This window comes from Aristolochia californica, unplaced genomic scaffold, assembly GCF_029961685.1.
Source record: "Aristolochia californica isolate CCGP_79_NKW_82.1479 unplaced genomic scaffold, dmAriCali1.0.hap1 SCAF_14, whole genome shotgun sequence".
Taxonomy (NCBI): Eukaryota; Viridiplantae; Streptophyta; class Magnoliopsida; order Piperales; family Aristolochiaceae; genus Aristolochia; species Aristolochia californica.
In genome coordinates this window covers 4978122-5035757 of record NW_027181815.1, presented here as the reverse complement: position 1 = coordinate 5035757, position 57636 = coordinate 4978122, and the positions used below count along the sequence as shown (strand labels likewise).

The window sequence follows — 57636 nt, the reverse complement described above, 5'->3', positions numbered from 1 at the left end:
TCTGCTCGTTGTTCTTGTAGAACTGTAGTAATTTATAATGTGTGTTGTGGTTTTGCAAAGGTTTGTGTGGTCACTAATTTTTTGAGATGTACCATTCTAAATGCGACAATGTAGATTCTTGATAGCTTTTCTTTAGCCTGAATTTTAAGAAATTACCATTGGAGTCGTTAGACTTGAATACTTTGGAGTTCTTTTGAGCTATTAACCTTTCCATCGATGAGATGAGCTGCAACTCAAGAGCTCCGGAGAAAAAGAAAACGAAAACCATTGTGTAAAGTAAAAGAAGATGATCTGAGCATAATTAGCTTACCGGAATTAGTGCTCCCAGTTACCGGAATTAGCTTACCTGAAGGAGGGGGGGCGAGCCAAGATGCACAGAAGCTGAAAACTCGTCAGTCAAAAACATGGGCTGATGCTGTTTATGATTCATTCCTTCTTCAAAGCCGGGAAGCCTTGAAAACAAGAAAGCAAGAATACAAGGGTTGGACCAACGCTACGTGCATGGTAGTTTTATCTTTTCCCTTGTGTAACTTGATTCATTTTCATCTTTTTTAACTGTTTTCCCTTGATCTTCCCTTCTGTAGCCACAATCTATTCTATCGATCAACTTTGTTTTTATAACAGAAAAAAATTCATGGCAATAATACAAGTATCCACAATCTATTAAAACCAATACTAGAGAGAATGCATTCTATCTATTATTCCTGTAATTTCTGTAGCATAAAGAATATAATTGGCTTTCACTTAAAGCGCCAACAATTTAAGAATTGTTAATTTGTTATACTTGCCAATGTCCTGTCAGATTGAGTTCTTTATTCCACTTCAAAAGGGTGTCACGGGTCCTCTTGGAAATAATATGATGAAAACTCATATAACTTCACTAAATACTTTAAAAAACCTAAATTAAATCTAGTGCTGATTCGTACCTTTTGTTGATCCACATCACCGATCGGACATAAAATAATTAAATAATTAAATAATTAAAAAATATATTTTTCAGACCGTGGAGTATATTCGTTGTCTTTAAATGAGATTTGCCTCCTACAATGCACAGGATGCTGACGATCTCTTCTAAAGATACAATAGACTTTTTTGCCCTCTTAGACGTGTACAATGCTAAATAGATCCACGAACTCTACTTAACGTTTTCTGACAGCTCGAATAGGATCGAATAAAGGATTTTCTTTCAAGAACACTGGAATTTTTCTCAGGAACACGAAGAATGGTTTCTTCTTCTCAAGACATTTTTCAAAGCTCAGAATTCTTCTTCATATTTTTTACTTTCTACATTACGAAGCTTTATTTATAGAGTTTTCTTACTCTTCTGGAAAAAGAAAACACTTTTCCATCTGATCGTCCAGATATGTAACCTCTTTGATTTGATGGTTCATATCAATGATCCCAATTTGACCATCATATCTATAACAGCTTTGATCTCACGATTGAGATCTATAACGACTTTTGATCTAACCCTTAGATCTGTAATGACACGATTTGATTGTTCAGATTTGTAACAGACTGATCTGAAGATTCAGATTAGTAACCACCTGATCTGATGGTTAAGATCTGTAACTATTTCCATCCAATGACGGCTATATTGATTTGATAAAAAAGTTCATCAAGTTTTGGTTTTACATGTCACATGTGTGACATGCAAGCCCACCCAAATACATGTGTGACAGACCACACACGTGTGAAACCATGCACACCTGAAGGCATGAGAGTCTCACACAAACTCAAGGAGGACTAGTGGGTATATGTTTTTAACCCAGGAAGTCTTCGTTGCTTTTATCCCAGCGCTTTGACTAACTGATTTATATGCACGCGCATGTACATTTTATTTTTAAAAACCTTGCACACCCTATGCGTCTTGAATAGTATGGGGTTCAAATATGGTAGTTCGGAGATGTAACATTGGATTTAGTCCCTCGCAATTATGGGACATGTCTCCCGTGTATTTCTTAATTAAGGTTAGTGGGTATGGTTCTACGACTTTTAGTTTTTCTTTAGAATTATGCCGCTTTCTTATCGTGTCTCTTTTATCTATAGAAAGCTAGAAAAACCACTGGTTCGAAACAGGCTAAAATGGACCATAATGGTTGATACACTTCCCCGTAGTGGTCTATATTGACCAGGCTATATGTGATGACCACTCTAGACGTATCTAAATAAGGGATTCGTAGCTTGTCGTTAGCTATATGCGCCGTTGCTGGCTGATTCATTACACATCTCTAAATTCTTACCAAATCAAAATCAAACTACCCTTTGGCTTTTGGGGTACCCCTCCCCTCTCCCCCACTACTGCACGCGCTTTTTGACCACATTCCCTCACCCTCACGTGCAAGCTGACATATCCGAGTCAAACACCACTGACCCTAATCTGAGTAGGCTCCCTCTCCCACCCTTCTCTTTTTTGTCTCCTCCTCTTCCCTACGCCCGTGCCCCGCAGGGAGATCCCTCTCTGCTCTAATCCATCCACGGCGATTATCGTCTTCTTTGAGACTCTATAAAATATGAGATTGAGAAGCTGTAAACAATTGGGACCGAACGTGAGGAATGATTCCTTACTGACTTTGACGGCAAACTTTTCTTCTTCTCTTTCGGGTTTTAAAGTCCTGGCTCTGACTGTCGACACTCGCCGCCGATTTCTTCCTATTCTTTCTTTCTTCTTTCCCACCTGTGTTCAGTGTTCACATCCTGCCCACGCGTCAGACGCTCTATTTTTACTTGCTTCTGGTGCTTAAAGTAATCCACAAGATGATGTTTTTTTACTCTCTTATGTTTCAACATGGTCAATGTAAACGCTTAACACAGACGTCTGGGTTTGATTTCTTTCTTTTCTCTTCTTTCCTTTCTCATTCGAGAGTACTGGAGCTTGGTCGGATCTAAACCGCAGACGCGCTCGTTAAAAAGGAAGACGACAATTAGAAAACAACTTGCTTGCAGCCTGAAAGTTCCGTTGACAGGGTATGGCCTTGCATCTTACTTAGAATCAAAGTTACATATGTCCATGCAGAGGGAGGGAGCTATGTCGCGGACGTGTTGTGTTTCGTAACGAGGAGGAATTACACTTGGCTCCTCCCACTGTTTTTACTTCAATTTCCATTACGTTCCTATGAAGTGAGTATTATAGCAGAGTCTGGAGGAATGTTCAAAAGCACCGAGTTTGTCAGTTTGATATTTGTTCTTCAATCACTCTCTCGGAGTCATTGATATATGTAGTTGACTTCAAGCTAAGTTGAGAATCATATTCCTACCCTTAATACCAAAAAACAAGTTACGTCGAAGCATGCAATTACCACTAAAAAAAGCATTTTTTATGATTCAAAATACTGAAATGAATTGTATTCATTATTACTTGTGAATAAAAACGAGTAAAAATGGATTTCTAAGCGGCTGCACGACCGGTTTATTAACCCTTCTTCCTGGTCCGTCACTCTGAGTCGACACCAAGCCGTAACAAGAATAGTACGGGACGAAAATTAGAAAAAGAGGTACAACCCAGCCTATCCTCTTCTGGTATGCGCACGTTAGACCTACACTCAAGACGGGCCCACCTCTAGCCCATATGACTACGTGTCACTCTTTCAGTTCTGTGGGAGCGGCCTTACTGTTCTGGGGTCCACGTTTCCCCGTCTTCCCCTCTTGCTCCCCCCTCTCCAGACACCACCCCACTGTCGCTCGTCTCTACCCCTCACCGCGACATCAATCCACCGTCTCTCTCGCTCTCTCTCTCTACTGTCTTACAGAGAATACATGTCTATCTGGTCAAGACCGCCAAGGTAGCCGATGAAAAGCGTCCACTTGCCACAGTCCTTCTCTCCCTTCATTTATTTTTTTAAACACACCCGCCTCGATCTCCGCGCCACTTGCCTCGCTCTCTCTATATGTCTCTCTGCTCTGCCCATGTCCGTCTCCATTTCCCTCTCTGCAGCTTTACATCTCCATTTTTTTCCCCCTAACTGCCCTCTGCATTCTCTCGAAATCTCCAACAATGGATACTTCGCTCCCATGGCTTTCCTTCTCGCTCTCCAATCAACATCCCTCCAACCTCTCCCTCCTCCACGCCTTCAACTCTCCCCACTGTAAGTTTCTCTTCGTGTCGCCCGCTATTATGTAGTTTTTGTTGTCTATGGTAATTGATGATTTACTTCTGCTTTAGGTGGCGGCTTGATGGTGAGAGTGGAAGAAAGCAGCGAGACTGCCGGCGCGACCGACCTCTCCATACTGGAAATGGGCCCCAAGCTTGAAGACTTCCTTGGCGGTGGATCCGCCGTGACTGTTCCCTCCCAATCGGACGCCGCCATGTACGAGTCCGAGTTGAAGAACATCGCCTCTGGCTTCCTCCGCATTGACGGTTGCAAGCCTGCCGCGGCGCCCCAGGCTGAGACTAAGAAAACCGTCGACACGCTTGGTCAGAGAACCTCGATTTATCGGGGAGTTACCAGGTAAATTATCGATCGAAGTGTCTCTTTTTTCTTTTAGGGTTTCCTTTGTGTGGCTAATGCGGTTTGAATCGATCGCATGCAGGCACAGGTGGACGGGAAGATATGAAGCCCATTTGTGGGATAACAGCTGCCGGAGAGAAGGCCAGAGCCGGAAAGGAAGACAAGGTAAATTTTGACACCCGGTGTGTCGCTTCACGTTGCATCATACACGGTGAACGCTTTAAGTTTTTTTGGCTTTGTTTGCTAACATGCTTCTGGAAGAAATGATTGCAGGCTATATCTGACATTTTCTTTCGTTTTCCTCGTGGCATGTGATTAACGAATGCTGGCTGTCATCATTTTTTTCAGTGTATTTGGGTGAGTTAAAACTTCTTTCTTTCTCTTTCTCCGAAGAAAATAAATTGTTTTTGAGTAAATTTGATTGAACAATCGATGACAGAATGCTCATTTCACTGTTCTTCCTTCATTCCGCTGTAATTGTTTCTAAAGTAAGATGCTGTGGATATTCAGGTGGATATGATAAAGAAGAAAAGGCGGCAAGAGCTTACGATCTTGCAGCTCTCAAGTACTGGGGTCCTACGACCACCACCAATTTTCCGGTGAGTCTGTAAAACTCCCGGAGTTTGACTCTTCTTTTTCATTTTTTTTCAATTTGGAGGCAAATAGGCTAAAAAGCGGTGTAATTTTGATGAAGATCTCCAACTATGAGAGGGAACTTGAAGAAATGAAGAACATGACCAGGCAAGAGTTTGTAGCATCTCTCAGAAGGTACGGCAACATTCGTACTTGTATTTGTTTTTGTTTATCCGTTTAATGGCTCTTTTCTTCAGCGGATTCTGATCCAGCTTCCTCAATCTATCTGCTTAACAGGAAAAGTAGCGGGTTTTCTAGAGGAGCGTCAATCTACAGAGGAGTGACTAGGTATGAAATTCTATTTTATTGTACTTATTCAATGTTAAAATTTCTTACTTTTTCCTCTGGTATAGAATTCTGAGAAATAAAAAAAATCTTCTGGGTTCTTTGTTACAGACACCACCAACATGGTCGCTGGCAGGCACGCATTGGAAGAGTTGCTGGGAATAAGGATCTCTACCTGGGAACTTTCAGTAAGTAAATTCAGCCTCATGCAAAACTTTACGTTGCAGACTGAAATCCAACTTGGTAAAATTCATGTTTAATGTTTTTTTCTTTTTTTTAGAGGGGGGATTTTTGGTAATCGTGCTTTCGTTTTTGGTTTTGTTTACCTTTAGGCACCCAAGAGGAAGCAGCAGAAGCCTATGATATTGCTGCTATCAAATTCCGAGGCTTGAACGCTGTAACCAACTTCGATATGAGCCGTTATGACGTGAAAAGCATTGCCAACAGCAATCTCCCTGTAGGAGGGATAAACAACAAAGCCAAAGCTTCTGAATCATCTTCTTCCTCATCGGACAGCAAGATGATAGAGTCGAAGCAGGTTAAAGACAGTTTCGGGTCTCATTCTTCGTCCCTCAACTTTGCATTACCCATTAAGAGAGACCCCCAGAACTACTGGTCCTTATTGGCTTTGCAGAATCCATCACATAACGATAGCAAAAACACTACAAGCAGCACCACGACTTCCACCTCTTGTTTCCTTTCCTCCTCAAACGCGTCTGCCTTTCACAGTCTCCCCAGTCTCGGCATGGATTTCTCGACGGCTTCGTCCATTATTGAGAACAACAATGGCTTCTTGAACGGTGGGATTATTCAACAGCAGAACCAATCCATCCCCTTCGCCACTGCCGTCACTGCCGTCACTGTACCAGGTAGTTATGATACTTCCGGCTACGGAAGTTGGGTCGCACCATCCATTCATGGTTTCCAAGCTGCAAAACCCAATCTTTTCCAGACACCCATTTTCGGTATGGAGTGATGGAAGAGGAAGAGAATCTTATGCGGGAGCATGGAGGACATGATTGTTTGGACCATTTGCAACTTTCGTGAACAGATGATATGAACTGACTCGCTGCAGAGCTGCACTGACAGACTTAACGGAAAAGACTAGGTTGTTATCTTGTTCTTTTACTATTTACTGATTCGATTTGTATCAGTAAATTAAACTTTAGGAGGAGAGAAAAAACGAAAAGGAAGAAAGAAAAGACAGAAAAAAAACGTCTCTTTATGTTTCAGTTTATCAACATAAAGAATCCCGTCAGATTCTATTTCATGTCGACTTGATTTCACTTTGGTGAAAACATCTATTTGTAATTTGACACAGTTAACAGCAATGCAATTGAGAATCATTTAAGAACCTCAGTTTACGCTTATAGAAATCATATTAAAGATAATTACAAAAAAGGAGGAAGACGAAACCCATTGAAATTGAAAGTGGATCATCTTTCGTGTGGATGGTAAGAGAGCAAAATACAGGGAAGCACCGTCTTTGCTGTATTATTTTATCTAGCTTTATGGATTGTCTTTACCTGATCAGCTGCTATTCAAATTTTAAAGTGGGTGTCTTCGTGTCTGTAAGCCTCTCTGGTTTTGGCTTTGGATGATGGCTGTCTTGGACCTTTCGGCGCCTCTTCCCCAATCTTGACCAAAATTTGACTGGATTAAGACACCGATATCCTCCGTCTCCACCAGATCACCCCAGACTTAAAAAAGCGTCTTTCAGGCCTCAGCACAGGCCCTCCTTCTGCCCAAACCCAATCTCAAAGACGACTGCAAATCACATGCCGTTTCCTGCAAAGGCAACGTTGTTAAAACCCGGAAAAAATAATAGTCAAATGGGAACTGTAGAAACACTCTTATCTCATCTTCAGAGAATAGGAACCGCCGTTGCTGGTTTTGAGATTAGAGTCTGCAAAATGTCTAGCTTTTGAGCGCCCTTCATGTACACGCCTATGTCGGCCACATCACCTTCCTCCTCCTTGCTGCTAATATTTATATCCCACCCACTGTGATGTTTTGACCAAGGACAAAAACCCTGCTTCACATGAGGCATTAGATAAATGTTAACTTGATAGCAAATCCTATTTGTTTCGTTTCCCTTTTTAAGTAAAGACAAGGGTTTGCCGTCGGGCCGGCGAACAAGCTGCCTTGAATCAAGGACAGGGGGCGGGTGGTCCTGACCGTCTTCTTTTCCCTTTCTCCGGGGGTTTTTTTAATGAGGGCGCGATTATTAAAAACGAGAGCAGCACGTGCCTCTTGATTGGGAATTCGTCGAGCATGCGGTGGGAGCTACTTGCCGTCTCTAGCGAAAGAAATTAGGGACGAAGGAAATGAGGGAGGAAACGATTATGTGTTCACATAATCAAATATAGAACCATGGTTACTGGTATAATTCGATCTAAATCAGATATTTATTGATATGGGTGGCATCAAGCCGAGCTGAGCCCGAACCAATCTATGTTCGAGCCGAGCCTAACCTCGAGCCTAAAATTTTTATCGAATTCGAGCTCAATAATTTTAATCTGAGTTTAAGTTTCAACAAACATTTAAAACCTTTCAAAAAATACATGTCTCGAGTTTGAGCTCTAACATACACTTAAAACTTTTCAAAAAATACATGTAAAATAAATTGTATATAAAAAATTATGTATACATTTTACATAAAATTGGACATAACCGCTATCTAAAATTGGGCATGACCTATATACATAATACCTGCATAAAATTATCTAAATAGGGTATTAATTGGATCCAACGAGGTAATCATCCTATTCTGATACCATGTTAAAGTTGAGTCCAAGTCCATCTCGATTTTGACTAAGTTAAGAGGTCATTTTCCAACTAATAAATACTGGGTTTTTCTTAATATATAAACTATGTAGGACTATTACCACTAACACTATCTCCACATATACTCTTGACAACGCCAACACATCCCCCTTTGGACATGTTTTTCTTCCTAACACCCACCAAATCATGTCTCTAGGTACACTTACCATTCACTTTCTATAAACAAATAAAGATTTTGTAGGTTCTTTCTCTTCCTTGATACCTCCATGTAAGTTGTCTTGAAAAAAAAGGAGAAATCCTGTCTATAAAAGAGAGAAGAATAAACAACTGAACCAGCTCTGTTCACCTCTGATTTGGTTGAATAAAGGGTAGTTCAACAAAGACCAGCTTGATAGTTCTGCACTTTGCTCTCTATCTATGTATCTCGATGTTCTCACCATCTCTTCCTCTCTCTCTCTCTCTCTATGTCTATATCTTTATCTCTCTATCTAAATATGTGTCATATTTGACATTATTCTTTGCATAGAAGAATTATTATGACGTATGTATATTGGAGAGAAAGGGGCATTATTGTGACATTATATTCTCTTTTACTTATGTGACACGATTTAGGGATCAATCTACTTTCTCACTTTTCCTATGACAACTTTCCAAAGTCTCTCTTCTTCTCTTTTACTTTCTTCTCTTTTCTCTCTCTATCTCCTCCACTAAATATAGAATGGTACATATTAAATAGATGCTAATATTAAGTACATTCTTTCACATTTCACAGGTGATAGAAGATGAATAGAGGAGTATAACCTCAACACCTCTAGTTGATCTTATAGCTTCTGAAATGATTGAGATTACTTTTGCACTTGCTTGCAATCTGGCTAGGATAGCTTCAACTTCTCCTGCAATGTTCATAATGTACATGGCAGATCAGACAAACTTAAAACAAGAAAGAAAAGGAAATGAAGCTAGCAACCAAATGTTATGAGTGCAAGCTGCTTTCATGAATTGAGGATTATATCCTTCACAAAGTTCATTCTTTCCAAATTTCCCATTACTTGTACTAGAGGATATTTCAAAAGTAAAAGTTATATGTGGAAGCACGACACTTTTGACACCTTAATTAAGAGGGTTTCATAGCCATCATATAGAAAAGCAATAAAAGGTTGTATACATGATACAATAAAATTACAGAAGCAGTGACCTGTACATCCTGCTCTAAGTGTCTAGAGAACAAACATGAAACTTCACAGACGGACCAATGCCAACATATGATCAACAAGTCATTTTATTAATGTCATTCAGAATATTTGCCATGTCAACACCTACATATCCTGCTCTAAGTGTCTAGAGAACAAACATGAAACTTCACAGACGGACCAATGCCAACATATGATCAACAAGTCATTTTATTAATGTCATTCAGAATATTTGCCATGTCAACACCTACATATCCTGCTCTAAGTGTCTAGAGAACAAACATGAAACTTCATAGACGAACCAATGCCAACATATGATCAACAAGTCATTTTATTAATGTCATTCAGAATATTTGCCATGTCAACACCTACATTCTGGATAATCTCCTTAGGAGACAGGGACTAAATGGAGGAGAATGTCAAACCCCAATACCACAACAAAGAATGCCAAACCCCAATACCACAACAGTCCATTAATCTTTTTTTCAATGAACAAAACTAGGTAGAAAATGGAATGCAAGAGCTAGTAGAAAATGGAACACATAAGATAAAAATGAAAAAAAAAATCAAGTGTTAGGTCGGTGTCTAAAAAAAAAAAAAAGATTAAGATACAACAACCTACCTCTTTCCGTCAAATCGGTACTTTCGTCGGCGAGGAAGAACTTCGGAAGAAGATATCAAAGCCGACTGAGACAAAGAGTGAGGAATCGAAGAGAGAGACTGAGGGATAAGAAGACCAAAAATCCCCTTTCCGATGGATCGCCGCCTAACGAACGACATTTTTTATCCCTAATCCCTGGTTCCATGGAGAAAAGCGTGCTTCCAGTGCCGGAGACGAAATGGAAGAGAGGATGAAACCCCTGCTCCCATGGCGCTCTTCTCCCAAGTCCCGACTCCTCGACTCCCCTAAATCCCGAGCCGCCTTGCAAGCTTTCGAACCGAACCATGGTTCACTCGAGCTCAGCTCATTAACTTAAACGAGCCTTATCCCAGATCTCGAACTCGATTCGAGATCTAGGTAAATCAAATCAAACTGAGCTGAGCTCGAGGTGCTTGCGAACCGGCTCGGTTCGATGCCACCCCTATTTATCGATATTGAATACCTTATATACCTATGTGCCTTCTTAAGAATAAATTTAGAAAACATGTTATTGTCGACAAATTAGAAAGCAAGGTAAATTTTAGAACTTGGTAAATAAGAATTGTTGCGTTTATTTTAAACTAAATATTCTTTTGATATATAGAGGTCTTTTTATTTTCAATTACATTTGAAGTGGCTAAAATTTATAAAATTATCCTTCTATTCTTTGGGCGGTTGGAATTGGGTCAAATTTGGGTTGGACCCTATGTTTAAGTCTCGTCCACATAAATTTCTAATCAATTTGATACCACCCCAAAAACAAATTTATTGGCAAAATATGCAAGAAATCCTCAAAATCTATTGTTATAGCTATTTTGGCTGATTTTTCCTCAGAAAAATCTCACCTATATCCATTCGAACACCAAATTCCACCAAATATATTTTTATTATAATTATTATAACACCAAAGATAGATAATCTAACCTTTTTTATTCAGTTGGGGATTGGAATTCGAACTCCTTTCTGGACAAGGCCGAGCGTGTTCAAATTTGCAAGAATGGATTTGGATTAGTCAAATTAATGGTTAAATGTTAAATCTTTATATAAGCAAAGGTTTGTGATTAAATGGTTAACGAATAAAAAGGAGTGTGGCTTGATGTTTCATTATCTCCAGGTCCAATAATTTGAGGATGGGCCTTGGGTTGCTTGTCTGGGCCCCATAATCTTGTAACGTTACATCATTTGCTCTTCTTATTTGGTCAGTTGAATTGACACATCCACATAATCCAATAGACCCACACATAGATAGTTGTTTACACGCAAACCATATAAATCCAGAAAAGACAAAATGCTCTCCCTCTCCTTCTTACAATCTTACTTGTATGGATTGGAGTCTTAGGAATTATCTTTAATCGTCGTTTGACTCCAATCAGTGTCAATATAATTACCATTTTTTCCTTGTCCTTCTTTCCATCATGATTCCATAGAATTTGTGATTAAGTTTATCCCAAAATGATTGCTGAAGCATTTTTTGCCCACTAAGCTCAGAAAATGTAATCGGGAATCAACCGGAGGATATTGGCTGCCTGCGTTGAAACTCCTCTCCGGTGGGAGAAGTCGTGTAGAATCTCCAAATAAAGCTTGAAGAGGTCTAAGTTTGTTCAAAGGTATACGGTGCCGACTTCGCAGGGAGGAAGAAAATGAATTGATAGTAAGATGAGGGCCAATGAAATTGTCCTTGATGTGAGAGTTAGGTAAGGGCGGTTAAGAGTAGTGGAATGGTCCAAAAATGGCAAACAATTGAACATTGGGATAAAAATGAAAATGTGACATTAGCTTGTCATTATCTGAAGGGGGGGTCATCATTAATGTCTTTGCCTCTTTATGCACCACTTGTTCCCACTCACCACGGCATTTCCCCTTTTAACCTCACAAAATAGACACTCTTCTTTTCAAAAAAAAAATTAATCTTGTACGAAATAGTAATATTGTCTCATATGGAGCGGATTGGGCAATACTCTCGCCGTCGCCGGCGACGCTTCCCTTTTGGAGGAGTATTTTCTTATCACTTTTCTTTATATTTTCCTCTTCTTTGTTTTCAGCACCAACTGAATGTCGCCAAACAGACTCATAGACAGACGCTTGATTAGTCAATTTCCAGTGAGCTTTTTCAAGGGAGATAGGCTCAAAATCTGGGGAAGAGACCGTCGGTGGGTCCATCCTCTCGTCGAATAGGAGTGAGCCACCCAGCCACAACCTAGATTCTTGACTCACTTTTGCCTCTCCCTCCCCACCTACCAGTATAATTGATATTTCTAGTAGGGAGAACGGTTCAGAAAAAAAGCAGTGTAACTGTTGAGGGACGTGGCAGCTGTTGTTCCTGTGACTTGTGAGGAGGTCAAAGAAAGCTTAAAAAGATTCCTTTGTTAACCCTTGACTGATCATTGGAATTGCCGTGCGTTTCATATTTGCAGCAGCGACTTGGAGTTTTGACCCACAACTGATCCCAACATTAGAACATGGATGGGTTTTCAGAAGCAAATATGCATTTTGAGAAACTGGCTGCGCATGGTGAACAATATCATAAACAGTTATTATAAGAAGCAAGGGTGACACGGGCTGAGACTGTTCTTATGCTGATGATAACATTGACAGACAGAACAACCGGATAAAAAAATAAAATAAATAAAACTATGTATGGATTATATTAAAAGGGGAGCGCACGCCAGGTGACCCGGCATAGGATATAAAAAAAAAAAAAAAATCAGTTTATATCTGTACTCTGATAGGTCCTCTCTCCTCGAGTCTAAGAGTAAGAGACCCTGTCATGGATAGCACATTTGTTTGAAGATTTCTTAATGGGCAGCCACCAACCTCAGAGACGATGCATTTACGAATTGCAATGGCCGGTCTGCAGTTGCTCTCTTTCCATAGAAAACGACGTCGGGGAGGAGGGGAGAAAAGGAAGATGACATGCAGCCGCTTTTGCCCTCTTTCGTGAATTGTAGCCTTTATTTTTATTGTGGATTTTACCCCCTCTCTTCCCTCTCTGCCCCTCTCTCTGCTTCCTACGCCTCGCTTCCACCCCTTGGTATTTAAAGGCACTTTGAAATGACTTGGGTCCTGAAAAAAGCCACAAGGAGGACCCGGTCAGGCATGGATTCCTTCCTAGGCGCACAATTTCCGGCCTCCGTTCAAGCTACTTTGTATTTTCTCTTCTTTTAATCGTTTATGTACGGGTTCCGTCTGTATTTCCGCTTCGTTTTATTGAGCTTCATGCTAAAACGATGCAGGGGGCGAAAGATCTGGATTTGGTGGTAATGAGGTTGTCAGGGCTGAGCTTTAGTCATGGAGCCGTCTTTTGCAGGTGCGTCTCTTTCCTTTTTTTCGTTTGTGTGTGTTTAGTCTTTTCTTATTTTATTTCTCATAAACGGGTTTCCTTTTCTATGCTATCTATCTGTGTTTCATTGATTAATGTGTCTTGAATTTATCTGTTTTTTTCCTCTGAAAGTATGAAGTATTTTGATCCTGCTGTCTTTTGGGTTTTGTTTCCTTTCGAGTATTATTTGGTCTTCCTTGGGCTTTTGTCTGCCAGCTTTCCTGTAACACTTCAACAACGTCTTGGTGCGTATTTTCTGTTTTGGTTAGAACGAAAACAATTTCTGTAACCCTTCAGCTTGAACTTTTCTGGCTTTTTTTTTATTGTTTAATTTGTTTCTATCTCGCCGCTTTGATGCATGTTGGCTTCGAGGTCTTTACTTTTTAAAATTTTTGTTTTTTATTTTGATCTCTGCTATTTTTGGACTTTGGAGAAATCCTTGTTGCCAAGTTTCTCCTTTTTTTTTTTTTTTTTTTTTTTCTGGACCCATTCTGTGAAGCATTACTACGGAAAAACGCAGATAAGATTGCAGACACCTCCTTTGTTTTCTAGGGATACAATGTTGGTTTATTTCATTTATTTTTTTCATTGGTGGAGTTGAGTATGAAGTTGTCGGCGTTTTCTTTTTCATTGTTATCAGCATTTTTTTCCCCCTTATTAAGCTAAATATCCTAATTTTTCAGAGGAAAACGAGCCCAAGAAACAATATTTTGGAGAAAAGCTATCACCTTTTTCCTGTTACTAAACGTGGTTAAATAGTTCCTTTTTTTTTAATCAATAGTTCATGTTATTAATTTTTAGTTGACGTGTTTTATTCTCTCTTCGTTACCTTTAACTCCATTTCTGAATCTAAGACCTTGCTTTAGTAAAATATGGAAACACTACGATTGTTTGTAGAAACTTGAACTTCGCATCTTCACTTATCTGTAGACGGCATATTGAGGTACTTTTCTTGGTTCTGGGGATCTCTGCATGCGGTTATTCCTAAAAAACTGTTCTGAAGTAGGATTCATTTATAAACCAACAACTTGGATTCTCTTCACTGCATGCGAACAGGCACCACATGATTTTCTATATACATGTAATGCAGTAATATGTTATATTTCTACCTTCCTCTTCTCTCTCGCTACTAACAGAGAAAATTTTTCTCACAGGATTTGTGCTAGATCCATCCAAATGCAGTAAGTTAACTATGGAGGAAAAGAGAGAGCTTGTTTATCAAATATCAAAATGTTCAGAAAGTGCCCCAAAAATGCTGCAGTCATGGAGCCGCCGGGAGCTTTTACAGATTCTGTGTGCTGAGATGGGAAAAGAGAGGAAATACACTGGATTAACAAAGATAAAAATGATTGAATACCTTCTCAAAATCATGTCAAAACGAAACTTATCCAATCAAACTAGTGATGCAGACTCCACACAACTTCTTCCACCAAACAGTCAAGCCTCTTCAAAAAGGCAGAGAAAGACTGATCACCCAGTACAAGTGGTTATATCACCAAAGAGTGAACATGAAAATCTTGACAATGTTGAACACTGCCAAAACTTAGCCTGCAGGGCAGCCTTAAAGTCTGGGGCTATGTTTTGTAAGAGATGCTCATGCTGTATCTGTCATAAATATGATGATAACAAGGATCCAAGCCTTTGGTTGGTCTGTGCCTCCGAGACCCCTGATGAAGGGCACTCATGTGGCATGTCATGTCATCTAGAATGTGCCCTTAAGAATGAGAGAGCTGGCATTATGGAAGGTGGACCCTACCCAAGACTGGATGGGAGCTTTTATTGCATCTCTTGCCAGAAAGCAAATGATTTGCTTGGGTAAATTGATCTCTTATGACCTCACTTTTTTAAAGTACTGTTTTTGAGTTCTGTAGGGATTTCAGAATTTAGTCATAGTTTTCCCATATGCTCATGATGCTCTATCTTTCAGAATGCTTTCTTCCATTTTACTTTTTAGGATTCCTGTGTAAGTTATACTAAAATTCAGACAGCCAATAGCAAACAGATCCAAGGTCTTTCTGTAACTTTCCTCTCATTGCTTGGTCATTGAGCTGTAGTTACCTCCAGAACTTCCACCTTCTTTTATTTAGGTTCTTTTTGAGGTTTCAAAAAGAAAATGTTTTTTCTCTTTTTGGTTATAACTTGGCAAAGCTATTCCAGGCACCCTGCATAAGTCAAATAAGTTTCTGAATTGATGGGTCAAGGAAATTTCTGCTTGACTTAGTTGACGTACTTTGTTATATCAAAGTAAATTGAGTTAGCTTGTAAGAGCCCAATTTTGTTTTTCCAAGTGATGGGCAGTGGATACCTGCATACTTTTCCAACCTTTTGATGACAGTATTTCTATCGAGATTATTTTAAACTTGTTAAGTTGGGTCCAAGGCCCATCCCAAAATAACTAGCCACCTTAGGAAACCTCTTTTCCAGCTAATAAACTCAAGATCTTTGTACTCAGTAATCCTTGTGGGATTATTCCTTAACACTCCCCCTCACGTGTAGACTCTCTTTTGTGGCTCTACAAGTGGATAATTTAGGAGTAGGCAGTTAGGTGTAGGCCTTCTTTTTTGTGGCTCTACAAGTGGATAGTTTAGGTGTAGGCCCTCTTTTGTGGCTCTACAAGTAGATAGTTTTTAGGTGCAGGCCCACATATGAGTACCTGCTCTGATACCATGTTAAGTTGGGTCCAAGGCCCATCCCACAATGACTAGCCACCTTAGGAAGCCTTTTTTCCAGCTAATAAACTCAAGATCTTTATACTCAGTAATCCATGTGGGACTATTCTTTTAAACTAATAGTTTCATGCTCTTCTATTAAGTTCTGGGGCATCTGGTCTTTTGAAAGCAGGTGTGGTGCCAAATTATCAATCATCTCTCTCTCTCCTCCCACCAAAAGAGAGAGAGAGAGAGAGAGAGAGAGAGAGGAAAAGGTTGTATTGCATCTTGATCTGGCTTTTGATTGCTTATTAATTTAGTTTTTTTATGACGAATTGTGTGTTTTTATCTTTTTTATATATCATTACTGATCTCATTTTCCATAATATTGAAATAAAAAAAGAGTTGATACCCAAGTTCTGAGGTTAGAATGCAAGATTTTCTATGGACTACTAAGACCATCAAGTGCGTACATTTTAGTTCTCTAGTGGATCAATGTGCTGACTCCATCAGCTTCCTCTCTTTCATTCATGACAGTATTTATATTAACTTGGTCTATAGGGTCACCTTGGGCTGTCAATCCAAGTTGGTGGTTGATAGCTTTTCTTCTTTGCATGCAATTATGAGCTCACGTTCCTATGGAACTCAAGGCTGTTACCTCTTCTATAGAATTATTTTTTGTCTGGTTATCACTGAAAAAGCTTTGTTTGATGCTTAGAACCAACTTCTTTGGGGTGGTTTCTGTTTATTATCTTTTCTGTCACTGTTAGAGTTTCAATGATTATTTGCCTACCAAGGGAACTCAATCACTAGCTTATTCCTTGGCTAGGAGAGGTCCCTTGACCTGCCATAGTTTTGTTAAAATAATCTTTTTCCTTTTCCTGTGCATACTTGCATCTAGAGGCTTCCTTGTACATATTCTCCTCTCCTAATATAATTCATCTCACCATTTTATAAAAGAGTGACATTTTATATCATGTGCATTCTTTGAATATTAAAATATATGTGACCTTTCATGTTTTCAGTGCTATAGTTTGTTTAGTCTCTCTCATGTGAAATGCCCAAACTCGTATTTGCAACTCTCACTTTAACTCTATATTTGTGTGGATGTGTTTGTTTGTGTATTATGATAAAGAACACATAGAAGGGACAATTCTTGCATCAGCTATAAAGTTCTTAGGAGCCATCCGGCCTTATTAATTGCTTAAACTAATTCTTTATCAGGTAAAACATATATTTGTAGATCCAATTTTCTTCAAACTTAATAAATCAGGTTGAGGTCATCTTTTTGGTGTAAAATTCTCTTGTTAGTTGGCTTTGATGAGTCAGCAAGGCACTGAAAGTAGCAATCTTGAGCGTCCATTTACAGTCCCTGAGATCGATTTCTGGGATTCTCTTGTATAGCCAGGAGAAGCGTCTATGAAAACCTCTAATTATTACAGGCACCAAGGTGAGAGTGGTGTCAACTGAATTTTCTTTTTTGTCCATCAATGCAGTTGTTGGAGGAAGCAGCTGATGATTGCTAAGGATACTAGGCGTGTAGATACACTCTGTTATCGGGTCTTTTTGAGCCATAGGCTTCTGACTGGGACAGAGAAATATGCATACCTGCATGAAATTGTGGATACTGTGTCAAAAAGGCTTGAAGCAGAAGTAGGGGCTCTTGATGGGCCACCTGTCAAAAAGGCTCGTGGCATTGTGAACAGACTCTCCTGTGGCCCTGAGATTCAAAAACTGTGTGCTTCTGCTGTGGAGATGTTAGACTTGGTGCACTCCGATTCATCTCAACTACTTGTTGCTCAAAAGAATGAAGGTATAAATATTTTTGCCACTTAAAAGTCATTTATTTTAAAGAATGGTGCTTTTGATTCAATTAGTCATGACCTCAAGTTTGTATGGGTTTTGTTTTGTGCATGCTACATTGCTCTGCCAATTTGTAGAGCTCCATTGGAGGGTTTTATTCCAAAATTTTATGAATTTCAGAATCCGTGATATCCAAGCAGGATTTTTTGTTGGGCTTGGGTATCAAGTGGCTATTTTAGTTGGATGCATAGGATCTGCATTATGATATATTGGGCTTTGACCTGTCTTTTCTTGGTGCTTTGACATGTGCAAACCAAATGTTCAGTCAGTTATGGATGCAATATTTTGGATGTTTCTAGATGTTTTTGTGCTCTTTATTAACATTTAAATTTGTTTAGAATCTGCGCACACCACTGTGGTATCTCCATGTACTATCAGCTTTGAAGATGTCTCCCCTGCATCACTCACTATTGTCTTGGGTTCTAAAGGAGATGACTCCTTATCAAACGGGCTAATTAGTTACAGTGTGTGGCACCGAAATGTTGAAAATGAGGACTACCCAGTGGAACCCACTTGTACACTTATAAAGCAAAACAGACAGTTTCTGTTGAAGGGTCTCAACCATGGTGCAGATTATGCATTCAAAGTAGTGTCCTTCAGCAATGGGAGAGAGCTGGAAAAATGGGAAACTAGGGTAACCACAGCGGATGTTATGAAGACCTTGCCAACTCCTTCAGATGGGGATGAGTCTGATGATACTGGAGGTTATGGAGACCTGAATAATTCGCCTCAAAGTACCTCTGACTACAAATCAGATATTCCCAGCATGGGGAAATTGGCTGAATATACTTGTGAAAATATAAACCGTGTATTGCAAAGATCTGAACATTCTGATCCGGAAGTGCCTGGTGATTCAGTTTCAGCCTTGGATGAGGAAGGTGTAACTGGGGCCACTGGATCTGCGCCAAATTCGATTATTCAAACAGAATCTCACAGAGACTCTACAAATTCATCAGATGAGAACCAGACATCCAACATTCCAAAATCCAAGAACAAGAATCATTCTGAATCTCTGTTGCTTGAGGAGATGAGTATAGACAATGGGTCTAATGCAAATCAAATGGAGAAAATGATACTTGGACAATCTGACTCAGTCCTACCGGTCACTCCATGCAAGCAGGAAAAGGCCAAAGATGGGCCAACCAGGAATGGTGAGAACTGGGCCACGGAACCTGAGAAGGAGCCACAAGCTGGAAGCTCTTCAAAGAAAAGAAGTGCAGTGAGGTGTGAAGAGACCTGTGCCCAAGATGGGTCTTTGGAGAGGGACTATGAGTACTGTGTCAAGGTAATCAGATGGCTAGAGTGTGAAGGACACATGGAAAAGAGCTTTAGAGTGAAGTTTCTGACTTGGTTTAGCTTGAGGGCATCTCCACAAGAGAGGAGGATAGTAAGTGTTTATGTGGACACTTTGATTGATGACCCGGCGAGCCTAGCAGGGCAATTGGTGGATACATTTTCAGAGGGTGTTTGCAGGAAAAGAACACCTGCAGCTCAGACAGGGTTTTGCCTAAAACTTTGGCACTGAGTAGCTTTTAGCAGTCCAACAGGGTTTTGCCTAAAACTTTGGCATTGAGTAGCTTTTAGCAGTCCAACAAGGTTTTGCCTAGAGCTTTGGCACTTAAAGTGGGTTTTAGGAGTCCCGCCTAAAGTGGCAACCTTTTCGCTGAGGTATTCTTCTCGGCCACCAATGGGTCTTAATGTAATCAGTTATTCTTTGGATTCTTGGGTAATTTTTCTTTATTGAACAGCCAAATTCATTTGACTTGGCTGCCATTTCAACTCATTGTCATTGAAACAATCCATTAATAGAACAGTAGCTTTCGATTTTGTCACAGATTCTCATTAGTTATGCTTGATATGTTTGTTATGGCTGAGGTTCTCATGAATGGGTTGGGCAAAGGCACATAACGAGAGCTTTCCATCATAGGAAGGATGCATTTGAGACTCGCTATACTTTCATGGGTTATGATCTGTCCCGCTCGTGTATCTTGGAAAGCACCAGGTGCTTACTCTATCTTGCCCCTCAAGTTTTTTGGCATACTTTAAGGTCTACCATTTCACAAGACAACAGATGCCATTGGATATAATATTTTGAGGCTTCGACATCCTTTTAACGATAATTTACAATAATTTCAACCTCACAATCTGGGTCCAGCCATAAATCCCTACTGCACATCTCTAGGCTCACCCTGTTAATCTAATGTTCCATTAACGGTTTTCATTTTGACAAGCTCTTTCTCTGAAACACAGTAAAGATAATATAAACGTAGAGAGATTTAAGCACGTAAAGGCTGCTGAGAGGCCTAAGCGGAAGGCTGAACGGGCTTCTGGATGACAAAAGGCACATGCACTGGCATTGGTGTTTGCTGTCGAATGCCATACTACGGATGTAAGCATTTGGGTAGGTTTTCTTGCATTCGTTGATCTCCTGGAGCACCAGAGAGGAGTCTGTGCATCCGAACATCGGCAGCTTCCACAGAGTCCAGTACCGGCCGTCGTAGTAACCCGGCATCCTACTGTTTGTACGATGGACGTAGCCCACCTTAGACATACAAATATTCTTCAGTTTCCTTGTAGAACGAAAGACGCAAAACTTTTTTTAAAAAATATGGTGTTTTCTTAATTGAATCTTCTCAGTATGATCAACAGATCATATTCTCAGACACTCATAGTAGGGAAAAAAAAGGAAAAATTAAAAGTGAAAGTTAGTTTTTCTTTGCCAAACAGATGACAATGAACTGAAACGGCGAAGAAGATCAGAAAGTTTAAAAATTGGGTTTCCACAGTTCGCAGTAGAGATCTCCTGCTTAAAGCGAGAATATGGTAAAACACAAAAACTCACAAAACGAAACTTACCTCGTCGAATTCCAAGCAAGGGACCCATCCATTCGCCATCATGTGATCGATCTGCTTCATGATGTCGGAGAGAGGTGGAACGTAAGACAGCGTTTCCAACTTCTTGTTGTTGATCGGATCCCACGTCTGTAAAACAATTAAAGACAACGTTAAGCTGAACTCCCGACAGTTTCAAGTTTCAAAAAGGGTTAAGTGCTACCTTCATGCAGTGAATCCTGGAGCCATTGGACACGGTTTTCCGCGTCCAGGCGACAGTCTTTAGTCGGAAATAGCTTCTCTGAGGAGGTATTCAAGCCGAGGTGGCCGGTTAGAGTGACGGAAGCAGAGAAGATTCCGGTAGACATTTCTCAGACGCACACGCAGAAAAAGAGCGTAGTGAGTTAATTAGGAGGGTGAGTGAGACTGCTAGAGAAAAGGACAGCAACTGACGGCAGCATGATGTTGGGTTTGAGGAGAATTCTGTTTTTCAGGGGACAGAGACGATCCCTCCGAGGTGGGTTCTGGTTTTGGCGTTTGGGCTGCGGCTATCGGCTTCATCTCCGCCCACTGTTGCCAAATAGCTGAATTATTTACAAGCACATTCATGGCTAGAAAGTGTTCAGTAATTTGCTTTTTCAGAAAACTATGATGTTTGAACCAAGACTCTCTGACTATAAAGATACCGGTCCGGATTAAGCTCATCCAACATTTTGTACACTTCTTGTGATTGAGCATGAGACTTGTCGTCTGCAAAAAATCTATGAACGCACCCATTTATCTCAATGAAGCTACATCCTGGAGCCACAGCCACTCTCCTCTCTCTCATCATCTTCCTCACACTCATGACATCCTCCCATTTACCTAGACTCGCATAAATATTAGCTAAAAGCACGTACCTTCCACTATGTTGAGGCTCCAGTTCAATTAAGCACCTTCCAACTTCCTCACCGAGCACCAAATTTTTATGCATCATGCATCCATTAAGCAAAGCCCCCCACATGACTCCGTCAGGCTTCATTGGCATACTATCTATCAATCTCTTGGCTTCCTCAATCTGGCCTGCTCTGCCCAACAGATCAACCATGCAGCCGTAATGCTCAAGCGCAGGAGGAATGTGATAAACCTTTCTCATAAGTTCAAAGCATTCCCATCCTTTATCTACTAAACCTCCATGGTTGCAAGCAGTTAGAACACCAATAAATGTAACTTCATTTGGTTTAGCTTCACTCTTTTCCATCTTTCCGAAAAGGTCTAATGCAGCATCACTGTGCCCGTTAACAGCCAAACCCATTATCATTGCACTCCAAGCCATCACGTCTTTGATAGGTACCTCGTCAAATACTTCTCTTGCACTTTCTATGCTCCCACACTTGGTGTAAAAATCAATCAGAGCTGTACCCAGCTCAACTCCGTATTCCATTTTGTGTTTCTCGATATAGGAATGAACCCATTTCCCCTCTTCACTCGCACCCAAACCAGCACAAGCATTAAGAACACTAACCAAAAGCGAACGATTAGGGTTCAGTTTAGGTTTGGCTCTCAATTGCCGGAACAGTTCAAGAGCACTCTCAGAACAATCATTCTGCACATATCCAGATATCATTGCACTCCAAGAAACAACATTTCTTTCAGGCATTTCGTCGAAAATCTTACGTGCTTCGTCCACCAAGCCACACGCACAATATCCACTAATTAGACTGGTCCAAGAAACTATATTTCGGTTGACACTTCCGTCGAACACACGGCGAGCGAGCTCCACCTTTTTGCAGTTTGAGTATGATGTGATCATCGAACTCACCACATACACGTCCAAATCGAAACCGTACTTGACGACCTGCCCATGAACTTGCATCACAGACAACAAAGTAGTGCAAGCCTTGATGGTGAAGGGAAACGTATGCATGTTTAGCTGAACCCCGGAGGCCCGCATTCGACCGAAAAGACGAAGACCCTTTTCCGGCTCAGAGCTTCTCGAGTAACCCCGAATCATGATGTTCCAATTGAAGATGGTGGGATCACTAATTTTGTCAAAAATAAGCTGCGCATAGACCAGATTCCCACCATCCGATATCGCAGAAAATGCTAGAATACGACTTGTTACATAGGTGAAGTGGACAAGGCCAAGAACAATCATTTGGGAGTGGATTTGCTTTAGTTGTTCCATGCCTCGACATTGATCCAAGAGAGAGAGGTAAGGAGACGAAGATCTTAGGTTTTGGTGTGAAGAAGATAGATGTAAAAATCGCTTGGAGAAACTCAAGTTCAGTTTATAGATACTTGAACTCATACAGAGGCCCTCTGTCACGGGAAATAGCATAGCGACTGTTAGACTCTCTATTTCTTCACTTCATCCCATCTTCGTTGCTCCGTGAGTTGAGTATCGATATTGCAGGTTCCGGCTTCCATCCGTTCATATGTGGCTGAGCAGGCCCCGTCTTACGCAGCTTTGACTTCGGCTGGACGAGGCTGGATTGTTGCGGAGATCAGGGAGAGTAAACTTCGAACGTGAGGAAGAAATCCCAGCCCTCGTAACTGAGAGACGATGGCAGTATGAGCAGTATCCGAGTTTGATGCATCTGTCGAGTTGATCGTCATGCTAAAATAAACTCAAGATTATCAGTTTACCAACTGACTATAAATGATAAACATCAAGCATTTAGTCCTCTATAACAGACGAGAGACTTTCTTTTTTCTTTTTAACGCAGAGCAAGAACCGGTTACTCGAAAAAAAAAAAAAAAAAAAAATAGCGAGGTTTTAAATTTTTAACAAGAATAATAAACATGATCATAGGGAGTAGCCACTAATTCAGCTTTCACTACAGCCATTTTCATCAATTTCATCAACCAGATGTATAACAATTCTGCGTTTACATAACAAAGTTGTCACATCACAATCAACGCTTTGATTTTGCCAATCGATGGAGAGAGTGAATTCCCTGAAATTTTGAATGCAGATATCACGTTAACCCAATCGCTCCCGGAGTGACTTCCTGTTTCCACTTTGTTCACTCTCATGGCCCCCTACTAAAAACAAAACAAGCGGAGTTCGCCTGTGTCCACAAAGAAGAAATGCTCTCAGTCACAACCAAGTTAGTACCAAAATAAGATCTCAGTAAAAAGATTCCAAAAATGTCCATGTTAAAAATACAAAACTGGGAAGGAGTGTGGTCTACTGAACCATTTATACCAGTTTCCATACAAAGTTTCACTATTTCACTGGCCCATTGAAACATTTCTACTTACTACTACTTCATCCAAAGTTTTACTGGAATTACAAAAAGATGAGAGAAGATAAGACATTCAAACATTATCAAAAGCTTCAAGAAAACATTTGGTAAGATATCCTTACCAAACAATTGATTGAAATTCAAAAAGTATGTGTTATATCTTTCTCAGAAAAGAAGTAAGAACAAAAACTAAGCATTCAGTTTGAATATGTTGTATTAATCAGGTTAGATGTACGATATATTACCAAGTTCACAGTAATTTAGTTCAATATTTAGTATTAATAAAAGTTTATCCTATGTTATTTAAATCAAGTACTAGTTTTTTCCTAATTCTGAGTTTTCAAGCCTCTTTTCCTCGGTATTCAAAATAGTTCCTCAACTGTTTCCTAATTTTAATTTCACAGACCTTTTTATATGCAGCATTTTCCCTTTCCATCGAGCTTTATCACTAACATTTCACAAAAAGTCTCTTAGCTGTTTTCTAATTTTAATTTCATACACTTTTTTTTACAGCATTTACCATTTCTATTCAAGCTTTATCATTAATTAATTAATGATGAATACTTTTAGTAACAGGGATGTCTCAATTTTCTGACTCTCGGATCTTATCTGAAAAATTGAGTTAGGGTATCTACACCTTTCATGGTATAATCTCTTTCTTTTCTGAAGGTGGCGTGGAAGGCCCATGCTTTTTTTTTTTTTTTTACTCCATGGGTTGCCACATTCTTGTTGTCTCTAACAAAACCATAGGTTTCTCACTAAAGAATCATATTCAACCAAGTAAAAAGACTAGAAACGTGGTTCAGAATGAAGCAGCATTGCTTTAACTGCAGGGCAACCAAGAGGAGTAACAGGAAGATGCAGTTAAAGAGAATACAACCCAAAATGGAAGCAGATAATATGCTAAATCATAATATAAATATAATGCTAAATCTAGAGAAATGCTTAATAGCCGTATTAACATCTGTCATCAAACTATCTATGAGTCAGTTAATGAAGCTCCAAGAAATCCCATAGGACAGAATCCAGAACTCCTCAGCAGATAGATCCACTTCAAGGAGGCAAAAGGACACATAAGCAGGGTTTGCAACCAATGCATAGTTTATGTTTGAGGTTCAAATATATATATATATATATATATTTGAGGTAGGGAGGCAGAAAATGAAGCTTCAAAGCTTATGCCAAATAAAAAAAAAATTCATTCACGTATAGGACTTATACTATTCAAATTAGCTGCAACAAAAGGTGAAGAGAGAGCTTCCTTCACTTGGATCACTTTGCATGATAGTGTCGATGCATATCATGCTGATGCATGCTACCATTTACTCTCCAACTGAAACATTCCAGCACAAGTCTTATTTTCTTCAAGAACCCTCACAACAGATATATACCAAGGGAGATTTTCTGCTTCTTGGTTTCTCCTCAAATTCAAATTCCAATAATTATTGTCATTTATGGAAATCCAGATGGACAAACGGGCGCAGAGGCCTCACAAACCAATCTAAAAACGTACAAAATGATTTGGCAAGAAGGCAATGCTAATCCAACTATCCGTCCACAATCTAATATTTGATCTTGAATAACCTCTGAGTCTCAACCAGGGAATAACATCTGGCTGGATTTCACAAATTGCTCTCTACACTGGAGAGGTCATTTGAGTGAGGAAGCACCCACTAATCTGTTGGATAATGATATATGTACTGGGTAAATCTTCCAACCCAAAAGGCACTTCAAGCAGGTGGTAATGCGAATTTACTGTCTACAGAAGGGCCATAATGATTTATTGTAAAGGGATAGGCTATCCATGCTTTCCTGAAGATCTCTCCAGCCAAACAGCTAGAGTAGTATCAAATGCGGAAAATTGCTGATGAATGAGAAGGCAGTAGAGGAATGTTCACTGACAGGCAAACCTCATTAATATCGGCCCCAAACATATCCATGAATTGGATGTCAGAAGGCATGAATCATGTAAACACTTGCATTGTACTACAGTAGAAAGTGCAGCAGATGTGAAGGCCTCTTACAGCGAGTATGTTATTGACCCTCACGATTTGCTTTATTTTCATAATAGCACTTTCTCCATAGAAAAAAATACTTAATGATGGATCCTTTGTCATTTTTAAAACAAAAGGCAAAAGAAACACTACTTTAGGATCGCTCATTTGTCATTTTTTAACAAAAGCCAAATAAATCAAGCACAAAAGAAAACAAAGACCTGCAAAAATCCTTTTTAACCAAATAAGTCCATGTCTATTTAGTCGAAGTAACGGGTTGTTCACGTGTAACCTTTTATCGCTAGACTACTATTTGGATTTGAGAACATGATTGTGACTAATGCCATGCCAATCCATATCCAAGAATTACTCCATAAAGTCTTTAAGGCACGTCCACTCACATCTTAAGGGGGTACAATAGTCTTCAAGAACCAATTAGATGATTGCTCATGCACAGACTAGACTTCAAATACATAAAATATTGAGGATTTCTAACAACAAAATTTTAAATAGACTTATGGAATGACAGTTTTCCACTCCTCAAAAGGAGAAACAAGGGTACCAACAGAACTCCAGTACACTTGAATGCCATGGAGATAAACAGATTAGGATAATCCAAAACATCTGAGAGCTATTTAGTATCTATTAAATGGCTTTGCATACCAGGTGAGACGGTACAAGTGAATAGATCTCAGTTTTGGGTGAACCCCATAGTTACAAATATGTACTATCATTAGTGAAACACTTGGGTTCAGCGAAAAAAATAAAAAAAATGTACAAATGAAAAGAGTTGCGCCTACAGGTTGCCTTTGTCATGCATAAGACTTAATAACCAAATGAGACTGCCCACAAATTATTACCCCAAAGCAATCCAAGTGAATGAGTTCATTTAGGACGTGGAGAGCACAAACCCAACAAGGTAATGAGAAGGATTTTGAAACAAAATAACCAGACAAAAAAGTGGATGGATAATCCTTGACTGTGGGTATCTATATGCTTGACTGCCATCCTTCTCTAGTAATTTTGACACATCAGTATTTGCCTCATCCAGTCAAATGAAAGAGTCAACGTGTGAAGGGTTCAAGTTTGTGTGATTGGGCAACGACCAAAGACCCCTTAGTAAGACTTGCTGCTATGTTACAGTTATAATAACAAACAAAAGCATGCTACAGATAAACTAATGCACAAAGTTGAACTTGAGTAGCAAAGGCACAAGTATATCTAATACCCATCAAATATTTCAAGAAAAGATGAGTGAACCATAGGATAAGGATAAGGATAAGATTCCACCAAAAAACAAAAAAAAACCATAAGATAAGATTCACACTGGAGAAGGTACCAAGACGCAAATAATGACAGATAAGTAAGCAAAGCAAAAAAAAAACAGTTGTTGATATACTCCTCATGCAAACAACAAATCACACAAATCAGAGGAGAAGAATTGGTGCAAAGCTTAAAAGAGTTAAGCAGAAAAAGACATACAACAAATTAAGCTTTATAGTGGAAAGGGAGTTAACTTGAAGATAAACTAATAACATGCCCATGGCAGTTATCCCCAATCCATCCTAATTTCTTCTACATTTTTTCTTATTTTCCCATTAAATCAATTTTGCAAAAACAAACCAATAATGTACAACTTCTCTTCATTTTTGTTGCTCAAGTGGGTAAACTGTGCACAGGGAAGTATAAATAGACATTATTTCCTTTGGCCAGTGATCCAAATTTATCTGTCATGCACAAACCACCAAGGTGAAGAAAGGAAAGCCAAGACCATAGTATAAAAAGTTTGAAGATTTTAAAATCCCTCCCAGTATTTTTTTTATTTTATTTTTTGAAATAGAGGGAACACCCAGTACTTAAGGATTGGGAAAGCAAAACCAGGGTACAATAACTCAGGTAATGGTTGAACATTAATTCTGATAGTTTCGTAAATTTATGGGACTAGAATATAACAAAACCATGACTTACATAACATGGCAATACCGGAATGCAGCCATCTTTTAACCCCTCTGAAGAAAATCAGTCATGCATGTCAAACGAAAAATGATGTAAACTGTGACTACAAACTGAAGGTCCAAGCTTCAGGAGGTAAGACTAGTTCAAGTTGGGTGCAAGGACATTCCCCATGGAAAAATAATGACAACAAGATTTGTGATGTTAGAATGAGTTTTCCTTGATATGTTCTGGACATGGTAAGGAGTCATCATCTAATTCTGCACCTTCCAAGACTGCAGCACTTCATTTAAGACTATTCAAGTGATTGTTCATGCTAGCAAAAGAAAGTACTACAAACAATACAATGCAACTATCGGAAAAAATACATCAGGCATGGTTAGTAATATGAGTTCTACAATTTGTTGCTATCTTGGAGCTGCCCCAGATAATAAAATGAGCACCCTGAGACCACTTCAAGAGAAAAGGAACTTCCTCAGAATTGCTAAGCAATCCCTTCGAGCTCTTCCTTTCTCTTCAGTGTAGACACTCTAGGAAAGACATACCAATCACCAGTTAATCAAGGAACGACTAAAAACAAGAAAAATAATGACAGTATTGTTGGTAATTGCAATCCTATAATTGAAAATCCACTAAGGTAGTACCCAAGAACACACAAAACAATATCTATAACATGAGATGGCCAACCAAATACATACTCAACCAATGAACTCACTAAGTCAACAATCCATCTTTGAGTTTGAGGTTTTATAGGCCTCTTCCTTTGTAATTTTTCTCTTTCCTTTTTTTTGAGTTTGATGTTTTATACGTGGATACTTATTGTGCTTGCATAATGTGGTCTGCACTCAACCTCGTATCTCACTCAGGAACTTGACATGTTCCTGAGTTACAAGTTGAATAAACTACTTCACTGAACCTCGAACAGAATAATAAATATTTTCAATAGCTACACAAGCATCTTATCCAGAGTTCAAATAGATTTCTTTGAATCTTTCTAATGTTGCTGCTGGAGTAACCTCTGATTTCAACTAAAGTGAAAGTTTCAACCGTATCAAATTCAAAGTATCCTCGGGTCAACGGACAATGGTGACCGTCCAGAAGTCGCAACTGTTAACCTCCTCCCAGTTAAGCCGTCAGTGCACTTCTCATCCCAAAGGGACAAAACTACCTCATGAAATTGACTTTTCTCAACAATACTAGATACAGTACGACATGGTATTTTTAATCAAAGGCAACAAGCATTAAACTGTGGCATCACATTTACTGGTTTTGGGATTTTTATTAATACTTATTTACCTTATACAATAAGAAAGTCCAGAAAGTTTCCGAAGTTAGTTATAACTGGATAGCTAAGAGAATAGATCATCCTGTGGTAAATCAGAAATCTAAAAGGCCTTCAAAGAAATAATACGAGAAATATGCTATGACCAACTCACAACCTACAGGAGAACACTTGATTATGTGCTAGCGCACCTCAAACCAACTACGAAGTTTGAGGTCCTAACTCATCACTCTAAATATGAAAATAGTTCAACTCCAAATTCGCCATTTTGGGAACATTAGAAATTCACAACCGCAAAAGTAACCATAAGATTAGCAAAAAAAGAGAAACACAGGTAGTGCAAGGACACCTAACCTTAAGAAAGCGAATAATTAGCGGTTGAGTTCCGCAGGGAGAGGCCTATTAAATCCACCCCTCCGGTTCATATACTGCCTGGGCTGCCGCTTCGTTACAACCCTCACGCCACTCACATTTGCCCCCTGCACGGGCTTCCCCTTGGTGGAATCGAATCCTGTTGGAATCCCTAACTTCATCATCATCTCTATCTCGTCAGTGTCAACATCGGCAGTGGCGTCAGGGGCGTCATTCTGTTTCGGCTGCTGTTGCTGCTCACGAGCAATGCCATCGACAAACTCAGAGACGGCGTCGGCAGTCGTCCGGTGCGGGTTGTCTTCGGGTTCGTCGCGATGCCGGTGGTGCTTGCGGGTATAGTCAGTTGACGGAGAGCGGTGGTGGTGATGATGGCGGCGGCGGGAGCGTTCGGCGGAGCGGGAACGGGAGCGGCGGTCGGGTGACCTAGTGTGTTTGGAACGAATTCTTTCCGGTGAGCGCGAACGGGAGCGGCGACGGTCTCGGTCTTTGGCACGTTCTCGGTCTCGGTCTCGATCTTTCTCTTTATCTCTTCTTCGATCCCGGTCGCGGTCCCGGTCCCGGTCCCGGTCTCGCTCGCGCTCGCGCTCGCGTTCGACCATTTTCTCAGCAGGCCGGGGGCTCGCCGCCGTTAAGCACTTGCTCAAGCAATTAGCAACTTTCTCACGCGCGAAAGCAACCAGGCATCGGCAGCGCAGCCACAACTACCCCCCTATAGTTTTTTGAGACATTTTTATTTCAAAAATCCCTTTTGCTACGTTGGAAGATATAAATAAGTTGAAAAAACAGGAATAAATTGTTACACTTCATAAGGATCAAAGATATGACATGTAAATAACAAGTATTACCATAAGTCTAGGAATGTTAGAAGTAAAATATGCATTTCCCTTCAAAATTTACATACATTAAAATTTATTAGGTATTATACGGAATACTTGAAATATAAAATATTGAAACCAGTTGCGCTAAAAACTCGAAGCTATAGTGAAGGCGCAACATGAATATAAGAGGGATCGGCCTGATCGATATTAGATTCCCAACACTCCCCCCACATGGCTCGTGGAAACAGGTGGGAGCGAGACTCGAACTCGGGACCTACCTTGCTCTGACACCATATTGAAACCAGTTGTGTTAAAACCTCGAGATTATAATGAAGGCGCAACATGAATATAAGAAGGATCGGCCCGATCGATATTAAATTCTCAACACAAGAAAGAAATATTTCCAAAAAAGTTATAAATTGATCTTTAGGTTCACCGATCATTGAGTATGTTAAATTGATGCTTTACATGTAAGCCCCAAGGTCGACCTGAATTTGGGGGGGGTGACTCCTAGTGACCTCTATAAATTGAAAAGTAAAACTCAGCCTACGTTAGCCTTCGCTTCTGGCTTTCTTATTTGTTTATTCTAGGAGGAAACTGAGTTGTTTCAATTCCATCTTGTAGAAGTCCCGGGGTGTTCATGGATATATCTCCCAACGTAGTTTTTTGTGTTTGGTGGAGTCTAACTCTTATCTTAATTTGCTTGGACGCAACTAACATAGGAAATTTTAATGGTTCATTTGTGAAGTTGGAATTTGAAATCTGTTGTTGAAACAGTTGCTGTTCGAACCTTATACGAAAGTATCTGTACTGATTAACCCGATCGATACAAACAAATATTTTAAAACCCGTGGATAAACTTATCTGAAAAAACCCATGACAAATTTACGAGACAATAATAAGGGCTCGCAGGTGGAGAAGACAGGGAGGGCCCTTTATTATTCCAGCGACAAAGTACATGGATTGAAATGCATTCAAGTACGAGTGGTGGGATGTGTTTGTCGAGTTTGGCTGTTCGTGTGATATTTTTTCCAAGCTATACGGGCAAAACGATCTTTTAGAAAGCGTAACGCTCAGGAGTTAACCGTGAGTTGAAGGTTCCTTTGAGCTGTTTTCTTTTTTTTACTTTGAAGCGAAGAAGAGAAATGGGATTCTCTGGTCTCTGTTTCTATTGCTGTCGGAACGTATAATTCTTCAAAGAACAAATAATTTTAAAAAAAATAAGAAGAAGCGGAATAACTGATTTTTTTTTAATTAAAAAATGTTTTTCTCTGTTTTTCCCCTTTTTCAAAACAGAGAAAATTGGCTGTTGGGAAGAATTGAAGAATAGGAAGCAGCCAAAGTTAAAAATGGTTTCCTGTCTGTATTAATAAACTACAGGAGACCTGCTGAAGGCTCCATTAAATAAGAGGGAGTCTACTCTGCACACAGAGGAAAGGAAGAGTTTTCTCCGAGTGCCGACGCAACATCCCGGTCAGTGAGAGTAACAGAAAAAAAAAGATCAGCGATGGAGTAGAATGGCTTCCTTCTTCCATCTCCTGTGACAACTTATAAACCATCACACTCCCAGACGGACAGAGCAATCAATTCTCGTCTCTTTCGAACATCAGAAACACCCATTTGTCCGGACAACAAAGTTTCACTTCTTTGCAGAGTCCATGCACTTCCTCTGTTCTCTTCCCCTGTCTGGAGAGTCTGTTGCTTCTCTAAACCTGATTTCTCACCAGGTCCAACGTGAAAGTCAAACAACCAAGATAGCAGGATATAGTAGTTGCTTCGACAAGAATGCACCATTTATACCTCCGGACCAGCAGCTTCAAGCGACTGTTTTCTGCTTCCATCGGCCGTCGCGGTGCATATGAAGAAAACGGAGAGTGTGGCTCGCCTGTGAAAGAAAATGCTCAAACACTGAATGTTTTGCCAGTTCAGGAGACATCCCCTAGACCCACTTGGAGATGTTTCTCATACGAGGAGATCTTTGATGCAACTGATGGTTTTGATTCAGGTATGTAAGAAGAAGAAGCAAAATTCCGTTTTTTTTCTTCCCCTCACTCGTGAGATGCCTCAATTTTTTTGACTTTTTCGAGTTATTTCCCTCGTCAGATAACTTGGTGGGCAGAGGTGGATATGCAGAGGTCTATAAGGGAGTACTTAAAGACAGCCTAGTGGTAGCAGTGAAACGGCTGGCAAAAGCTTCCACGGAGGAAAGGAAAGAAAAGGAATTCTTAACGGAGCTCGGGACGATAGGCCACGTCCGGCACCCAAACGTATCTGCCCTGCTCGGTTGCTGTATAGACAACGGCCTTCATTTGATTTTCGAGTTCTCTTTGCGAGGTTCCGTGTCCTCTGTTCTCCACGGTAACACAACCGATATTAAACTCTTTTTATTCGATGAATCCATAATCGTTCATGGCTTCAAGATGTTCCCTTAAAGCAGAATTTGGATCGTTCTGTAGATGACAATTCCCCGCCAATAGATTGGAAAATAAGGTATAAGATTGCGATGGGTTCAGCTCGGGGTCTTCATTACTTGCATAAAGGCTGCCAGAGACGGATCATACACAGAGATATAAAGGCATCTAACATCCTCCTTACTGAAGATTTCGAGCCCCAGGTGGATCCGATTTATTTCATGAATTACCTCCGAAGGAAAGAAAAGTTCCATGTTCTATCTAATTACTTCCTTGTCTTTGAAAGATTTCGGATTTCGGCCTCGCGAAATGGCTTCCGTCTCAATGGACTCACCATTCTGTCAAGCCAATTGAAGGAACTTTCGGGTAAGCCAGATCTGGATAAGTTACAGAGTAGATGTGTTATTTTTTCTTTCTCGTCTTCATGATAAAAAAAATAAGCAGCACATTCTGGCTGTCCTGCTGAAATTTTTACAGGTACTTGGCGCCTGAGTACTTCATGCACGGTATAGTAGACGAAAAAACAGACGTCTTCGCGTTTGGGGTATTTCTCCTTGAGATCATCTCCGGCAGGAAACCTGTCTTCGGGTCCCATCAGAGCTTGCTCAACTGGGTAATCGCTCTTTAAATTTATTCTTAAAATTCATGGATTATCCATTTCTCTTCAGAATGATTTACGCAATGTGTAATTTGAATCGCACCGGAGAAGGTTCTTAAGCAACTGCAAATAATTGTTGCCGTAAATGTGGTGACCCGCTGTTCGTTTTTTGTTCAACAGGCGAGATCACGGTTGGAGGAAGACGGACAACTGGTGGTGGACGAGAAGCTTGGGAAGGAGTACGATGTGGAGCAGCTGAAAAGGCTGGCTTTTGCTGCCTCTCTCTGCATCCGGGCCTCTGCCGCATGGCGACCCTCCATGAGCGAGGTACATAGTCCTCCTTACTCTCCTTCTCTAATCAAACACTTGAATAAAGCTTGTAATTAAGATCTAGGAGAATGGTTTTCCGTTTCTCGTCCGATTTTGAGGGAAATAGATAATTGACATGCTCTCTTGTCTTGTTTATGAAGTGATCAAGAGAATTAAGACTGGCAGATTTTACGTGGGATCGAAGTATTGAACAAAAACATGAGAGAATCCTTTACAATTTCCTGCGAAAGAATAATCCGAGACCTCTGAGTGGTCCACGCAAAGGAGAAAAAACTGCGTTATTTAAATGATTGATTTAGCAAACCTCTTCGAAATTGCTAACTGGAGTGGTTCAGGCTGACGGAGGTAGCGGTAGATGGAAGTCACGTAACACCAAAAGCTGGTCACGTGATCTTGCCCATTTTATTCATAAACTGGCTAACCTGAGTCGACCCAGCACTCAACTCATTAAAACTACTCCACGACATCTCGCTGTCACAGCCATATAATTTACGGCTTTCACTTTCGCCCGTCAAATCGGACAGCTCGAAGAAGACTCACACGTTATTCAATTGTAGCAATTGTATGCAAAAATGTCAAGAAAGGCAATAAAACCTTCTTCTGTTTAATTCATCTCCAAATGCAGGTGATAGAGATTCTGGAGGAGGGAAGGATTGACGGAGAGAGATGGAAGATGCCGGAGCAGGAAGAAGAAGATGAATTTCGGGGATTTGAGGATTTGGAATACGATAGTTCTTTATCAAGCTCGCCCCTCAACTCCGCCAGCAGTCAGTAGAGATGGTAACGAAAACCCAAAAACACAAGCGGAACGTTGTATGTCTCTAAAGCTTTTGATACAAGTTCCAACTCGTGGATGTACAGTTAAAAGAGTAGTTTAGCTCCGCTGTTTGCAGCCAAAATATTTGAAATCACAGCCAATTTTTAACTATTCTGGCTTGCTTCTGTTTTATTTGCAGAGATACCAGTGAATCTAGATTTATTTGGTATTTCTCATTTATAAACTAGCAATGGAGGTTAGCACCATTTAAAAATCAAAATCAGATTTATGTTCTTGATAGGAGCAAGATCATTGAGATCTGAATAGCTAGTTTGTTTAATATTCCCTTGAGGAATAGAGAGGAGGATGGCTTCTTGGCCTCTCACATCTGAATCTCTGATACTGCTCGGAATTTAGTAGTTGATACAGGTAGGCTTTTGACCTCTCTCATGTCGTTTACAAAACAAAAACAAGCATCTCTTTTTGTTAAACTTGGCTATGGATTCTATAGCAAGCAATGAAGATTATACTATACGATAACAGCGATTTTACTCTCTTCTACTGAAGCAACTGAGTTGATAAAAAAACCCCGGCATCACAGGTTGAATTATGGAAAAGACAACTAAAGATACAGCAAGAGGGTTGAGGGTCCCCTTACATGAAGCATTCATAGGTCACCTCCCCTGTCCGTCTTTCAACATCATAAAAGGACACTGCTTATGAGTCAGAAGAGTATTGGACAGGCGATATGACTTATAAGCAAAAGACAATGACTTCAGCTAATCTAATAAGAGCCCGTTGTGTGATTAGTTCTTCGCCTGCCCAGAACCAAATTAAAACCACCTAAAAAGAAACAAAGAAATCGATTCGAAATTTGGAAACGGGATCTTCTCGCTACTGCCCACTATTTCACCAACCCATAATCCAAATTTTCAATGAATGTGTTTTAGTAATCTCCAGGAATCAAATTCAATTAAGGTCTCATGGTCAGAAGTTACAGAGACGGTTCTTTTGCAATTATTCGTTTCTTGTCAGCGTTTAATGGTAGTTGAGTGTATTAACCTGCCAAATGAACCTATTAGAGTTGATCTGAAGATAAAATGAAGCACCATTTCCAACATTACACCAGTCTGCTCTAAAATAAAATTGAAACTGGTACTCACTTTTGTTCCATTTCCAGTCTTCCACCGAAGTAAGAAGACCGATCCAATATTTCCACTCGATCATTCGTCTTTTCCCCATGAAAGCTTGAGATATTCGCCAGTATCAGCTCTAGTTCGGTCACTTTCTTCTTTTTTTCAATGAAATCATTCTTGGAAGCACCATTCCTCATGAATCTTGTTTTATCCGAAATAATACTTCCTAAACCTTTAGAAAAACGTTGTAAAGAAGAAAGTGCCCTTCAAAGTCTAAACATCAGAAGTTAGACTAAATGCTCAAGGGAACGCACCTTTATTTATACAGCAAGAATCCTGCTAAGAAATTTTATTTTGGCCCTTGTTCAGGTTACCAAAACCCCCCTGTTCTTTTTAATGGTTAACCCATCACAGAGCACATAAAGAAGCCAACTACTACGTTCACCTGCCGCCGGCCCATAGAAGAGAGGGCCACCTGGTCTTGTCCAGCATCAAATCTGTATCAACCTTCTGCAAAAATAATCAATAATTCTCTCGCACACACATAAAAGCAAACTGACAGGTGCCAACTATAAACATGGACACTATCAGGATTCTCGGCTCATCAAACCTACTAGTAAAGCGGCTAATCATGACATGGTACTGGGCTTATCCCAGTTACCTACAATAATCGGCACCTTATTTCAAGTGTTTGCAGCTCTTGTACTTAAAGAGTATCGCGTTATTAAATTAAGGGACAACCTTAAAGAAGTGCTGTTTAAATTTGATGCATGGTATTACGTAACCAAAATCATTGTTTTCAGCCGCCCAACCAAATCCCAGCACGCAATGGAAGACAACAGATTAAGAAAATCATGGTCTGAAAACTCATAGGCTCGTAGTCGTGTATGATATCATCAGACTTAAAAAAAGAGTTCAGATGCATGTAAGCTACCATAGGGTCAATCTATTTAATTTTCAACTTCGATTGGCATTGCATATGCTGTATACGTCTAAACAAAACGACCAAAACAAGGGTATTTGAGCAAGGTCATGTAAGTGACGCCAACACTGCATATATACAAATGCATAACTACAAAGTGGTCCTCGCATAGGCAACCTCTAAAATTAATAAAAAGATCACTTCTGGTTCACTGTCAGAAAAGCAGGGAAAAAGTCACTAGAACAGAGATCAGTTTTGCAGCATACCAGTTAATCTTATCTTTTCCTCGGAAGGTTTAGAAATATCAACCATTGCTTGTTGACTTGTAGTGGTCGTCATCGATTGTTGAATAGATGTTGCCCACATCAACATGGTATGGAATTGCTTCCCTGTCTCATCGAATGAAAGCAATATGAGATATGCATAAACACACACACAGGCACACTCGCATAAAATAGGGTGAGAAAAACTCACATGACTTTCTTCTTGGGAATACCCAGCCTCTACAACAGAGTCAACATGTACCCTACTTTCTTCAGTTCTGTTTCATTCCCCAACTGAAAAAAAGATCAGTAAGAGACAACATCTTGGCTGCATGGCATTGTTTCTATGTTATGTTACTTGATGAAGTGAGCACCATCTTGCCGTGGTTTAGACTTCATACTATTCACAAAACAAAAGCAGGACGAAACCAAAATCGCATGTGCACAGCCTCTCAAATTAAAGAGCAGACTTACCATCAGCTGAGAGGCAATGATAAAGTTCAAAAATATCATGACCAATTGATCAATTTGAATCTTAGACTACAATATCTATTACTCCTTCAGATCTCCTATATTGTAAGACCAAATGCTTCACTTGTAGTTAGCACCAAGGTGCACTCAGTCTACTGTACTATATTAGGCAAGAATGTCAAGGACATTGATCATAAATCACTGAGATAAATCATAATTACCACAAATAACAGAAAGCATAATCAATAACTTCCACTAGTCTATATCATTTGAGAAAAAATTGAAATAACCATCATATCATTCCATTGCAATTGGAGCATTTTGAAAAGATATCAAGATTCCCAAGAGTAACTCACGGGCTTCTAGGTGCATCAAACACCGCTATCACCTTTTGCTGCAATTCAGTCTCAGAACTAATCTTGCCTGGAAATGCAGAGAACTAGAAACGGTGAACAATAAGAAACAACAGCAGATATCAATACTTGCAAAACATTTTTGGTTAAAAAAAGAAACAAGATTCAGGCTATACTTGAGTAGAAGCAGCAGACTGACAAACTACTGGGCCATTCCTGTAGGGAGTATCTATCTCCGTAGGGACTGTAGTTGAGGCAGGGTTTCCAACCTGCACCATCAAATGGAAGAAGTAATCCACAACAAGTAGATTAGTGGCATGAGAATAAGTGATATAAAACAAGGGCAACAGTTTCTCCAGAAAGTACCTTCACCATTTTGTTGCCCTTATGGATAACCCTGTGAAAGATGAACAAGTTTTTGAGAAGTATAACGGGAACGAACAAGTCATCTAGAACATAACAAAGCAGTCACACAGTGGGACGTCCAAGCTATGGCAACAGATACACTGGAACCAAATGAGTTAAAATGCAAAATAAAAAACATATGAAGTTTTCCAAGGTATGAAAAAATCGTTTTTATATTTATAATAGGTTTTCAACCTACCTAATGAAGACCAAACTAGTTGCCTATATTGAATGCAATTAGCACACTCAAACCATGCAAGAAAGGTCACCTAGAGTCACACTCTTATGAATTATAAATTCTTTTGAATTACAGATTAATATATGTAGTCTACCGATGGCTAAGCTAATGCAATTGATAGAATGTACAATTATATTCTATTCAGCTACAATGCAGATGAGAGTGAAGAGAGGGGGGGGGGGGGGGGGGGGGGGGGGGGGAGAGACTAACATTTGTTCTTGAGATCCAGCTAAATGCTGATACAAGAAATGTCCCTCAAATGGATATAAACATTAAAATTTTCCTTTTTCCTGATAAATGAAAATAGCATAACGTGCTAAACATGACAGGTGTTGAGTTATTTTTCTTTTTTCTTATAGTCTGTAAACTTCACAGTAGCCATACAACATGATAACAATCAGAATGTACTATCAAGTTTTACCAAGAGGTCAAAACTCTCCATAGTTGGATAGCCAAAGAGTTACGGTATCATCCTTTACAAGAAGGCAGTCATGCACATATATACACCACTACAGAGGAACTGTTTGAATGGAACATAGGACTACTTTACTAATTTAGCAAGATAACCAATATCACAAAATGAACTAAAAAAGGAAATATGTGTGATAACATCAGCTTTTAATTTTCTGTAAGCAAATTTCATGCAAGGCAATTTATGAGTTGCTCAAAACTTATTAAACTCAACAACTGTTACCTCCCAAAGAAAGGGGTATAGCAACTTAATGGCATAAACCAAGGTATACAGTATTGGTATGTCTTTTCTACCATAAGAAAGCAAGGTTCTTTTAGTGGAAGCTTTGGTTTTACACTTCATCGAATGGAAATATTACTGTTGTATGACCCTTGCTCTAAGACTGGAAGTAACAAATAAAGTAAATTCATCACACTTCACAGCCAAACAATTGGAATGCATTTCTATGAGAAGAAAATGCTAAATGCTTCCACTATAAAATGCTGGAGGTATGTCAGAAATGAACAAAAATAAGTAGATGAACTTTTCCCAAATCATCATTTAAATGCTGTATCCCACTTGTACAATTAATGACAGTCTATACCTGTACAAGCAACCATCATGCATTTAAATCCCTCAAGTACAATCTTAACATTAATGTGGACCAATATACCTTTACTCATAGAAAACAAGGCAATCTATCCATGCTCCTTTTTTTTCTTGATAGGAAACATATACATTAAGCAAGAAAAAATCCATGTCTGAAGCAGGAAACAGAATCATGAATCTAGCTAAAATGATTCAAAGGATAAAAAATTTAAAAAACAAGTTGGGGTAAATCTCTGTCATAAGGAGTTGACAGGAAAACTGGTAAAAGAGCATCAATCATAATAAATGCATGACAAAAAGCAGTACCATTACATAACAACAACTCAAAAAAATAATAGAAACAATACATTACTAGATACCAAACACAAGAATGAAAAATATAAGTAAAAAAGCTAGTAAGATAAAACTCTAAATTGCAGAAAATTGGAACCTACAATATGCATACCTGCAGGAGTAAGCAGAGACTTGTTTCTTCCCCTGAAAAACTTTCCGGTGATCGTCAACACATACATATGTGCCATTCCTACCATGACATAGGGAAAGTTTAGTATGAAATCCTATCAAATTATTAGTTCATAAATATAAAACATATTGAACCAACAAGAAAAAAGGCTGAGGCCAAAATATAGATAAATAATGCAGCAAACCTGGAAAAGAGATAATAATAATAATAATAAATTTAAGATGAAGTACTAAGAGAGGAAAGAAGCTAATATCAAATCTATTTAACATTTTACCAAGTAAAAGTGTATAGACCAGAGAAGATGATGAAACAAAGACAATTAAAACAATAATAACAAATAGATAAGAAAGAAATAGTCTAAACTTACTGAACGGCCATTGCATTTGACTCCACAGCATCAACCACCGTAGAAATCCATCAAAGACAAATTTTAGTTCAAATTGAAAATATACATGGACAAAACCTTTAAGAAGATAAACTAAGAACAATAAATCTGGATATCACTATTGCAACCAAATTTATAATGATAATAACAACAACAATAATAATAATAACAATAATAACAACAACAACAACAACAACCATAGTAACCACAACCGCAGCTGCACAAATGACAATGATAACCACACAGTAACATCAACGACCTACTTCCTTCCACTTAAGGACTTACCATCTATGAACTTCGATACGCCCAGTACCGTCATCGAGATGGAATGATACGTCAGCGACCTTTTCCAGCTTGCCAGTTACCATTCCAACAAGGGCAATCTGTAAAGAAAAGTGTCATGACGAACATAAACTATAATCCACATAAATAGAAACAATAGCGAGAAGAAGACGAATGTCCCGCAAGTCAACTAATCACAAGAAGATCTAGCCACTGAAACACCACATTGAAGGTCAAAAAAAAAAAAAAAACATAACGGATAATAACCATTTTAAGTAGAGGCATGGACTAAAAAAACGGCCGATGAAAGTAGATTACGAGCTCTCAAAGGTCTTACACTATTCACGTCGACACCGTCAATAACAAAATTGGATTTGTCGTCGCTCGTTTCATGGGCTTCGCTGATTTGCTTAACCGTTAGCGACAACAAGGCCTGGTTCTCCCGATTCTACCACAATCGAGTAAAACATGAAATAATGAGTTTCGAATGAAATAAAAAAGGAAAAATTAGAATGATCAGAAGGGAAGGAGTGTTTTACTTTGGCCGGAGAAAAGCCAGAATCAGTAGTCTGAGTTGCCTGCGTCGGCATATATCCTCCACCAGAGACGAGCGATGCGCTGTCATATTCGTTCCCTCGTTCTTGAGAAGCTCTCTTTCAAAACGAAATATCCACGACCTGACGAGGAAGACAAACGATGAAGAAGCAAAACGTTTTCACGCCAATGCTTGCTCGATGAAGATCTGAAATGGTGGCAAAAGGACTGAATTTTATCGATAAATTGGGTCGTTCCCGCCATTTCATTTCTAGTTTATTTTATATGTTTTTCCCTCGTTTGTGAGTAATATCTAGATCTAATTTCAAATATGACCACTACTTTGTTGTATTTCTATTTTCTACCCTCCATGATAGAATATTAAAATTAGTGATACTGTTAATATTTCCTTGAAAAGATGAATATATTATATTAAAATACACAAATTATATTATTAAAAATAATTAAAATCCAAATTTTCTGGTCGATCCGCTCAAAAATGTGGATATTGCGTTAAAAAGAAGTGGACATTGACATGATTTATATGGCTAAATTCCTAAGTTGTTCTGAATGAAAACATGTCAGCCTCACACTTCATCCTATTGGGAACGGAATTCAGTCCAAAACACGTAGGTGGATCAGGGACAATTTTCTCAAAGGTTAGGATCTTATTGCAAAATAACTTTAAAATCCGTATACGCCAAAACAGAAAGAATCTTACTAGCAACATGCACTACAGAAATCAAAATCTAACAGCATGACCAGCGAATTGCAGGATTATTGATACCGGTGGGAGAGAGTCTATTGCACAGGTAAAGTTGGGAACGAATTAAATCTGGGTAGCTCCTTTCCACATCAATAAATAACAATCTAACCGCACACTCAAAACATGAAATACTCGGCCAGTTTATTGGAATTCAACAGGTCCCATGGGCAAAAGAAGTCCATAAACACCTCTATGGAACCTACAGAACTCAAATAAAGCAACCAGATAATTACACAATCTACCAGTATCGGACTGGAGTACTGAGTCTCGCAGGCCGAGCAAGTTCCTGTTGACACAGAAGACCAACCAGTTGAATTTCCAATAGATGGACACCTGTTTGAACAGATTACTCGTGTTCTTGGGCTTTCATTGAATTTCCCACAAGTTTTTTCAGTCCTCGATGGATGGCCCAAAACTTGTGCTTTGCATGTTCCCGATTTTACTGTTCAATGTTCCTGTTCCATAGTACACAGCAAAATCCCGTCATTTTTCTTTACAAGTTTGTGTTGCTCATCAAGCTCTTAACATCACATAAATGAATAAAAAAAATGCCAGATGAATACTATTTCACCAGATGATGACATGGATTCTCAAGTTTCAACTGAAATCATGACCAAGAAAATGTATGGCTACAAAAAGACATCAGGAGCCAAGTTACTGCTTCCTTAGTAGTCAACAGAAAACCATGATATTCCTTGCATTAAATTTCTAGCTCTGAAAGGACTATAATGTCCATATCTGCAACCTGAAGTCTATAACACCTGTCTGCTGCCTAAGTTCCAACTCATGACCATCAGACTTCGGGTGGCCCATACAAGGTTGGCGTGTCTTGTGTATTTCATATAGCTCTCAAACCCCATCCCCAAAAAAGTAATACTGATGAATAAATTCTTCCAGAAAATATATACCTGACTGTCATAAAAACGAGAACGACGCCTCCATGAACTGCAATATGCAATAACAGAACACAATCAAACAAGTAAATAGGATTGCTGTAATGTAAGTAACAGACTAGCCTTCCAATTTCAATTTCAAATTAAATGTAAACGAATTCCTCAAAAGACAGGAGCACTTCAGCTCGGCAGCTTTTTGAGTTTCTTGGTCATAATAAATATCATAGAAAGTTAGAAAGGAAAACATTGCCTTTCTTATTTTAGAACAAAAAGACAGGCAATGCTCATTCCACCAAACTGGCTAATGCTAAGCATATATCCTGGTAAGATCGGGCCACAGGTGATAGATTAAAGAATCAAAGATTTTTACATTACCTTCGCTGACTAGAACTTCCCTGTCGAACAGTACTTCTACTGATATACTCATCATCAGTTTCATCTATCCTATACTCTACAATATCTAAAGACCCCAAAGAACCATCATCAGAATTTGAGGCATCATAACTTGAACGCTGATGCCCTCTTCTTGCTTCACTGACTCTTGACCTTCGCCGGTTTCTTGATGTTCTAAGTGTGTCAAAGACTTGATACAAAATACAGGAGGTCCACCAATTCCCTTCATCCCCAGGGAAATCTTCGTATTCATCTCCAGTATCTGCATCCCCGTATTCAATGACATAATCACCTAAGACAACACCACGTGGCACTTCTGAATGTATAGTGCTCAAAACATCAATGATTTCAGAGGACTGCTGAAAATTTTCCCAGTCAAGTTGTCGTGCTGGATCAACTTCTGAAGGGCGGGCATTAGGATGTTTTAGCTTGGCATGTTTTTCAAGCTCAGAATAGGTTCCAACATAGATGCAGTTTTCTCCTTGACAAAACCTTTTTTTTGCATTTAAGTATGCTCGAGCTTCTTCAATTACTATCCATCCAGTGACTTCCCCTCTGCATAATGGGCATGTCGGTTGTACTTTGGTATCGGATGTGGTAGGAATATCTGAACCAGTGGACATCCCATTTGCAGTTTTAAATCTATCTAAACAGTTTGAATGCATGTGACCTGTGTTACACATGAAGGCCCGACATCCTTTTTCATATGAGGAGCATTGGAGGAGAACACAATTGTGTGGGGAATCCAAACAAATGGGACAAGTGATGTCTTCCCAACTGGCATACAATTTACCTTGCTCCAACTGTTCGGAACCAAAATGGGGTACAACATCTTTAAATGTGTCTGGTTCCATTGGATCTATATACCTCAGCAGCTTCACAAACCAAGAAGCTCCTGCATGCAATTACGTAGAATATTCACATATTAAGTATACAACTCTTAAGGAAAATTCAAATATCAAAACAACAATTAAAGTGTAGATGCAAGTCACATGCTCTGTAATATGGAGGTCATATCCATCATAATGTGATGACATTTGACAATATATACAACTTTTCAAAATGGTGATTAGCTTTTCATTAACACCGAACTTGATTAGAAAAAAAGGAGGAGGGAGGCCAGCCCCAAAATCTATAATAACATGCGACTATTCAATTAGTATGAAAGTACAACTATTAAAGGGAAGGCAGGAAATAGAAGAAAATTTTGCATAAAGTATGCCTATAAATGATTTTCACATTTGGTTACTTCAAGCAACAATAACAACTGATCCAATGTAAAATCTCCTTCATAACTTAAATAAACAATTTAAGCAAAAAACAAAAAATTTCCGATTAAGTACGGCTAAGAAAGATTTTTACATTTGATTACTCCAAACAACAACAACAACTGATCCAACATAAAGTCTGCTTCATAACCCAAGTAATCAACATAAACATACATTGATACTTTCAAATCTTAATCCTGAATAGCTTGACCTCCAATAAACCAGGGAATGTGAGACGGCGAACAGTTTTCACTTGAAATAGAACAATCGCTGATCCAGATTCAATAAATATCAACAGATTGGATGGAACAGTTTCTCGAAGTGAAACTTCGGGCTGTGGATCAGTGTTTCATGCACAGCTACATTTCTACAAGAGTCCATATCCAATCATGGACCGACGAAGCGCACCATTGTTGCATGAAGTGAGCACGTATTTTCACTTTAAAAAGACAACAGAAAAGGCACTGCCTATCCACTCACCAAATCTGCCTGGAATAACATAGAAACCTAGTTTGGCTTTAAAAGATTTTCACATAACGACAAATTTAACTTCATAAAGTAAAATTCAGGTAGGTATCATTCATATTGCTCCTTGACCACATTTTAAGACCATCTTGGCACTTCTTTAGTACGTATGATTTCCCCTAATTTGACATCCATTTCAATAAAAATGACAGGAGATAGCACTAAAATGTTTTACCATACTTTTAAGTGTTAAGATTACCAATTGCTTCAATATCTCAGAGGATTTGAAATATTTGCGTCCATACCATTTTAATTAGTCAGAAGCAATGGGAACACGTTAATAAACACATCTGAATTTGTTAACCGCATTAATCCTTGTACATTTTTCAATTAGGAGTGGCATGGAGAGGCGTCCTGTGGTGCCTACTCTTTTGAAATTGCCGTTCAGGTTTTTTAACACAGTGCAAGCGAAAAATCAAATGTTAAAAATATCAAAACTTTGTCTAAGAGAATCAAAATAGTAGCCTACAGTAGAAGAGGGAGTGAAATATGCTTTGGAAAGATATTTTTTATGTCCCTAGAAAACTGAGTAAGACGATCAACTACTGGTGACTCATAGCTCTTGGTCATGTAGGTAAAGAGAAGGAACAAGGCATACACTGTGTCGTCTCTAGGTAAGTGTCAATCCGGTGAAGTCAAATACTACTACCCATTCCTAGTTTCATTGAACTGCAGCTATTTTCCTTTGGGTAGCTGCTATGGCAATTTGCCATGCCATAAAAAACCCTACAACAGTCAAAGAATAACCAACATCCTTAGAAACCCCAAAAGTTAATTTGCTAGAATCGATCACGTGAAATAAGGCTCTTCAACGGCATCACCAGCCTAAGAAGGTAAATCTAAGAAAGACCAAAGGCATCACCATGACTGAATTCAATATCAGATGGAATAAATAAGAAAAGTAAAGAAATAAAAAATAAAAAATGTGGGTGCAAATCAAGATTCAAACTAAAGAGAAGCACGAACCTTGCTCTCCAGAGAAGAATAGAAGCCCTAAATCCCGACAAGGAAGAATCGGGTGGAAGAGGTACTTCTAATCTGGATTCTGAGGTCCGCAGACCTTTCTCTTTGGGAGCCTCTGTTCTCTGTCACCCTTTTTCCGCTCGGGTGCTGGCATTTTCTCGCTCAGCGCTACCATAAGAAAGCGTCTAACTGAGAACCATCGCCAAATTCTTTGCTCGAGTCCTTTTTGTATGACACGTGGATTTTTGGACTTCAAAAGGAAATTACTCCCTGACAAGTGGGATGTTTCCAACCCGACCCGGATCTCAACTTGAACCGACGCATAAACCCAAACTAGGGAGTATGACGGTAGAGTCAAGAAGGTTAATATTTGCTAAAACAGAGATATTAAAAGTGAACAAGAAGCAGTAACTGTTCTTTGAATGAAACTCATGCACCCTTATTAGAAGATTAATTTTAACCCATGTCTATACATTTTGTGTCCGGTTCGGTTAAGGTGAGAGGATAACTACCCGGTTCGTAATCAAACCCCTAAGGCAGTCGTCCCGTCAGGTCAGGGCCGGTATTCAGAGCTGTTGGGCGGAAAGCTTTTGAAACCGGAATCCGCATTCATTTGTTCCATTAAAAGATCACAGGCATGCGTCCAAAATATTAAACAAAGAGTAGCTTTCAGAAAAATAATGAAAATAAATACGTGAATTACCTCCATAGCTCCAATTATTTTAATGAATAATTAAAAAAAATTTAAAAAAACTCCGAAATATGCGGTACGGTATAGCCAATAGGATTAGGACTATAATCTCATTTGTCGGGCCGCCTGAAGTTACAGCAAAGACGCAACAAGGGCCCACCAAGATTCTCACGGGACTACGAGCCAACTATCAAAAGTAGCCGGTGGGTCCCACTGTGGACTCGGGCACACCGTCAAAGAAAGCCGCCTTCGTGTGTTTTTTCAGTAAAGCAAGCCTGAGATCTTCCTATTTCATATGCCTTGGCTTATTTGCCAGTTAGTAGTTAATACAAAACGCGATTTTTGCACCCAAAATAATAATAATAATAATTAATTATACCAATACAAGATGAATCGAGTGTTTGTCTTTTCGCTTCTTTTTATTGGACAATTAAGGCAATTAATTACATATTTAATTAATATACCGTTGGTTGTTAAAATTTATAAATGCTTGGCTCTTGTGGCCGGGAAATATGTTTCCTTCTAATTATTGTTTATTATGTAGCCAAAAAGAAAAAGACTCTTTTGCTGAATCTCACTATATGAGACTGAGTTTGGGTTTATCGATAATGGATAGTTTGACTATTTAGAGGTGTAGTGGAAGTGAAAGTGAATTATTTTTTCGTGTTAGTGTGTGCACTGTAAAATATATTTTTTATGTTCGTGTGCACAATGAAAAATATAGTGAAAACTAGAGAACGAGTTTATTCATAAAATATTGTAATAGAATTAACTTTATTAATATAATTTTATTTAAAAAATAAACTAAATAATTTTAAAAAATATTAATTTAATTAAATATACAAAATAATATACATAAACAAACAAGGTTACTTTTATAATGTTTAGAAATTCTGACTTTTACAATATCTTAATTAATACTCTTAAAGTAGTAATATAATATAATACAATATCTTAATTAATACTCTTAATTAAAATAGGTTATTTTATTAATAAAATAAGATACATTTTAGTTTAGTCTAAATTAATACAATAATTGAAAGTTATATACGATTATAAATTTAATTAATTATAAAAATATAGAATATTTAAAAAATATTTATTTCTATAATATCTAGATACTTATCAAGTTCTTTCTTTTATAATATCTTAATTATCACTCTTAAATTAGTGATTTAATATAATATTAAAATCATGACTATAATTAAAAAAAATATGATATTTTATTAATAAAACAAGATAGTTTCTAATGTAGTATAAATTAATAAATTAGTTACAAAAAAAAATTATCCATCACAGGATTCAGTTTTGAGAGAGTGGTTAGCGAGAGGGAAGTAGCACAGAAGCAAGGGAGGGTGAGGCTAAACAATGGCAAGAGGTCGTATGAGAGCAACGACAAGGTCAAAGCCAAGTAGCGGAGGTTGAGCAAGAGGGAGGGGAGCAACGGCGAGGTCGAGGGTGAGGACGAGGACGAGGCCGAGGAGCAACAAGAGAGAGCATTAAAAGAGAGGGATGCAAAAAGCGTTGAGTGAGAGCAAGTGAAAGTGAATTCAAAAGGTGAACCCTCGGATTTGAACTTCACCCGTTTTACAAGGGAGTTGGTGAAAGTGAATTAAAGGTCCTTCACTTTTACTTTCCTCCTTAGACAAGCACTAACGATTTTGGGAAAGTGAGAAATGAAGCCGTATTCACTTTCACTTTCCCTCAGAGTCTACTAACATGACCTTAAATTCTAAGGGGCTTACCAATGGCATAGAATTAAAGAAAGAGAGATTGGTATATTGGTATATCCCATCCCGGGTTTGGTCCCTTGTAACGACACACTTCAAGAACCCAATATCACTTTTACCAATCGCCTAAGGTTCCATTTTGCTAGAGGACTGTGAACACTTAGTATTAAATAAATGGCAGGTAAACCATCATACTGACAATAAATTTATTCCTTCTTTTATTCATGTAATCATGTAGTTAGATACGAACTAACCTTTACTTCATTTAATAAACAATATGCAAGTAAATAGACTAAACTTTTATTCATTATCTTTATAAAATAATTAGCCACCCTTTTCCAATAAATGTAGAGTAGAATTACTAAAATAATAATAACGAGTGTGACAATTCAATATTACATAAGATTTAATAAAATTCAAGCAAAAAAAAGACATTGTATAAAATGTTGTTTGCTACAATTACTTGGTTGTATGTGAGAAATAATGTTATGGACTCAATAACACTGAGTCATCTACTTTACTTTTATTATTTATGTTGCTTTTAATTTCGAATTTTATTGATTTTTAATAAGACTTAAAGGTAGGGTTAGAACTGGGTTTTATAACCCTAACCTATGTTGATGTTAATTACCCTATTTAAGGGGTAAGGATGGAGAAATAAAGCAAGTTCAAAATTAGCATATAACTAGGGTAATTTAGGTTCTTTCTAGGCTCCCTATTCTAGGGTTATTGGCGTGAACTCTCTTGGTGGTTTGCTGCATCCATTGGGGAGTCTTTGAGGAGATCTTGGAAGGAAAAGGAAGAGGAACCACCCTTCTCTTCCGAGCTGCAAGGGAGAGACTACCTCTTCACGAAAATTTTAGAAAAGGAGAGGTCTTGACGTGAGTCTACCCAGGAAGGAGGACGAGTTCTTAATGCTGGTTGGGTGTTGACGTCCAAAGGTATTTGCTAATCTTATTCTAAGCATTGAGATTAGATTTATGTTTCTCTTTTACGTAAGAAACCAATGATGCATGAAATTGGAAACCCAACCTTGACGTGAGCCATAAGAAAGGGGGTTCCACGTTGGGGCCTCAAGGAGCTTCCTTGACTAGCGGGGTTCGTTCATAATTAAGAAAAGGAAACTCCTTTCAATCCTAACGTGAAAGGAGAAGTATAAGAGAGTTCTTTTCACAAAAATGTGATAAGAACTCCTTTTCAATCCTAACGTGAAAGGAGAAGTATAAGAGCGTTCTTTTCACAAAATTGTGATAAGAAACCCTCAAATAGTGTTGGATTCATATTCAACTCGCCGAGTTACTAGATCCATGGCTAGGGACCATAACAACTTGGTATCAGAGCCAGGTTAACCCGACAGAGAGAAACACCAATGAATATTTTGAATTGCTTGAAAGAAAATTTGATATTGTCCTAGAGAGGTTCTCAAAAATTGATATCGATATGGAGACCTTGAAGGGAAAGATGGATAGCATAGAGAATGGTCTGACTATTGGCAAAAAATTTACTGCATTGGAGGAGAATTCACTCTCAGTTTGGAAACCTTGAAAGGAAGGATGGATAGCATGGAGACTGGTCTGAGCACTGGTAAGAACCCAATTCCGGGAGACCATTCGCATATCAGAGGGGGAGATGAGTTTACTAGACACACGAGTTTCTCGGGTCGGCAAGGACCCTTCATTCCTGGGGGACACCTCAACCAGGGGGGAGCCACTGTACCTCTCATTCCAGATCAGAGAGGAGGGGACCATTCATGTAACAGAGGGGGAGATAAATTTTTGAGGCGCACGAGTTTCTTGGGACAGCAAGGACCCCTCATTCCGGGGGGACACTTTTACCAAGGGGGAGGCACTGTTCCGAGGTATACTAAAATGAAATTCCCTACTTATAATGGGTCAGAAGACCCTTTGATATGGTTGTATCAATGCGAAAAAAAATTTAGCCATCAGCGATTCCCAACCTATGACCGAGTCAACGTAGCTGTTTTCCACTTACTAGGGGAAGCACAACTTTGGTACCAGCTAGTTGAGGTTGATAGCGAGGTGGTAGATTGTGATGAATTTAAGCGATTGTGCTCTCTCCGTTTTGGTCCTCTAGCTTACAGTAACCCTTTGGGAGATTTGGGTTTATTACGCCAAAATGGGGCCGTGGAGCAATATCAAAATTTGTTCCACGAAAAATTAGCACGAGCCAGTAGTATGGTACAAGTCATTCAGCAAGTTACGTTGTTTACAACAGGACTGACTGAGGCGTTAAAGTTTGAGGTAGATCTCTATGCACCTGTTGACTTATCCAGCGCTATGAATATAGCTCGTGCTTTAGAACTACAACAGCAGGCACAACACAGACTACCTCCATGGTCAGGGGAACGCATTCCTCCGAAAGACAACCCAGGTATTACTTTGACAAGGGATCCGAGATCTAGTCATCCTACACCTCCTTATATAAAAAAAATTGACAAGTGCTGAGATGGAGGAACGGCGGGTTAAGAATCTGTGTTATAACTGTGATGAGCCATATCGGTTTGGGCATCAGTGCAAAAAATTATTTTTGATCGATAAGGTTGAAGATGAGAATATCGAGGTGACAGAGGATATGATTGAGGAAGAACCACCGGACATCTCCCTGCATGCCATTACTGGGCAGCAATCGGCCACAACTACGCAGAATGGGAGCGGCTCGACAACTTCCACCAGGTCTACCCAGCTTCTGAGCTTGAGGACAAGCTTGATCTCCAAGGGGGGCAGATGTTATGGACTCAATAACACTGAGTCATCTACTTTACTTTTATTATTTATGTTATTTTTAATTTCGAATTTTATTGATTTGTAATAAGACTTAAAGGTAGGGTTAGAATTGGGTTTTATAACCCTAACCTATGTTGATGTTAATTACCCTATTTAAGGGGTAAGGATGGAAAAATAAAGTAAGTTCAGAATTAGCATACACTAGGGTAATTTAGGTTCTTTCTAGGCTCCCTATTCTAGGGTTCTTGGCATGAACTCTCTTGGTGGTTTGCTGCATCCATTGGGGAAGTCTTTGAGAAGATCTTGGAAGGAAAAGGAAGAGGTATCACCCTTCTCTTCCGAGCTGCAAGGGAGAGACTACCTCTTCACGAAAATTCTAGAAAAGGAGAGGTCTTGACGTGAGTCTACCCAGGAAGGAGGACGAGTTCTTGTTGCTGGTTGGGTGTTGACGTCTAGAGGTATTTGCTAATCTTATTCCAAGCATTGAGATTAGATATATGTTTCTATTTTACGTAAGGAACCAGTGCTGCATGAAATTGAAAACCCTACCTTAAAGTGAGCCATAAGAAAGGGGGTTCCACGTTGTGGCCTCAAGGAGCTTCCTTGACTAGCTAGGTTCGTTCATAATTAAGAAAATGAAACTCTTTTTCAATCCTAACATGAAAAGAGAAGTATAAGAGAGTTTTTTTTCACAAAAACATGATAAGAAACCCTCAAACAGTGCTGGATTCATATTCAACTCGCTGAGTTACTAGATCTATGGCTAGGAACCATAACAAATAACTATAACTGCAAGGGTGATTAATATTAAAGGATTGGAGGATTGCTATTGGGAATTAACATTATCCACTTAAGAGAACATTTTAGTTATCAAATTGGATTATAATTAGAATTAATTTATGGCTACTTTAATTGAATTGTTTCCTGATATTGCTTAGATCCAAACTTGAGAGTTGAGACAAAATCACAATCTTAGTGTGCCATATAACATGAAACATCCTTTTTAAGGGTTTTAAGGATCTTTTCTTTATTTCTACAGTGTTCTATCATGGTTGGACATTAATATCGACGAAGAAATTCAGTAGAAGATGAAGAAGATGTCACACCGCCCACAATGGGATTGGCATCTCTGTAACGAAACTCACCTGCTCCTGTAGTCGTCGTCTTGTCGTCCATCCAGCTCACATCACTGGCTTCGTATGAAGCAAATCGCTGAAAGGGATCCGGAGGGCCCAGAATCCTCACCCCTCCCTCCAACATCTTCACCACGGAGCTCATCGGCGGCCTTGCATCCGGCGTGTACTGAACACACCACAGAGCAACCAGTACGGCTCGTTTTGCCGTCTCGTTGCACTTCTCCTCGATTCCACTAACCATCACCACCTCGTCCAGTCTATCCTGGTTAAATTTCTCCCACACCCATCTTGGGAACCACTCTACTTCCTCATCGTTTTCCACGTGAAGGTTTCTCCTCCTGCCAATGATTTCAAACAGCATCATGCCGAAGCTGTAAACGTCGCATTTTTCAGTAATTGGAGAAGGAAACCAGAGTTCGGGAGCTGCATAGCCGGGAGTTCCACGAGCACCAGTGAGGGTCACATAGCTACTTTCTCGATTACGTAGCTTGGCTAATCCAAAGTCAGCTACTTTGGGGATGAAATTCACGTCGAGAAGAACGTTGCCGGGTTTTATATCGTAATGAATTATCTTCTGCTGGCAGTCTTCGTGTAAGTATGCGAGTCCCTTCGCAGTTCCGATGGCAATCCGGTGCAGTTCTTCCCACCTGATAACTCGATTCTCGGTGAAAAGATATTTGTCGAGAGATCCATTGCCCATGAATTCGTAGACTAGAGCCCACATCGTGGAGTCGAAGCAAAATCCGTAGAGTCTAACCAGGTTAATGTGATGGATCCTTCCGATGGTACTAACTTCAGCCATGAACTGCTCTTTGACTCTTTCATCCAAGCTTCGGTTGAGGATCTTTACGGCAATCTGCACACCGTTTGGGAACGTCCCTCTGTAGACTACTCCGAAACCGCCTGACCCCAATCTCTGGGAGTAATAATCAGTGTAAACCGCCAGTTGCTGTTGGGAAAATCTGATGGGCCTCTCCCTCTCCATGTCTCTGAAGAAAGCCTCCATTGTTGTTTCATCAACTTCTGAGTACCGTTGAATCACCGGCATCGACATGCTCGCTGAGACATCTTTTTTTCTGGCGGAGACGATGATGTAAAGTGCGACCGTCAAAATCACTACCATTACAGAGGCTGCAAAATAAAAAGAAGCTAACCGAGTGATTTCCAGTGCTGACGAGTAGCAGCTTTGCTTAATGGTTATAGTCTTTTTATACATTACCGATCATAATAACCAGTAAAATCCGTCTTGGTAATGGTTCAACTTTTGCAACAGCACAGATCGCGTAGGCGACTCCTAGAAGTATCACTATGATTATCACTGCAGCATTAAGCAGAAATTGAAAAATGAAAACTGGGTTTACTCTCAGAATAACTCAGAATAGCGATCGTTTACATAGCTTACCAATGTAGATAGTGATTGCAATTATGGTTAGAATTCCTTTGCCGCCTGTGTCCATCTTGAAAGAAGGTTCAGAACTGGATATGGGTGTTCAATCTTTACACACTATTTTTCACCCGAAAGCTTATTTCTTCCAAGCCTTGGTCATCTCAACCGCTCTGTAGGAATTGCTCCTCTGTAATCTGCTGTTGAAAAATCAAGTTTCAACATGTGGTTCCTTACTACTATCACTAACATTTGCACATCTCAGGCTTACAATCTACGCTTTTGTATGCCATTTTAACTATTTTTTTTTTTTTTTAGACAAGGTCTAGTTTTGACTTTGTGATCAGCACTAGCAACAGGGATTGCATAGGAAGATTTGTAGGAAACTGCAATAGGTACCACCTGCTCCAGTGACAGCCACACCAGTCACCACTACACAACTTAGTAAAATAAAGAAAGCAAGGTGAATAGATAGAGACTGCAAGTGAAAGTAACTGGACCAAAAGAAAATACAAGGTCAGACACTCTGTGCGGCTGGAGTTCAATTCGGAAGGGATCGGTATGCTTCCCAATTGAAAAGTCTAGTAACATTAAAAAACTCCATTATGGTCAAAATAGATTAGTTTTACTAATGTTTTATAAAATGATATTCCCCCGTCTTTATGGGGTGAAAAGACCATTTCAAAGGGTTTTTTGCCTATGCCACTTGTAAGAACACGAAACCATAGAAATCATAACAAATTTCTTCAATCTGCCATCATACATCATTAACAACACAAAAATTCAGCCTGAAGACAATTACAGTCTATAGTATATATTAAACTCTTATATATGTGTGTATGTCTCACAAATGGTGTAACTTCAGCTCCCTTATACAAGACACGTGGAATTCTAAGTCTATGCACAATATGATAAGATACTTCGAATTTTATAATTAAAAGATAATGTGATATTGATAAAAAAATGTGACAATGTATTATACAAAATAATAATAAAATCCTTCAAGTTAAGCATTAAATTTGTTTAACCACACAGATAATAGCTGTTTTTTTTCCAGCCTTGTTAGCATGGCTAAACCCTAAATGCCACTAAAAAAATGCAGCTTGGTGAAAGGAATGGTCACCGGTTCTTAGAAGGAATCTTACTAGCATACCCTTTTAAAACATATTTATGAAAATAATCAAACCACAAAGTTAATTTTAAAAATACCCAACTTTGACCAATCAACTACCTACTTGAAAAGTCCAACATGATAAGTCATCATTGTCTGACAACGTGGCACCACATAATCAGACACGCCACCATCCGAAGATAGCATGTACCACGTCAACCAACACGTCATCAATTACCACATCACTAGTCACTTAGGCTAACATGCCACATCATCAAGACTATTTTCTTTTAATTATATTTTTAATTTTTGTAATTTTAAAATATTTTATAAAAATGAATTTTAGGTTTTAAAAATTGTTGGTACACATTTCATATAATTTTAAGCTTTATAAAAATCATATAAAAATTTAAATAAAATTTATTATAAATTATTTTAAAATTGGATTTTTATAAAATATTGTTTAAATTTAAATTTTATTAACATTTTTATAAACGTGTATTTGTTGGTACATGCTTATAAAAATATTGTATAACTCTTTTTAATTGTTTTAAACATGTTCTATAAAAATCTTATTTGTCGGTACACTTTTATACAAATATTTATAAAAAATATATTTCACATTTTATAAGATTTTTATAAAGCTTATAATTATATGAAACTTGTACCAACAAATAAGATTTTTAAAACCTAAAATTATTTTTAAATCAAAAAATAACTTAAATCAATATTGAAATGGAAATGGGAGAAAAACGTCGTGTTGACATGGCACATGTCAGCCTATGTGGCCAATGACATGGCAAGTGTCATCTAACATAGTACATGCTATCTTTGGATGGCGATGTGTTTGATAATGTGGCACCACGTGGTCAATCAATGATGATGTGTCACATTGTACTTTCCAAGTGGGCAGTTCATCGATTAAAGTTGGGTATTTTTAAAATTAAATTTGTGAGTCGGTTATTTTTATAAATATTTTTAAAAAAATGGATAATTTAGTAGAATTTCTAGAAAGATAAAAGCCGAAAAGGCTATTTATGCCTGAAGGCACACATAATTCATCATATGATCATCGCTCCAATTGTACAATGGCGGCCGACATCGACATGCTTGTCTTCTCGACCAATGTAGTAGTCAGACTCACCTCGATCGACTTCTATATGCGGACATTAGGATCTTCCACTAGTTTCTTGATGACGGTCTCCATGCCTTGCCAACGAGCGTTACCCTTGGGTTCTCCAAGAAATTCCTTAGATCTTTGGGGAAGGGGTCGGTGTAGACCAACTCTTTATTAGAATAAAAGCACATTTTCTCTTCATAGAAGAGAGTTCGAGCAATCGCAAATACTAGTGGGTAAACGTACTATCCTTCCCTACCTTTCACCGTAGATCATTGGATCACGAGCTTTGAAGCAGACCACTAACTCGTTTCTATATTTTCAGGTGTTATGCTCCACCATCTTCAACCACTTAAAAGCAATGGTGTTGTTGTTTGTCACCGTTACATGGAGATCCTGTTCGTTGTCCACTTGAATCACTCTTATCTTTTGAATAAGAAATTCTCGCAGCTCTTTTCGTGGCAAAGGCAAAGCCTCACTATGTCGTTCCTACACGTGTGAAATCGCCGATTAGTGATATAGTTACAGACGTGCCTGATATAAATCAGTAAAAGCATGCAATCGCCAAGAATCGTACCAAAGTAGCTCAAAAGGTGCTAGCTTATCGAAGATTCGTGAAGTCGCCCGAGCAATATCCCCGACTATTTTAATGATTGCCTTACTTTTCTTATGCATTGTTAATATATATCGGCATGAGAACGAAAGAAATCCTACTCGATCAGGCATTTTCATGTTAGACGGTAACATAAAAAAAAATTATAAACATTAGAGCTTTCAATTTTATCATTTTTTTTTTGTTTTTTGTTTTTCCCTTATACAAATTCTTTTGATTGCGAACTTTCTTTTTTGGAGTCAAACCAACTTCCTATCCATATTTGTTATATTTATCACCTCTTATACATCTTCTTTCTTTGATTATTTTGAGTTTTATCTTTTAAGGTGAAACATGAAGCATACACAAGTAGCATTGATATTTTGGTGTTTTTTGAAAATAATATGGAATAGTCTTACATGACTCATAATGTAAATATTCTTTTCACTAAGGATGAATGAACATAGTAGAGTCCTGCAATTGTTTAATTGTTCTCAGACTTATCTTTAAGAGTTGTACTTTGAGTGTAATTGAGACATGGGGAGTTCAAATTTACTATGATTATATAATTCTCTCTATTAATTATATATACAATATTTACTCAATTTAACACACAACCAAAGTTGTATTTTTTTCCCTGAAGTTTCAAAATGGTATTAGAGCAATTCAATTGGATCAATAAGTTGATTGTTAACTCATACAGACTATGTAAGTTCAATTTTACAATAATTTTATGTATTCTCTCAAATACAAATAGAGATTAAATATACTTTATTTAATACAATTAAAAAATTATTTTTTCCTAAGTTTCAAAATGGTGTTAGAGTAGGTTGACTAGATCTATAAGTCGATCATTAACTCACAAAGATTATGTAAGTTCATTTTACTATGATTTATGTATTATCACTAATACAAATAGAGACCCAATGAACTCCATTTAACATACAATCAAAAAATTATTCTCTTCTAAAGTTTCAAAATGGTAATAGCGTAGGTTGATCAGATCTATAAGTTGATCATCAACTCACAAAGAAGATTACAAAGTTTGAAGTGTGTCGGGGTCTTATCTCTAAAATTGCTCCTTTAGTCTGTGTTAGACAAGTAGATTTGATCCCGTATCGTGTATTGCGGGTTCAAGGATAGTGACTTATTAACTACAAAGATGATTAAGTGTTGCTATAGTTATTGCAGAATTTTAATAGAACTTCAAGTGACGCTTAAAGTTTGGTGAGTAACTAGGGTCATAAAGCTCCTTTTCTTTAGAGGGACAAATGAGTTTCCCAACACAACTTTCTTCTTCCAAAAGTTCTCCAAGCCCTTCAAACCTATGGGAGTTCACTATTTATAAGGGGTAGAGGGGGTTCTACTAGTCCCCCTTTTTCTCCTTCAATCTCTCTTTACTAAGTCTCCTCTCATGAGAT

The 57636-nt window shown here is 38.8% G+C and overlaps 8 protein-coding genes and 1 pseudogene across 15 annotated transcripts; 3 read left to right on the top strand and 6 right to left on the bottom strand.

The window, feature by feature from the left end:
- The first annotated feature begins 3994 nt into the window (after positions 1–3994).
- Positions 3995–6342, top strand: LOC137949877 (AP2-like ethylene-responsive transcription factor AIL5). The gene is made up of 9 exons (XM_068796105.1): positions 3995–4089; positions 4182–4448; positions 4531–4613; positions 4797–4805; positions 4959–5047; positions 5143–5216; positions 5319–5369; positions 5478–5554; positions 5699–6342. The coding sequence occupies exons 1-9, from the start codon at positions 3995–3997 to the stop codon at positions 6340–6342; spliced, it is 1389 nt and encodes a 462-aa protein (XP_068652206.1).
- Positions 6343–12880: 6538 nt separating this feature from the next.
- Positions 12881–19624, top strand: LOC137949876 (VIN3-like protein 2). Of its 2 annotated transcripts, XM_068796103.1 has the most exons (5): positions 12881–13129; positions 13217–13290; positions 14457–15117; positions 17447–17763; positions 18152–19624. In XM_068796103.1, exons 2-5 carry the CDS (start codon positions 13272–13274, stop codon positions 19336–19338), a joined length of 2184 nt encoding a protein of 727 aa, XP_068652204.1. In that variant the 5' UTR covers positions 12881–13129; positions 13217–13271; the 3' UTR covers positions 19339–19624. The 2 variants fall into 2 exon arrangements, with proteins under 2 accessions (XP_068652204.1, XP_068652205.1); XM_068796104.1 differs by lacking the exons at positions 12881–13129; positions 13217–13290 and adding an exon at positions 14203–14245.
- Positions 19625–19856: 232 nt separating this feature from the next.
- LOC137950217 (ribulose bisphosphate carboxylase small subunit, chloroplastic 7-like) lies at positions 19857–22988 on the bottom strand (annotated as a pseudogene).
- On the bottom strand, positions 21292–22812 carry LOC137950281 (pentatricopeptide repeat-containing protein At5g66520-like). The gene has a single exon (XM_068796672.1). The coding sequence runs from the start codon at positions 22810–22812 to the stop codon at positions 21292–21294; it is 1521 nt and encodes a 506-aa protein (XP_068652773.1).
- A 420-nt stretch (positions 22989–23408) lies between the features above and the next one.
- Positions 23409–30179, bottom strand: LOC137950540 (uncharacterized). Its single transcript, XM_068797071.1, has 2 exons — positions 29459–30179; positions 23409–23698 (listed from the first exon to the last, which is right to left on the bottom strand). Exon 1 carries the CDS (start codon positions 30073–30075, stop codon positions 29476–29478), a length of 600 nt encoding a protein of 199 aa, XP_068653172.1. The 5' UTR covers positions 30076–30179; the 3' UTR covers positions 23409–23698; positions 29459–29475.
- A 1601-nt stretch (positions 30180–31780) lies between these two features.
- On the top strand, positions 31781–34640 carry LOC137950505 (probable receptor-like serine/threonine-protein kinase At5g57670). 2 transcript variants are annotated; one of them, XM_068797005.1, is made up of 7 exons: positions 31781–32299; positions 32398–32652; positions 32751–32908; positions 32992–33071; positions 33183–33318; positions 33484–33630; positions 34259–34640. In XM_068797005.1, the coding sequence occupies exons 1-7, from the start codon at positions 32080–32082 to the stop codon at positions 34406–34408; spliced, it is 1146 nt and encodes a 381-aa protein (XP_068653106.1). In that variant the 5' UTR covers positions 31781–32079; the 3' UTR covers positions 34409–34640. The 2 variants fall into 2 exon arrangements, with proteins under 2 accessions (XP_068653106.1, XP_068653107.1); XM_068797006.1 differs by lacking the exon at positions 34259–34640 and adding an exon at positions 33774–33859.
- A 296-nt stretch (positions 34641–34936) lies between these two features.
- On the bottom strand, positions 34937–41061 carry LOC137950599 (replication protein A 32 kDa subunit B-like). 5 transcript variants are annotated; one of them, XM_068797157.1, is made up of 12 exons: positions 40908–41061; positions 40706–40816; positions 40372–40469; positions 39684–39761; positions 37902–37932; positions 37712–37804; positions 37539–37605; positions 36923–37005; positions 36715–36837; positions 35841–36036; positions 35554–35758; positions 34937–35452 (listed from the first exon to the last, which is right to left on the bottom strand). In XM_068797157.1, the coding sequence occupies exons 1-7, from the start codon at positions 40956–40958 to the stop codon at positions 37567–37569; spliced, it is 501 nt and encodes a 166-aa protein (XP_068653258.1). In that variant the 5' UTR covers positions 40959–41061; the 3' UTR covers positions 34937–35452; positions 35554–35758; positions 35841–36036; positions 36715–36837; positions 36923–37005; positions 37539–37566. The 5 variants fall into 5 exon arrangements, with proteins under 5 accessions (XP_068653258.1, XP_068653257.1, XP_068653259.1 ...); XM_068797156.1 differs by lacking the exon at positions 34937–35452 and having other exon boundaries at positions 35460–35758; XM_068797158.1 differs by lacking the exon at positions 34937–35452 and having other exon boundaries at positions 35460–35752.
- Positions 41062–41694: 633 nt separating this feature from the next.
- Positions 41695–45896, bottom strand: LOC137950458 (uncharacterized). 2 transcript variants are annotated; one of them, XM_068796936.1, is made up of 4 exons: positions 45714–45896; positions 42937–43849; positions 42577–42613; positions 41695–42123 (listed from the first exon to the last, which is right to left on the bottom strand). In XM_068796936.1, the coding sequence occupies exons 2-4, from the start codon at positions 43806–43808 to the stop codon at positions 42115–42117; spliced, it is 918 nt and encodes a 305-aa protein (XP_068653037.1). In that variant the 5' UTR covers positions 43809–43849; positions 45714–45896; the 3' UTR covers positions 41695–42114. The 2 variants fall into 2 exon arrangements, with proteins under 2 accessions (XP_068653037.1, XP_068653038.1); XM_068796937.1 differs by lacking the exon at positions 45714–45896 and adding an exon at positions 44397–44595.
- A 6038-nt stretch (positions 45897–51934) lies between these two features.
- On the bottom strand, positions 51935–53017 carry LOC137950280 (rust resistance kinase Lr10-like). The gene has a single exon (XM_068796670.1). The coding sequence runs from the start codon at positions 53015–53017 to the stop codon at positions 51935–51937; it is 1083 nt and encodes a 360-aa protein (XP_068652771.1).
- Positions 53018–57636: the final 4619 nt, after the last annotated feature.

Coding starts and splice junctions, on each gene's coding strand:
- LOC137950281 (XM_068796672.1), bottom strand. CDS start 22,812: ATGGAACAACTAAAGCAAATCCACTCCCAAATGATTGTTCTTGGCCTT.
- LOC137950280 (XM_068796670.1), bottom strand. CDS start 53,017: ATGGAGGCTTTCTTCAGAGACATGGAGAGGGAGAGGCCCATCAGATTT.
- LOC137950540 (XM_068797071.1), bottom strand. CDS start 30,075: ATGGTCGAACGCGAGCGCGAGCGCGAGCGAGACCGGGACCGGGACCGG.
- LOC137950505 (XM_068797005.1), top strand. CDS start 32,080: ATGCACCATTTATACCTCCGGACCAGCAGCTTCAAGCGACTGTTTTCT. Junction 32,653..32,750: donor CGTGTCCTCTGTTCTCCACG/GTAACACAACCG, acceptor ATCGTTCTGTAG/ATGACAATTCCCCGCCAATA. Junction 32,909..32,991: donor CTGAAGATTTCGAGCCCCAG/GTGGATCCGATT, acceptor TGTCTTTGAAAG/ATTTCGGATTTCGGCCTCGC.
- LOC137950458 (XM_068796936.1), bottom strand. CDS start 43,808: ATGGAACCAGACACATTTAAAGATGTTGTACCCCATTTTGGTTCCGAA. Junction 42,614..42,936: donor GGAAGTTCTAGTCAGCGAAG/GTAATGTAAAAA, acceptor TGCATATTGCAG/TTCATGGAGGCGTCGTTCTC.
- LOC137950599 (XM_068797157.1), bottom strand. CDS start 40,958: ATGCCGACGCAGGCAACTCAGACTACTGATTCTGGCTTTTCTCCGGCC. Junction 40,817..40,907: donor CTGGCTTTTCTCCGGCCAAA/GTAAAACACTCC, acceptor CGATTGTGGTAG/AATCGGGAGAACCAGGCCTT. Junction 40,470..40,705: donor ACGGTGTCGACGTGAATAGT/GTAAGACCTTTG, acceptor TTTTCTTTACAG/ATTGCCCTTGTTGGAATGGT.
- LOC137949876 (XM_068796103.1), top strand. Junction 15,118..17,446: donor AAAGCAAATGATTTGCTTGG/GTAAATTGATCT, acceptor CCATCAATGCAG/TTGTTGGAGGAAGCAGCTGA. Junction 17,764..18,151: donor TGTTGCTCAAAAGAATGAAG/GTATAAATATTT, acceptor AAATTTGTTTAG/AATCTGCGCACACCACTGTG.
- LOC137949877 (XM_068796105.1), top strand. CDS start 3,995: ATGGATACTTCGCTCCCATGGCTTTCCTTCTCGCTCTCCAATCAACAT. Junction 5,048..5,142: donor CGACCACCACCAATTTTCCG/GTGAGTCTGTAA, acceptor ATTTTGATGAAG/ATCTCCAACTATGAGAGGGA. Junction 5,370..5,477: donor ATCTACAGAGGAGTGACTAG/GTATGAAATTCT, acceptor TCTTTGTTACAG/ACACCACCAACATGGTCGCT.